At 49.1% G+C, this 72,089-nt stretch overlaps 1 protein-coding gene across 1 annotated transcript; it reads left to right on the top strand.

The window, feature by feature from the left end:
- Positions 1–29,787: 29,787 nt before the first annotated feature.
- On the top strand, positions 29,788–56,402 carry LOC119965443 (arylsulfatase I-like). The gene is made up of 2 exons (XM_038796227.1): positions 29,788–30,299; positions 54,694–56,402. The coding sequence occupies exons 1-2, from the start codon at positions 29,989–29,991 to the stop codon at positions 56,087–56,089; spliced, it is 1,707 nt and encodes a 568-aa protein (XP_038652155.1). The 5' UTR covers positions 29,788–29,988; the 3' UTR covers positions 56,090–56,402.
- Positions 56,403–72,089: the final 15,687 nt, after the last annotated feature.

Here is a 72,089-nt window from a genome sequence, read left to right as displayed (position 1 = left end):
TCAAACACTCCCAGGACAGGTATAGCACGGGGTTAGATACAGAGTAAAGCTCCCTCTACACTGTCCCCATTAAACACTCCCAGGACAGGTACAGCACGGGGTTACATACAGAGTAAAGCTCCCTCTGCACTGTCCCCATCAAACACTCCCAGGACAGGTACAGCACGGGGTTAGATACAGAGTAAAGCTCTACACTGTCCCCATGAACATTCCCAGGACAGGTAAAATGGTTGGAAGTAACATCAGTCCCTAAAATTCATGTCAAAATCGTGCAGGCATGTGTCGACAGATTTATAATGATTTTATGCACAGACAAACCAGACAGTTTGTACCAAAAGGAAAAATGCTGGAAAATCTCAGCAAGTCTGGCAGCATCTGTAGGGAGAGAAAAGAGCTAACGTTTTGAGTCGGATGACTCTTTGTCAAACAGTTTGCACCCTTGGTTGTTGCACAGGATACGTTGAACTTCTGACCATTATTCCATCGCTGAGATCACCATATTCCATCGACTTAACTTTGTCCGATTCGATCGCTGCTTCAGCTCATCTGCTACTTAAACTCTCATCCAGCTTTTTGTCCCTCCAAGCCTTGACTATTCCAACCCTCTCCTCGTCGGCCACCCTTGATACATCTCAGCTCATCCTGAACTCTGCTGTCCGCACCTTAACTCAGGCCAAGTCTTGTTTATCCATCACCTCCTGCGCTTGCTGAATCTATCTCCTTGACTAAAGTTTTGCCCATTTACGCTTATGTCCCACACTTTGGCTTGGTGTCATAGCTCTAACACTCCTGTGAAGCGCCTTGGGATATTTTGCTGCATTAACGGTGCTATATAAATGTAGCTTGATGTTGTTGATCACATGGGGATTAATCAAACACTTTGAAATTGAATCTTTTGACGCACTGGCTATGTTTTAATATATAATCAAAATTCTAATCACACACAGTGCTGAGAGTGGGTAGGGCAGAGCAGAGGATTGAGTGGACAAGATACCTTTGTAGCAGGCGTGGAAAATCATGAAATGCAGAATCATCGCAATTCTTGTGATGATTCTGCATTTCATGATTTTCCACGCCTGCTACAAATGTATCTGGTCCACTCCATCCTCTGCTCTGCCTTACCCACTCCCAGCGCTGTGTGTGATTAGAATTTTGATTATATATTAAAACATGCCCAGTGCGTCAAAAGATTCAATTTCAAAGTGTTTGATTCCCGTGTTTGAAAGTCTTACCTGGAGGAATTAGTTCTGGATTATATTATGAGAATGTCACTTTAAGAAAGGTTTGGCTGCTCATGTTACTGCAGTGATGTCAGAGTGTGGGTGGAGCTGAGCTCTGGCTCTGCTTTTTAGTTTCACTTTGAGAAATGCTTGGGTGTGTCTGTGTCTTTTTGGTTTCGTTTTTCAGAGTGTTGCAGCTGAAGTCAGACAAAGCAGGTGTACTGTTGATCTCTCTGCCATGAAGGACTATCTCTTGATCATTTGGTGAATTCAGAATTATAAATGTTCTCAGTAGTGAATGTAAACTCTGATGTGCTTCTGTTTGAAGGTTTGTTAAGTCTTCTGGGTGTTAAAAGGACAACATTGAGATTACTTAGTGTTGTATTCTTTGGGGGGTGTATTTGATTTACTGGTTGCTAAGATGTTCGCTGTTTGTTTCAGAAAGGTTAACTTGAGTTCATAGAATAAACATTGTTTTGCTTTAAAAAATACTTTTCCATTTTTGCTGTACCACACCTGTGGAGTGGACCGTGTGCTCCCCATAACCACAATCTGTTAAAAGCTGTGGGTCAGATGAACTCCATGATACACTTTGGGGTTCTCTAAACCCTGGCCCATAACAACTATGAAGGGGTGCTGACGAGCCTGATCATTTGTGGAGTAAGTATTGTGGGCTCATAGAATGTCCCAGAAAATAATATCACAAAGCTCAGTATTATACCCGCTATGGCCGGGAGTTTTAAACATGTGCGCACACATTGGAAAGAGTCAAAGCACATTGAGATTTTGAGCTGCACAAGGGATTATCGGAAAGGCTCAATATCAATTAATTCAAGAGAGTTAAGCTTACAAGCAAAATTGCTAAAAGTTTGAAAGACGTTCCTGAGCATGGTTGACGTACGGTAATTTGTTGTTTCTTTCTGCTTCATTAAAAAAAGGTCGTTCTCAGGATGTCTCTAGCGAGGCCCACATTTATTGCCTGCCCCTAAATGCCATGGGAAGGTGCTGATAGAAAATGAGTTACTGATTCGGACATTCCTGAAGACAACTGAGCAGCGACCATGTTGGCATGGGACTGGAGTCACACGAAGGCCCATATCACGTAAGGAGGCGGCTTACCTTCCCCACAGGAAATGGGTGGACCAGTTCAGAGCTGGCATCGTTAGTCATCAAGAGTGGGGGTCGAGGGGTCACATGAGGTGGAAAGGTCGAGGGAGTGGCAGCAAATATGGGTAGGAGGGTTTACGTGGTGGGAAAGTGTAGAAAGGATAACAAATTCAGAGCAGAGGGTCCACAGGAGGAGTTGATATAGAAATTGATGACGTGTGACTCAGGACAAAGGACGAGGGAGGAAAGAAGAGATCATATCCAAGTGAAAACCTTTATGTAAGGTTCGACCGTGTGGTAGACAACAAAGATTCTGAAGGAAAGGTCAGAGGGATGAAACAAGATAAGATGCTTGAAGGAAGATAATGTTCTCGAGGGGATGGTAGAGATGCCAAGGTATTATGTACTAATAGCCACCGGGTGGAACAGACTGTGGAAACTTTGGAAGAAGCAAGTTCTTTTCCCGAGCATTCTATCAAGGATCAGAAGTTGCTACGATCATCCTCAAAATGTTAGAATGAAGGAAGAGTCGCATTTCTAATACGTCTTGCCTGAGCTCCAGATGTTTGCACAGCCGCTAAAATACTTTTGGAGCTCAGTCACTGTAGGAAGCGCGTCAGCTAATTTTGCACAGCAAGCTCCCGCACACAGCAATGCGATAACGAGCAGATAATCTGATCTTTTAGCGAGGCTGGTTAAGGGGGAAATATTGTCCAGGGCACAAGGCAGAACTGCCCTGTCCTTTTTCAAAATAATGTCTTGGCACCTTTAATGCCAGCCTGCGAGAGGCAGACGTGCTCTCAGTTTAACACCTTGTCCAAATTTTTATATATTTTTTATATAATCTTTATTGTCAGCTCACATTAACGTTAACAACCAGAGACAGGTTTAGCTCACTGGGCTAAATCGCTGGCTTTTAAAGCAGACCAAGCAGGCCAGCAGCACGGTTTGATTCCCGTACCAGCCTCCCCGGACAGGCGCCGGAATGTGGCGACTAGGGGCTTTTCACAGTAACTTCATTGAAGCCTACTCGTGACAATAAAGCGATTTTCACTTTTCATTTCAGTGAAGTTACTGTGAAAAGCCCCTAGTCGCCACATTCCGGCGCCTGTTTGGGTACACGGAGGGAGAATTCAGAATGTCCAAATTACCAAACAAGCACGTCTTTCGGGACTTGTGGAAGGAAACCGAAGCACCCGGAGGAAACCCACGCAGACACGGGGAGAACAGTGACCCAAGCCAGGAATCGAACCTGAGACCCTGGCACTGTGAAGCAACAGTGCTACCCGCTGTGCTACCGTGCTGCCCTAGTGATGTAATGTACCTAAATGATGGCGCCCCCCCCCCCCGACAGTACACTATTCTGTCAATCAGTCCTGGCACTGGGATTTTCAGCTCAGATCATGTGCTCCAGCGTGGCTCTGGAGAGGAGCCTGAATCTAAAACACTTTCACATGGTGGGCCAGGGAGAGTGTTACCTACTGAACCATTGTGGCACCTTGGGACATTTATTTCTACATTAAAGGCTTCACAAAAGTGTAAGATGTGACAGCCTCGGGGCCCATTGCCAGATATGTGATCACCGTCAGTTCTGTGCATTGTTACTGCATAACATGGACAGGAATCTTTTAAAATTTTAATTGCGATCATTTATCAATGTTTTGGCTCTGCAGAGATTTGTGAATATTATTTGCATAGACATGAGGGCAAAGCATCTGCAAATAAATATTCATTGCCACTCACATCAAGATGATCCTGAACTATGGTAGCACAGGGGTTATGTTGCCTGACTAGTAATTCAGAATCTTCCGGAAAGGGGATGAATTCAAGTCCCACCATGGGAGTGGGGGGATTTCAATTTAATTGATTAAAGGAATCTGGTATAATTTCCGCAATGGTAAACATGAAACTACCGGATAAAAGCAAATTACTGCGGATGCTGGAATCTGAAACGAAAGGGAAAATGCTGGAAAATCTCAGCAGGTCTGGCAGCATCTGTAGGGAGAGAAAAGAGCCAGGGCGCGATTCTCCGCAAATGCGGAGATTCGTAAAGGCTGCCGTGGGACAGGCCGTGACCCAGGGCAGCCTTCACGGCCACTTCCGGGGCCGATTCTCCCCCTGGGCGGGGCTAGGAGCCCAGCACGTCAAGCGTCACGCCGGCTGACGCGGCCGATGACGTCAGCCGCGCATGCGCAGGTTGGACAACGCCAACCCGCGCATGCGCAGTTGCCGTCTTTCTCCTCAACCGCCCGGCAAGACGTGGCGGCTTGATCTTGCCGGGCGGCGTTGGGGAAAGAGTGCGTCTCTTTTGGATGCTGGCCCGACGAACGGTGGGCACCGATAGCGGGCCTGTCCCCTTCCGAGCACAGTCATGGTGCTCCCGTGCCAATCGGGCCTCTAGATGCCCCAAACGGGCATCTTGCGCCCGTTTCACGACGGCAGCGACCAGGTGTGTTTGCTGCCGTGGTGAAACGGGCGTGAAGGGCCGGGCGCTCGGCCCATTGGCCTCGGAGAATCGGCGCTCGCCGTAAAAAACGGCGAGCGCCGATTCGTGACGTGGGTCGGGCTTGGGGGGGTGGGGGGGAGAATAGCGGGAGGGCGTGAAAAATGTCAGGAGGCCCTCCCGCTATTCTCCCACCCGGCGTGGGGGGCGGAGAATCGTGCCCCCAATGTTTTGAGTCCGATGATTTTCGTTAGAGAGAAGAAGGTTAAGAGGTGACCTAATAGAGGCATACAAAATGATCAGAGGGTTAGATAGGGTGGACAGCGAGAGCCTTCTCCCGCGGATGGAGGTGGCTATCACGAGGGGACATAGCCTTAAATTGAGGTGTGATAGATATAGGACAGAGGTCAGAGGTGGGTTTTTTACGCAAAGAGTGGTGAGGCCGTGGAATGCCCTACCTGAAACAGTAGTGAACTCGCCAACATTGAGGGCATTTAAAAGTTTATTGGATAAGCATATGGATGATAAGGGCATAGTGTAGGTTAGATGGCCTTTAGTTTTTTCCATGTCGGTGCAACATTGAGGGCCGAAGGGCCTGCACTGCGCTGTATCGTTCTATGTTCTATGTTCTATGATTCTTTGTCAAAGCTAACAGACATAGAAAGTGGGAAATATTTATACTGTGGAGTGAGAATGAAAGATGAGTCATAGCCACAGAACCCCAGGGAAACCGGGTGCTAATGGCCACAGATACCAAGGGGAAAGAGTGTTAACGGCAGTCCCCAGAGAGGACAAAAAATGTGAAAGATCAAACAGCAGGGAAACTAACATTAGAGGGTGAACTGTAGGTGTGGGGGGAGGGGAAGGGGAATCAAAGAGGAGAAAGGTGCAGGAAAGGTGGATAAGATTGGGGGGGGGGGGGAGAAATTAAATGTATAATAAGAAAGAAAGAAATGGTAAAAGACAATTAAAATGAAATGAAAACAAATGGGTCGAGGTGGGGCTGATCATCTGAAGTTGTTGAATTCGATGTTCAGGCCGGAAGGCTGTAGCGTGCCTAACCGGAAGATGAGATGTTGTTCCTCCAGTTTGCGTTGCGCTTCACTGGAACATTGCAGCAGGCCAAGAACGTTGTAAAAAATACCTGTACATTAGTGGAGAAATGTGTCACTATGTGGTTTGAGGCCTATAGATGTGGTGGTTGATTATTAACTGCCCTCTGAAGTAAGTACCAGCACCAGCTACTCGAGGGCAATTGGGCAAGGGCAGTTATATATCGGCTTGACCAATGAACAAACCAAAACAAAATGAGGAAATATTTCAGAAAAGTGCTGTTTGCGGAGCAGCCAGAAAAAACTCTTTTTGTTTTTTTGCAAATGGACCCCAGTAGAAACTGAGGAAGGTTAACGCCTTTGTCCGGTGTGCCTGGCACCGTTACACTGGACATTAGAAATGAAAACAGAGAAGGCTAGAAATTTGGAATGAAACCAATTTTCCACACAAAGGGTGGTTGAAATGGCCGACCAAACCTTCTCCCTGTTGTCAATTTGTGGAAAAAGCTGAGGACCGGTGTGTGTGTGTGTGTGGGGAGGGGTGACGGTAGAGAACGGTGTGCGGTGGGAACTGGGACTAATCAAGATTCCTCTTTCAAAGAGCTGACACAAGGACGATGGGCTGAGTAGCCTCATTTTTGGTGCCCAATGATTCAATTCTCAGATCCTAATGAATGAAATGAAATGAAAATTGCTTATTGTCACGAGTAGGCTTCAAATGAAGTTACTGTGAAAAGCCCCTAGTCGCCACATTCCGGCGCCTGTCCGGGGAGGCTGTTACGGGAATAGCTTGCAGAATGATAATTGGAGGCATTCAAGGCTGAGATGTCTAGGCTTTTGTTGGGGAAGGGTATCTGTTTTTTTTCACTTGTTTACGGGACGTGGGCATCACTGGCTAAGTAGCATTTGTTGCCCACCCCTAATTGCCCTTGAGACGTAGCTGAGCCGCCTTCTTGAACCGCTGCAGTCCCTCGGGTGTAGGTACTCCCACTGTGCCGTTAGGGAGCGTGTTCCGGGATTTTGACCCAGTGGCACTGAAGGAACGGAGATATATTTCCCAGTCAGTATGGTGTGCGACTTGGAGAGGAATTTCCAGGTGGTGGTGTGACCAGGTATCTTCGGCCCTCGCCCTTCTAGACGGGCCAACTTTCTCAAAAACTTTCTAAGTTAATTTGTAGCGGGTTTTCCAGGGCGTTTTCTGCCGGTGAATTCCCCACCGCTGTTCAATGACATTTAGTCACTTTCCTGGGCCCTGGGCAGTTTCTCACCAGTTTAGACCACACTGAGAATATTCTTTTAGCTCTGGGGAGCTGCACTCAGAAATTGGGCCACCATTTTGAAAGGGTGCCCCAATCTCTAAGTGAGTGTGGGTCCCCCACACCCCCCACCCATGGGCAATGTCATCCCCCACACACATGGGCACTGCCCCACACCCCCCAAGTGAGGACATATCGCTATGGGGTCCCCCCCTCTTCAGGCCCCCCAAATCACCTTAAAGCACCCTTCCCTTCTAGGACCCCCTACCCATCACCGATCCAACCTCCCAGAGGCGCCTAGTTACCTGCCCTGCACTCCCCCACCATTCAAAACCCCCTCCACCCTCATTTCATGGGCATGGTCCCCCTCGTCCCCTGGCACCCAGGCAGTGCCACCCTGGCACTTGGGCACCCTTGCACTGCTACTCTAGCACCCAGGCAGTGCTCCTGCTAGCTTGGCAGTGCCATCTGGGCACCTTGGCAGTGCCAGGGTGCCATCTGGACAGTGCCAAGGTGCCCTTGTTCCAGGGGGAGAGCCTGGGAGCCACCCTGCACTTACCCCAACCACCCAGGGGTCTCCGATGGCCCGGGGAACGCTCCAGGTGCAGGTCCACCTGGCCCACGATTGTGTGGACCGACATTGAGTAGCCCCCGCCTGCAGCCTCGCTGGGGAGGTTGGACAATTGAGGGAGGCCGGTGTATCCTGCATAGGTAGGTCGTAAGCATTTCTGCATTTCATCTTATACTGAACATACTGTTACCACGGTGCCAGTGATGGAGGGAGTGCAGGTTTAAGATGGTGTGCGACAAGTGGGCTGCTTTGTCTTGGGTGGTGGGTTAAACACCTTGAGTGTTGCTGGAGCTACCTCATCAAGGCTAGTGGGGAATATTTGAAGGGATCTGGAGCAAAGGCAGGTAATAGAGTTGAAGCCCTGATCTCTTTGTTTGTTAAACCCCTTAATCTATAGTCAGAGTCAGAGTTATGCCCTGACTCCGTAATTTTAATTATTAGATACCAGGACTAACCCTTAGGCACTCCCCACATACTTGCCAATGCACACATTATCTAAGTCAACGCAACACGGGGGTGGGGAAGGAAATTGAAAGATTTCGCCTGGGCCACTAGTTGAAAATTCACATCACTTGCATGGTAAACACAGCACATTGATGGCTTTGGATGAGGTACTCAATTGTACTTCAAATGAGAAGCACCAACATCTGCAAAAGAAGGCAACAACTTGAACTACTACAGTGGCCAAACTAAGAAAGAAAGACTTGCATTTCTGTAGCGCCTTGCAAACTTGAAGACATCCCAAGGCATTTTACAGCCCATCGGGTGCCTTGGTGAGGCGCAGTTGATGTCATGACGTAGGAAACATGGCAGCCAATTTGCACTCAGCAACATCTCACAAGCAGCAATGTGATAATGAGCAGATAATGTATTTTAGTGATTGGGCGATGCTCGTCGCACCTTTAAATCGCGAACCTGAGCTTGAATTTTTATGGCTCTTTCAATGAGGTAAAGCGTCCCAAGTGATGTTCCCTCTGGTTGAGCGGCGCTGCGGAAGTCTCTGAGCGGACCGCAAACAAGTCGGTCTCTTTAAATTCGCACACATTAGCAGCAGCACAAAAAGACGCTTAAAGGGGCCACGCACTTCAACAAATCATCTGTGAACTCTGAGACAACATTAGAGAGAACGTTGATTCCAGACATCTGCGTAGGAGGGTCGCTTGAAATTTCCAACAAGTCGCGTAAGGTGAGAGTAGGACAGGTGACCAAACGTTTGGTCAAAGAGGTAGGCCTTAGGCAGCAATTAAAGGTGGAGAGACTGGGGAGGGAAGTTCAGAGTTTAGGCCCAAGCAACTAACGATATGGCCATCAGCAATGGGAAGAAAGGAAACCAGGGACTTGCAAGAGACCAGAATGGGAGGATGGAGAGAATAAAACAGGGGATTGTTGGAAATAGACAGCAAGTTGGCCAGCCTCAGAAAGAAGGACAACACGTTTTAACATTTTGGGAGCACATTTTCCATCATTGTAGTGAATGATCATAGCCCCAGGACATCATCGTCTTGTCACATGAGGAGCGGTTGAGGACTCTGGGTCTGTACCTGTTGGAGTTTAGAAGGATGAAGGGGGATCTTACTGAACCTTACAGGATACTGAGAGGCCTGGATAGAGTGGACGCGGCGAGGATGTTTCCGCTCAGGAGGAAAAACTAGAACCCGAGGGCACAGCCGCAGACTGAAGGGACGATCCTACAAAACTGAGATGAGGAGGAATTCTCTCAGCCAGAGAGTGGGCAATCTGTGAAACTCTTTGCCGCAGAAGGCTGTGGAGACCAAGTCACCGAGTGTCTTTAAGACAGAGATCGATAGGTTCTTGATTAATAAGGGAGTCAGGGGTTATGGGGAGAAGGCAGGAGAATGCGGATGAGAAACATATTAGCCATGATCGAATAGCAGATCAGACTTGATGGACTGAGTGGCCTAATTCTGGTCCTATGTCTTATGGTCTGACCTTTCTCCTCCAAGAAGGCTTGAACCTTCTGTTCACTCACTGCCTTTATTTTCCCATTGGTTAGTTGACCTGGAGGAAATCAGGGGACAGGAGGGTGAGGAAGTGTTGGAAGATCAGCCATGATCGTACTGAATGGCAGAACAGGCTCGAGGGACAGTTTAATCACTTCATTCTTGTTTTTATGTCTTGACAATCTTATGTAGGCTCAGTGAAAGCAACATGAAACACATTAAAGTAACACATCACAACAAATACACATCACAGTTTGAAATAAATAACACTCGAGTTAGGAGGATCAATGATACGTTCGAAAGGTGTTTTATTTTCTGAGTCCTTCACAGCAGAAGAGGGTACCCAGTTTGGTGAATTATAATGAATTATAATGAGAATGAACAGATGTATTGGGAGAGCAGGTAAACCTGCTGAAATCTTTTTTTAATTTCCTCTCCACGTAGTCGTGAACATTTCCGGGTTTGCTTGAAGATTCACAAATCCTGCACAAGCGCTAGAACCGCTCAAACCATGCTTCACTTTGCCTTTCTGTGATGGGTTGTGGGTGTTGCTGGCTAGGCCGGCATTTGATGCCCACCCTGAATTGCTCTTGAGAAAGTAACTGCGTCACAGTGATGGACCAAAGCTCAGAACTACGTGCGGGCAGATTGGATTTTTAAATAAGACACGTGTTTCTAAAAATGAACATACACGCCAAAGATGGCTGAGGATGTAAATTCTGAGCATGTAAAATTCAGTGACTATCTGAAAGTTTCCTGTGTGGCGACCCAGCGATGACAGCTGACATGTTTGAAAATGAAATGAAACGAAAATCGTTTGTTCAAATGAAGTTACTGTGAAAAGCGCCTAGTCGCCATATTCCGGCGCCTGTTCGGGGAGGCTGGTACAGGAATTGAACCCTGCTGCTGGCCGTCTTGGTCTGTGTGATGAACGGTATTAATAACTGCCGTAAACGGTACCTGACATTTAATACCTTGCCCCTTTAAGAGGCTTGGAACCCTGGGGGACTCCGCCTCTGGTTACGCCCCCAGGAAACGGTATATAGGATAAGGCTCCATGTGGTGAGCACACCTCTCTCGGATGCTGTTCAGTTCTCTGTAGATTAAAGCCTTTTGATTACCGACCTCGCTCTCGAGTCATAGTTGAGGGTGCCTCAGTCTGCTTTCAAAGCCAGCGATTTAGCACTTTGCTAAACCAGCCCCTGATTTCCAAGTCAGGATGGTGTTTAATTTAGAACGGAATCTGGAGGTGGCCGTGTTCCCAATACCAAATTTCCCTCGATGTCAGTGGTCCTGATTTTAATGCCGGGTAAGATTTGGGTGGGGGTGGGTGGGGAAGGCATGTGAATTGATCTCTGATAGCATCTTACACTGTGTGGGTTTACAGGTATTACCATGGAATAGGATCGAGATACAGCAGGAGTACAAAATTTGACCTGGGGCAAGGCAAATTTTGCAGAAACGAGAAGGGACTTGGCTGAGGTGGACTGGCCAGCATTGCTAAGGGATAAATCAATGGAAAACCAGTGGGAAACACTGAAGGGAGAGATCCTAAATGTACAAACTAGACATGTCCCCTCCAAAAATAAGAGTGGTACTAGTCGTCTGAGGAATTAAGGGGAAGATCAAACAGAAAAAGAAAGCATACAATAGGCACAAACAAGTAAAGACTGCAGAGAGTCCAGACCAGTATAGGAAGTGCAGGAATGAAGTCATAAAGGAAATAAGGAAATCAAAGAGCGGGCATGAAAAAAGATTATCAAATAAAGTTAAAGGAAACCCAAAGATGTTTTATCAATATATTAATGGTAAAAGGTTAGTTCATGAGAAAGTAGAACCTCGGAGAGATGAAGAAGGGAACTTGTGTGTAGATGCAGAGGATATGGGAAGGGTTTTAAATGAATACTTTGTCTCTGTATTTACAAAGGTAATGGATGATGCAGATATAGACGTCCAGGAGGAACACTGAGATATTGAATGGGATAATCATAGAGAGGAAATACTCAAAGGATTGAAATCCTTGAAAGTTGCTAAGTCGCCAGGGCCAGATGGATTGTTTCTGAGGCTAGTGAAGGAGGTAAGGGAGGAGATACTGATGCTCTGAGGATGATTCTCCAATCCTCACTAGATACAGGGGAGGTACCGGCAGACTGGAGAAATGCAAACGTGGTTCCATTGTTTAAAAAGGGATTGAAGGAAATGCTGAACAATTATAGGCCAGTTAGTCTTACGTCAGTAGTGGGCAAATTACTAGAATCAATCCTGAGAGATAGGATTAACTGTCACATAGAAAGGCATGGACTAGTCAGGGAAAGTCAGCATGGATTTGTTAAAGGAAGGTCTTGCACCACAAATTTGATTGAATTCTTTGAGGAAGTGACAAGAAGGGCTGATGAAGATAGTGCAGTGGATGTGGTGTACATGGATTTTGGCAAGGTGTTTGACAAAGTCCCACATGGCAGATTGGTCAAGAAAGTGAAAGCCCATGGGATACAGGACAAAGTGACAAACTGTATAAAAGTTGGCTTAGTAACAGGAAACAAAGGGTAATGGTCGATGGCTGCCTTTGCAAATGGAAAGTTGTTTCAAGTGGTGTTCCACAGGGCTCAGTGTTGGGACCTTACTGTTTGTGTTATATATTAATGATTTGGACGTGAACGTGGGGAGCACGATTGGTAAATTTGCAGATGACACAAAGATTGGCCGAGTGGTGGACAGTGTAGAGGATAGCTACAATCTCCAGAATGATACAGATGGATTGATGGAGTGGGCGATAAAGTGGCAGATGGAATTCACACAGACAAGTGTGAGGTCATGCATTTAGGGAAGTCAAACAGTTATAGGCAGTAAAAAATAAACTGGAATATACTAAGAGGGTAGATGAGGTGAGAGATCTTGGCGTACAGGTACACAGGTCCCTAATGACGGCAGTTCAAATAGACAAGGTTGTTAAGAAAGCATATGGAATGCTCACCTTCATTGGCAGAGGTATAGAATATAAAAGTAAGGATATAATGTTGGAATTGTGTAAAATGCTAATGAGGCCACAACTGGAGTATTGTCCGCAGTTCTGGTCACCACATTACAGGATGGACGATATTGCTGTGGAGAGAGTGGAGAGGAGGTTTACAAGAATGTGGCCAGGGTGAGAAAAGTGTAGCTCCGAGGAGAGATTGGATAGATTGGGGTTATTTTCCTTGGAACAAAGAAGGCTGAGGGGTGACTTAATTGAGGTGAACAAAATGATGAGGGGAAGAGACAGAGTGGACAGGGTAAAATTGTTTCCCATGGTAGAGAATTCTAGGCGACATAGATTCAAGTTAAGAGGCAGAAGGTGTAGAGGGGACATGAGGAAGAACGTTTTTTACTCAGAGGGTAGTGGGTGTTTGGAATTCACTGCCCAAGTTGGTGGTGGAGGCAGAGACCCTAAACTCTTTGAAAAAGTACCTGGATCTGCACCTTAAGTGCTGTAAGATACAAGGCTATGGACCGGGTGCAGGAAGGGCACCTGGGTATCCTTGGGCTGGTACGGACACGATGGGCTGAATGGCCTCCTTCTGTGCTGTAACGTTCCTATGATCCTGTGTATCAAAAAGATAGTGAAGATGTCCATGGTGTTTAAAGTTGTCAACTCTCCAGAATTGGCCGGGAATCTCCAGGATTTGAAGATCAATTTTCAGGACACTGCTGTGTTTAACCTTGGGAAAGCATCATTTAACGAAGATTGTTTTCTTGTAATTTTATTTGAACATTTCTCTTCAGCAGATGCAGAAATATGAAAATGGAAAAAAAAAAAGGCTGTTTGGCAGATAGTCAAACATTATCCAATTGGGTATTGGGTCATTCTGCTTCCAATTGGCGTAGGAAGGCCGTGCGTCACAGGGATGGATGAGTTGGCCAAATAATGGCTGGAGTGTGGGGACGAATCATGTGGTGAGACCTCCAGGAATACATTTAATCATCATAATTGGGCAACCCAAATGCTGATAGAGGCTCTCATTATGTTTAGGAACAAGAGACATGACCTTAAACTTAGAACTAAGCTTTATTCAGGGGTGATGTCAGGAAACACTTCTTGGCAGTAGATACCTGGAACCCTCTCCCCGGCAAAAAATCCGTTGAGGTACAGGAGTCAATTGAAAACTACAAGATGGAGAGTGATAGATTTTTGTTGGGTATGGGGTTTCAGGTGTTACCGATAAAGAGTGGATAAATGGAGTTAAGATACAGATCAGCCACAATCTAATGGAATAGCAGAAAAGGTTCGAGGGGCTGAATGGCCTCCTGCTGTTCCTAAATTCCTCAATTCAAGTGGCTCATTGGCCACTCCGCCCTCTGTCTATTTGATTGAGCGTGTCGCACTCTCGTCTTTTCAGTTCAGTGGTTGTCAACGATTCACGCCCCGGTCTAGAGTACTGGCCAGAAGTTGAAGGCCAACAACCCTGGTGCCACACTGGCCACGAATTATCCCTCAAACAATGTCACAAAACTATTACGGGGTGAGTGTGGTATTGCTGTCTGTGGGAGGTTGCTGTATGCAAATTGATTGCCATGTTTCCTGGCAATGCAACAGGAAAAAAAACATTCAGAAATTATTTCACTGTTCATAAAATGCCTTGGGCTAGCTCGCTGTTGTGAAAGGTGCTATATAAATGCAGGTTTTGTTTCTATCCTGTTGTACTGGACCATTGCCCATCCACCCTTCCTGTTATGTGGCTTCCTGGTGTTTTAATGTTCTTTGGTTCCTCCCAGTCAGCTGGACTAAATGGTCAGCTGAGGAGGAACCGGCACCAATACAACATTGTCAATGTTTTCTTCAGTCATTTGCAGATTCGCATTTCATCCCTTAGCACAAAGGCTCCTACAGCCAGAGGTTACGTCCATTCTGCAGGTACTGGGGATTGGCGTGAATGAAAAAAATGAAAAAATGAAATGAAAATCGCTTATTGTCACAAGTAGGCTTCAAATGAAGTTACTGTGAAAAGCCCCTAGTCGCCACATTCCGGCGCCTGTTCGGGGAGGCTGGTACGGGAATTGAACCCGGGCTGCTGGCCTGCCGTGGTCTTCTTCAAAAGCCAGCTATTTAGCCCTGTGCTAAACCAGCCCCGGCGTGTTCTATTGGTCCGAAAGATTCCACCCGCACCTTAAGCCGGCCACAAGTTGCTCCCTCCTTTTGCCATGCAGTGATCTTCAGAAGGTCCGCAAGAGCAAATCTGAAAGGTTTCCTTAAAGGTTTCCCCCCTGCCCCCCTCCAGTTCCATTTCTATAGCGTCTCTCACAACCTAAGGTCCGTGGGGCAAAGTTTAGAGGAGATGTGCGAGGCAGGTTTTTTACACAGAGGGTGGTGAGTGAATGGAACGCGTTGCCAGGGGAGATTGTGGAAGCAGATACATTAACGGCGTTCAAAAGGCATCTGGACAAACACATGGATAGGATGGGTACAGAGGGATACGGCACAAGGAAGTGCGGAGGGTTCTGGCAAAGGTTGATATCGTGACCGGTACAGGCTTGGAGGGCCGAAGGGCCTGTTCCTGTGCTGTATTGTTCTTTGTTCATAACATCACAAATAGCCCAACAGCCGATGAGTTGTATGTTTTTGCAGTAAAGCCTCTATTGTAATTGAGGAAACCTGGCAGCCAATCGCACACAGCAAGTTTCCATATAATACCCACTTCCCCCAAAGCAATGGCAAAATGAATGACAATTATACCGTCCCTTTAAGTTCTTCTATACATACCAACCACCCAAGCTTTATGCAGGTACAGGACATCTTCATTGAAACATGGAAGATCTTGAGGGGTATTGACAGGGTGGATGTGGAGAGGATGGTTCCTCTTGTCAGAGAATCTAGAACCAGGGGGTCACTGTTTAAAAATAAGGGGTTCCCATTTAAGACAAAGACAGCAAAGTCTTCTCTCTCAGTCTATCTTCCTCAAAAGTCAGTGGGAGCAGATTCTTGGAATCTATTTAGAGCTAACTCGACCCTTGATTAACAAGGGGGCGAAAGGCTGTCGGGCGTCGGCAGGAATGTGGGTTGAGGTTACAATCAGATCAGGCACAGTCTGAGGATATGGGGTAGGCCGTTTAGGACAGAGATGAGGAGAAAATCCTTCACTCAAAGAGTGGAATTCGTTATCACAGGAAGAGGTTTAGGGTAAAACATTGTGAGCTGGATTCTCCGCACCCTCGTGCCGAAATTGCAGCCGGCACGGAGGCGGAGAATACATTTTCCTGCAAGAAATCCGGACCGGCACCGGTTCACCGATTCTGCGGGCCCCGGAATGCGGCGTACTCGCGGAGACGCCGCTCTGCCTGGGGCCATTGCCAGAGGCCCGCTCCGACATCCACCAACCCCCAACCGGCCGAAATCCCGACAGCGTGAACTAACCTGGTCCTGCTGGTCGGGACACTCGCATGGAGGCTGCGGACTCAGTTTGCGGCCGCCCTGGTTAGGGGCGGGCCAATCGGAGACCGGGGGGGGGGGGGGGGGCTTTACTGGCGGCCGGGGAATGTTTGTGCGGGGGTTGAGGATCGGGCGCGCAGCCGATCAGGGGGTCTCTTTTGTGGGTCCAGCTCCGCGGTCCGAGCCCGCCATGGAGTATGGCGCGGCCGCTGGAAGCCGCCGCTCTGCGCATGGCCAGCCTCTGACCCGGAAGTGCGGGGGGGTCCGTATCTGCAGCAAAAGCTGCGAGATCTACTCCGGGCCCCTGCTAGCCCCCGCCAGGGCTGGGAATTCGTGTCCCTTTGATCCAGAATTTTTTGGCGTAAAACTCCACCGTTTTGGTGCCGGCGTGGGAACACAGTCCCAATAATGGAAAATCCAGCCCAGCATGTTGTCAAGAAGCAGTTAGATTTAGCAATTAGGAAGAAGGGGGTCAAAAGATATTGGGGAAAGTGGGATTAGGCTATTGAGTTTGATGATCAGCCATGATCACAATGAATGCCGGAGCTTGAAGGGCTGAGTTGCCTCCTCCTGCTCTTATTTCTTCTATGTTTCTATGAATTGTGGAGCAGGTTTGATGGACCGAGTTGTCTACTCCTGCGCTTTCTAATTCGTATTGTTAGTTTGTCTTTTGGACCACTATCCATTCCTGTGATTACAGTTGTCGCAAATTGACAAAGGAAATCAGGCCCGCAGCAGAGGAAGGTATGGGGTACGGTGGCAAGGGTGGTGGTGGTGGGTGGGGGGAGGGGGGTGGAGCCGGAAGCCAGATAGGCCTCTGGGGGGGGCAGGACTGGTGTTTGATGTGTGGTGGTGAGGGAGGGGGGGGGGGGGGGTGCTCCAATGATGACAATGACATTCCACTGGTGAGGGGGTGCGGAGATGCCAGTGTGATGTGCGGGGGTGAGGGGGGCGGTTGGGGGGTGGGGGGGGAACAAACTCCATTATCAGTCTTGCGAAGAAACTGGAGGAGCCGGGATTGCTCCCTTGGACGGACGGCGAAGGGGAGATTTAACAGCAGTGTTCAGCATTGCGATCGGATTTTGATGGATTGGTTCATCTGTGGGTCAATAGGTAACCAGAGGTCATAGAATTAAAATCACTGGCTGCAGAACTGGAGGGGAAATGTGCATAAATGAATTCCCACAGAGAGGTCATTCAGATTTGGAACAGAGTCGCTGAGAGGGTGGGGCAATCAGATTACGCAGGAAAGGTTAACGGGCATGGTCTTGAAGTGAACTAATTTACAGGGTTATGGGGATAAAGCAGGGGCATGGGTCAAAATTCAGACAGCTCTTTCAAAGAGCTAGCACAGACATGATGGGTGAACGGCCTCCTTCTGTGCTGTACTCTATCTTTCTGTGGCAAGGGTGGGTGTGCCAGTTTGGTGGGGGTGAGTGGGGTGGTTGGGAACCCCTCATCCTTACCGTCAATCGTCCTTGGGGGGGGGGGGGGGTGGGGGTCAGCCACATTTGAGGGACCACCTCCAATTCTGCATGCAAGAACATCAATCACACACTGGTTTGCAGACCTATCTGGCTCCCGGCTCGCCCTAAGGACTGGGCTGAGTCAGTATATCTTCATTTCCCGGCTTGCATCCACCTCCCTGTTACGTCAGACAAAGCTCCAATTCACCTAAATCACCCCTGCCCTCCAACTGACCACAGTACCCTCATTTCTATCATAGAATTTACAGTGCAGAAGAAGGCCATTCGGCCCATCAAGACTGCACCGGCTCTTGGAAAGAGCACACTACCCAAGGTCAACACCTCCCCCTATCCCAATAACCCAGTAACCCCACCCAACACCAAGGGCAATTTTGGACACTAAGGGCAATTTATCGCAGCCAATCCACCTAACTTGCACATCTTTGGACTGTGGGAGGAAACCGGAGCACCCGGAGGAAACCCACGCAGACACGGGGAGGATGTGCAGACTCCGCACAGACAGTGACCCAAGCCGGAATCGAACCTGGGACCCTGGAGCTGTGAAGCCATTGTGCTATCCACAATGCTACACTGCATTGCACCTCCTCTTTGTACCCCCTCCAGTTCTCGTCACGCTAGAAATGTTGTAAATCTCTTCCAGTTCTGATGAAAGGTCAGAGCCCTGAAATCGTTAACTCTGCCTCTCTTGGCCTGCTGAGTGTTTATTGCCTTTTCTGTGTTTATTCAGAGAAAGAATCTATTCTGCCCTTCTTTGGGTTCCAGTTCTGACACGTGCATTGGTTCGAGACCATTCCTGATGCAGTCTCTTGGCTGAAGAGCACCCTCCTGGGACGGAAGGAAGTTTGAACTCCTGCCATCCGCCTGATTTATCACCAGCGCACGAGATACTGGAACCAGCAAACCTCAAAAAACTAAACATACAGAACACTTTGGTATCACATCTGTAATAAGACTCCACCAGCCCGGGAATTTCAATCCTTCAATTTCACCGGTTGCCTGCCAAATCGACCCTTGGCCAAATTAACCTTTCACTTTCCAAATGAACGTTGGAGAGAGACAGAATGAATGTTGGAGAGAGACAGAATGAATGTTGGAGAGAGACAGAATGAATGTTGGAGAGAGACAGAATGAATGTTGGAGAGAGACAGAATGAATGTTGGAGAGAGACAGAATGAATGTTGGAGAGAGACAGAATGAATGTTGGAGAGAGACAGAATGAATGTTGGAGATAGACAGAATGAATGTTGGAGAGAGACAGAATGAATGTTGGAGAGAGACAGAATGAATGTTGGAGAGAGACAGAATGAATGTTGGAGAGAGACAGAATGAATGTTGGAGAGAGACAGAATGAATGTTGGAGAGAGACAGAATGAATGTTGGAGAGAGACAGAATGAATGAGAGGGAGAAACAAAAACTGAAAAGGAAGTAATGAAAGATGAAGGGTGGGGCTGGGCAAGGAGCCTGGCACGACGGGTGAAGCCCGGGAGAGCCCCAAATCACCGGAGACCACCGGCGGTCGGGCCGATCCCAAGTCACCCGACTCACCGCACCCAACGCGATCGGATCACACGGCCGCTGGGCATAAGACAGACAGTGAGATTCGGCTCATTTAAATATCCGGCACCTGGGAGTCAACGGCAGTGCCCGTGAGCTCTCAACCATGTGCCATTTCGCACCGATTTCTACAAACATGGACCAGGCATGGTAGCACCCGGGGGTCTCGTAGGCCATTAGAGACCCCCAGGTGGTCGGGGCAGGCCAAGGTAGTAGCACCCCGGCACTACCCCTCACATTCAGGCACTTTGGCGCTTCCAGTCATGGCACCCTGGCAGTGCCAGCTGGGCAGTGTCAAGGTGCCCCGGTGCCAGGTTGGCACTGCCGACAGGCGGTCCTGAGGGGGGGGCCTTGCCCATGAGAGGAGCAGTGAGGGGGGGGGGGGGGTTTGAGGTGCCATGAGAAGGTTGGGGGGTGAAGGCGGGTGTTCCTGAAGGGAGGGGATGAGGAGCGGAGATATCGGGGCTGCCGTTCAAAATGGCGCCCAGATGTGCGAGGAGCCGGTTCCTGCCAGTGCGGGAAAAGAACCTAAATATGGCCTTGATGTGGAGTAACTCTGCAAGGCCCAAAAAACCGGCAAAGTGCCGACAAATAACGGCGTGAAACCCGGCTCTGTAGTCGCCAAGAAATATCCCGCCAAATGCACCCAAAAGCGGACTTAGATTCATTTCCACTGAATCGCGTCCAATGGCCGGAATTCTCTGGCTGTTGGATTCTCTGTTCCCACGGGTTTCCCGGCAGCCTGGGGAAATCCCATCGAGAAGCGGCGGGAAAGGAGAATCCCTCCGCCAGAGAACGGCACACTGCCGAGAAACACGGGAGTGAGGGACCGGAGAATCCATCCCAAACACTTGCGTTTGTTTAGCACCTTTGGTGATCACCAGTGATCCCAAAGATCTTTACAATCAAGCATATTTTTTAAGTGTAGGCACTGCTGTGACAGCAAACTCTCACCAACAGCAACGTGATAACAACGGGACATTGGTTGAGGCATAATAAGCATTGGCCAGTGTAGAAGCTGTTTCCTAATACATCTAATAGGTAAAAGTGATAGTTCAAAAGATAGCTATTTTGCATTAAGCCCCTAGTCTATTAAATACCATTTTAAAACTCACTCATAACCTTAGGTCATTTCAAAACAAAACATAGCTTCAACAGAACACAGAAGCAGATAGTTTAAAACAACATTCTTACTCAGCTATCAAATACATTTGCAAGATAAAGTGCAGCTCAAGGCCATGACATCAGCATAGCAACAGTATAGAACCTAAAAGAACAGTCAAGTCAGCAACAAACCAGTTCAGGCCGCTTGCGATAACAGCGCTAAATCGCATTCCATAGCTGATACAAGAATACATTTTAGGTTAATGTTGCCTATAAATCAAACCCATTTGATGTTAATCCAAACCCATTAGGATTACATAGGGGTGTAATTAGATGGCTGAAGACTGATATGATACAGTATAACTGTGAGGTTTCGTTCGGCCATTTTTATCTGGATCACTCTCTCTCTTTCCGGAATCAGTCTATACTTTGACTTAACTATTCGCTGTCTTTCATATTTCACTTTCTGACTTTGACTTTTGAAGTTATTGCAAGCTTTTTGCCTATGCAAGAAAATCATTTCTGTGATCCTTTGAAAGTCTCAATTGTCTACAAATTGCCTCTCTGTGAGTTCTATGCTGGCTGGATTTATCAGAGAATTAGACTTTTAAATTACTCTCAATTGTAATCAATAGAAGACAAATAAAACAATTCCTATTTGCACCTGAGAAGTTTTAACTTAACTTTAACTTAACTTTGATTTGTTGCTCGTTTTGAGTAAGTGTGCTTAACACTCACTTGGCTCTGTTTCTCTTTCTATGCTCTGGAGTCGCCAGGTGCCGTAACAGACACCGTCACAAGTATCAAGGTCAAGTTCAAAGCAATAAAGCTGTACACCAATTAGTAAGTCCAAAACAATTAGAGTTTATTATAAAACAATTGTAATAACACTCATGCACACGCTAAAGACTAACTTACTTCTACCATTAAACGACTAATACGTATCTAAGAAGGAACAGGCAAGGTCAGGGAACAAGGTCCCGTTCTGGTCTGCAACTTCGGGTTACTATCGGTCGACAAGGGTATAAGTAATGCCTGGGTCAAGTAGCGATCGTCGTTTGGCACTCACTTATCGATGGCTGCTGCTCGACGGCTGGTGTAAAAGACAGGAGTCTGGAGGCTGGAGTCGGAGGCCGGAGACAGAAGACTGAACCATGTGCGGAACCTCTCTTTTAAAGGTCCCAGGGGGTCCGTGCCCCTTGGGGCGGGCTTCCTCACATGCTGGGGATCGATTGGGCCTTTTCCCAATCGATATGATTTGAACCCCCCTATCCTAGGGCCGTTCCTTGATGGCTGGGGCGGTTCTTAGGACTCATTGTCCTGGTTTCGCTGGCTCCATCGTGTCTGCTTCGCTATTGAAAGTATCGATTGATACTTGAGTGTATCTATTGTGCCCGGGACTGTCCCGGTATCACCTCATTAATATGTAAACTGTTTTCCCATTTACAGCACTGCCTGAACTCTGCAGCTGTCGGGAATCCGGTTTTTGCAAGTGCCTCAATGCCGACTGCTTCTGCAAGCTGTTTGCTCTTTACCATGTCCGTTTTTCCCTGTACTCTTTGCATACTTCCATTTTGTATTCACTGGTGTCCATCCTAGATGGCTACAGATTCCATGAAGATTAGGGGAGGTTTAGATGAGGCAGACAAAGAAAAGCTATCTGCCTTGACTGATGGAATAGTGGACACAGATTTTAATTCTTAGGCAAGAGATAGAGGGGAGGTGTGAGGAAGAATGTTTTTTTACGCAGTGAGTGGTAATTACCTGGAACGCCCTGCTCACGAGTGAGGTGCAAGCCGAGGTGATCAATTATTTCAATAGGCAAATGGATGAGAACCTTTGGGAAACAAACTTCAGGGCTGTGTGGGTGGAGCAGGGTAATGCGACGGACTGGATTGCCCTACGGAGAGCCAGCATAGACTCGATGGGCAGAATGGTCTCCTCGGTCATGGTGATTCCACGACTTATCTCATTGATATTTGTGGGAAATTGTCGTCCGAGAATTGGCTGCCATGTTTCCCTCCATTACAAAAATGACTAACCGTTAAAAAGAACTTGATTGGCTATAACGTAGGAATTAGGAACATGATAGGCCATTCGGCCCCTTGAGCTTACTGCACCATTCAATAAGCTCATGGCTGATCTGATTGCGGCCTCTATAGGAGGTTCTAAAGTGATGAAGGACACCATTAAAATGCTCTCTTCATTTGGTGTAGTTTCCTTTTTGAATTGTTGATGGGACGTGGGTGATCCTTTATTGCCCATCCCAAGTTGTCCTTAGGAGGTGGCGGTGAGCTGCTGCGGTGCAGGTAGCCTCTGGATTCTTATTCAGGTTTTCTACAGTGGCTTGGGTACAACTGTGTACAACACAGTGCAAAATGCTGCAGGCGGCGGCAATCTGAAATAAAACCAGAAAATGCTGGAAACACTCAGCAGGTCAGGCCGGATCGGTGGAGAGAGAAACAGAATTATATGTTTCAGGTCGTGACCTTTAATTTGGACGGAGGGACCGGAAAATCCCACCGGCGGCCCGCCTCCTCCTCCTCCGGAAAACACCCGGCGTACTCGGTAAATCCCGCCCATTATATCTGTAAAAATGGCTCGGGTCCACAGGTGAGTGTGCAAACCATGGTCTGTAAATTCGTGACTGTAAGTCACCTGATCCATGCAGCTTCCAGCTTTGTTGTGTGACGGTTTGTACCTTGGAGGTCAGATCCTCGCTCAACATCACCTAGTGTGGCTCAGGAACCCCATTCTGACACGGCAGCCCCGGCTGCATTAGCTACAGAGGAGAACAGTAGAAAATGCCGAGTTCGCTGGCTTCTGTTTTCCCTGATCCATCAGGCTGGTATGTTGAGGAAATATGAGCTGGAAGCCAGCCTGGTATCTTAAAATAGGTTTTTTTCCAAGACAGCAGGAAGAGGGCAGAAGTGGTTATCACCGCTGCCTCACAGCTCCAGGGACCCGGGTTCAATTCCAGCCTCGGGTGACTGTCTGTGCGGAGTCTGCACGTTCCCCCTGTGGGTTTCCTCCATGTGCTCCGGTTTCCCCCCACAGTCCAAAGATGTACAGGTGAGGTAGATTGGCCACGCTAAATTGTCCCTTAGTGACCAATAGATTAGATGGGTTTACTGGGATACAGGGATAGGGTGGGGCTTATGTCGAGATAGGTGCTCTTTCGGAGGGTCGGTGCAGACTCGATGGACCGAATGGCCTCCTTCTGCACCGTAGGGATTCAATAAAAGGTCACAGATTCTCCCAGTTCCTCCTTCCCTCAATGTTCTAGTTGGCCTCATTTATACTCTTTTAGATTGAACCAGTCAAACTGAGTCAAACAAACCGAAGAACAAATCAAAAGAGCAGCCATTTAAAGGGACACCAAACAAAAGTGAAACTTTTTTTTTATAAATGTTTTTTATTCAGTTTTCATGTTTTATATTGAACAAATTACAAATTGTTAGAGAGAGAAAAAAAAACACGCAAAAATTAACATATATATTTACAGGTGAGCATCTTCGTAGTAATAACTGTGGCCTCCCCCTCTTTGCCGGCATACATATTTTACATTCCCCAACATGTTTATTGGCATTATTTAGTTTGGTTTTGGGCCTTAGCTAGCCATCAAACCCCCGAAACGAGCCCGGAGCCCCCCCCCCCCTCCCCGCCGGCTACCTTCCCCCGACTATTCTTCCTCTTGTACGTTGGCCACAAACAGGTCCCGGAACAATTGCATGAATCGCTCCCACGTTCTGTGGAAGCCGTCGTCCGACCCTCGGATGGCGAGTTTGATTTTCTCCATTTGGAGAGAATCCGAGAGGTCGGACAGCCAGTCTGCAGCTCTGGGCGGTGCTGCTGACCGCCAGCCAAACAGGATTCTACGGCGGGCGATCAGGGAGGCAAAGGCAAGGGCGTCCGCCCTCCTCCCCAGGAATAGATCTGGCTGGTCTGAAACCCTGAAGACCGCCACTATCGGGCATGGCTCCACCCTCACCCCCACCACTTTGGACATAGCCTCGAAGAAGGCTGTCCAGTACTCCACAAGTCTGGGGCAAGACCAGAACATGTGGGCGTGGTTGGCCGGGCCTCTTTGGCACCGCTCACATCTGTCCTCCACCTCCGGGAAGAACCTACTCATACGGTTTCTCGTTAAGTGGGCTCTATGTACGACTTTTAGTTGCGTCAGGCTGAGCCTTGCGCACGTGGAGGTGGAGTTGACCCTATGCAGTGCTTCGCTCCAGAGTCCCCACCCTATCTCCATCCCCAGGTCGCCCTCCCATTTCCTTCTTGTTGCGTCCAGTACGGTGTCGTCCCTATCTGCCAGTCGGCCATACATGTCACTACAGTTCCCTTTCTCTAGGATACTTGCGTCCAGTAGGTCTTCCAGTAGTGTCTGTCGTGGCGGTTGTGGGTACGTCCTTGTCTCCTTTCGTAGGAAGTTTTTGAGCTGTTTTCTTTGGACCTTCTTTGGGATCCTAGCATTTTTACCCCCCCATACGAATGCCATGATAAGTTTGTCCAGCGCTATGAAGAAGGCCTTGGGGATGTAGATCGGAATGGATCTAAACAGGAAGAGGAACCTGGGCAATACGTTCATTTTGATCGTCTGGACTCTTCCTGCGAGGGAGAGTGGGAGTGTGTTCCATCTTTGCAGGTCCTTTTTTACTTCCTCCGTCAGGCTGGTGAGGTTCCATTTGTGGATCCCTTTCCAGTCATGGGCTATTTGGATCCCCAGGTAGCGGAATTTATGTCGGGCTTGTTTGAACGGCAGCCCCTTTAGTGCTGCCCCCCCCCCCCCCCCCCCCCCCCCCCCCCCCTGCTGGTGTACTGGGAAGATCTCGCTTTTGCTCATGTTGAGTTTGTAGCCCGAGAAGGCTCCAAACAAAAGTGAAACTTAAAACATCGAACCAAAATGTTATTAATGGGGTTGACAAAAGACCCCAGTTCCTGAGATGCCACTGGGCATGGAAGGCCTCGTCGGTGTTGGCAGACATCGGGTGCTCCCTCTCCAGGGATAGTCGGCCGTGAATACAGCCGCGGTAGAGGGCAGACAGGTGGGCCAGACAACCCCCTTGGTAGCCCAGTGCCTGGAGCTGTTGCCCCCATTAATAGGTGGGCCAATACCCATCGCCTGATTAACAATTCAATTACTTTAACAATGTAAGTACTGTTGATCTTTTACCATGTAGTTAATAAGATATTGACAAAGGTATATTCATTAGGAAAGTCAAGAAATCTGAGCATTCCAAGACCTCATAGGCTGGCTCGAGGCTCTCCGTGCTCAGTGGGCACCGCGGGGGTTGGATTGCTTCATTGACCCCAGTTTTCACATTTTGATTTAATGTTTTTAAGTTTCCGTTCCTCTTTGTTCTTTTTGGGTTCTTTGTAGTTTAGGAGCGGCCCCTTTTAATTTATCCGTCTGATTTCTGTTCTTCTATTTAGTTGATTAACCCCAAAATACATCATTGGCTGGAATCCACTCAGCAGGTTGAGGGAGGTGGAATAAAAACTGAGGGGTCTGCTTGCCCCCACCCGGCTATCTCGGAACATCCAATCAAGTAGCAGATGGCCAATTAATGGCTGCCCTGTGGGCAGACCACCTGTTAGAGGAGCAATCAGGTCGGCATCTAGTTGGCCTGGCAAGCTGGAACGCTATGCTGCAGAGGGGTAATGCTGCAAACAGGGAGTTGTTCACGGTTAGAACAGTACACACAGCCTCCTCGCAGAATCAGTCTTTAGTTTTTGTTCTAAGTGCATGGAATGATTTTAAATTTAAACAATAACTGCTGCCAGCTTCACCAGCAGAACCTGCTGTTACATTCAGACATAGTCCTGGTGCCAGGGGGCGCGATTCGCCAAAATGGAGACTAAGTGTTCATGCCGTCATGAACGCCGTTGCGGTTCACGTTGCTCCAGCCGCCTTTCCCGGTGCCAGATGGGCGCCGCGCCAACCCGCGCATGCGGGGGGGGGACTTTCAACGCTCCGGCCCCGACGCAACATGGCGCGGGGGTTCTGGGGCCGGAAGAGGAACAAAGTAGGCCCGCAGTGGGGGTGGGAGAGGCCGGCCCACCGATCGGTGAGCCCCGATCGCGGGCCAGACCCCATCGGAGCCCCCCCTCGGTGAAGGAGCGCTTTTCCCCGCCCCACAGGCCGCCCCCCCGACCCTTCGCACAGAGTTCCCGCCGGCAGCGAGCAGGTGTGGACACGCCGGCGGGACTCTGACATTTCCGCGCGGCCGCTCGGCCCACCCGGGCCGGAGAATTGGCGGCCCCGCTGATTTCAGTGGCCTGCGGCCGGCGCTGCGCACCTCGGAGAATCGCATGCCGGCTTTGGGGTGGCGTGGCGCGGTTGTGGCGATTCTCCGGCCCGGCGCGGGGCTGAGAGAATCGCGCCCAGGGTTTTTTGATCCACCACATTGTGCCACCACAATGCAACTGGCATAAAATACTCTGAAACCTTTTCACACCCACACCTGAAAGATTGCAGATGATTCGGTTACTAACGAGCTCAATAGCCTGTTAATCGGTGATCTGAAAATGGAGGGCAAGCCGCCAGTTTTGGCGCCGCTCTCCTCCTGTAATTTGGGGACTGGTGTGGTGCTGTCATATTGCTGACACTATGTCATCACAGCAATGTTTCTCATCAGCGCAGTGATGGGGGTGGGGTGGAGGAGTGCAGGCAGTCCACTCAATTTGGGTCCATCAATCTAACTCGAAGGTGGGGGGGGGGATTCAGATGTTTTTATTTATTTATTCCATGGACATTACTGGCTAAGCCAGCACTTATTGTCTATCCCAATTGCCCTTGAGAAAGTGATGGTGAGCTGCCTTCTTGAACCGCTGCAGTCCATGTGGTGTAGGTACACCCACAGTGCTGTTAGGGAGGGAGTCCAGGCTTTTAACCCAGCGACAGTGAAGGTACAGCAATATATTTCCAAGTCAGGGTGGTGAGTGACTTGGAGGGAAACCTCCAGGTGGTGGTTTTCCCAGGTATCTGCTGCCCTTGTCCTTCTAGATGGCAGAGGCCACGGGTCTGAGAGGTGCTGTTGAAGGAGCCTTGACGAGTTGCTGCAGTGCATCTTGTAGATGGTACTCACTGCTGTTCCTGTCTTGTTCAGTGGCGTACCCCAGGGATCAGTGCTCAGTCCCTTATTGATTGCGATATACAGAAAGGATGTTTATTAGAATTTGGAGAGGACGATCAGCACATTTGCAAATGACATGAAGAAAAGTGTGAGGTGTTGCATTTTGGAAGGAGTAACAAGACAAGGGAGTACCCAATGAAGGAAAGAACATGGGAAGCTCAGAGGAACATAGGTATCTTGGGGTGTTTGTCCACAGATCTCCTGAAGGTGGCAGGAGAGCTTATAATAATCTCTATTACTATCACAAGTAGGCTTACATTAACACTGCAATGAAGTCACTGTGAAAATCCCCCAGTCGCCACATTCCGGCACCTGTTCGGGTACACAGAGGGAGAAATTCAGAATGTCCAATTCACCTAACCTGCACGTCTTTCAGGACTTGTGGGAGGAAACCGGAGCACCCAGAGGAAACCCACACAGATACGGGGAGAACGTGCAGACTCCGCACAGACAGTGGCCCAAGCCGGGAATCGAACCTGGAACACTGGCGCTATGAAGCAACAGTGCTAATCACTGTGCTGCCATGCCGCCCGACTCATAGGGTAGCTAAGGAGGCATATGGGCATTTGCCTTTGTCAGTCATGGCAAACATTTTAAGAGTGGTGGGGTTATGTTGGAGCTGTACATCTGTGGACACTAAGGAAAATTTATCATGGCCAATCCACCTTAACTGTGCAACTTTGGACTGTGGGAGGAAACTGGAGCACTTGGAGGAAACCCACGCAGACACGGGGGGGGCGGGATTTCCCCATTCGATGGCAGAGTGTCCACGCCATCGGAAACGCCGTCGCGTTTCATGACAGCGTGAACGGGGGGCCAGCACGGCGCTGGAGCGGTTCACGCCGCTCCAAACTCCCATCCTGGCGCGAACTGTGTGCCGCTGGATCCGTGCATGCGCGGTGGCCTCCCTCAACACGCCGGCCCCAACGCAACATGGCGTGGCAGTTCAGGGGCCGGCGCGGAGGGAAATAGGCCCGGGCAGCGAGAGGCCAGCCCGCCGATCGGTGAGCCCTGATTGCGGGCCAGGCCCCATCGGAGGCTTCTCCCACCCCACCCCCCCTCCCCCAGGCCACCCCCCGACCCTGCGCTCAGAGTTCCCACCGGCTGCGACCAGGTGTGGACGGCACCGGCGGGTCTCTGCCTTTTTTGAGCGGCCGCTTGGCTCATCCGGGGCGGAGAATTGGCGGCCCGGCCGCGTATAGCGGCCCGCGACCAGCTCCGCGCCAAACGCACCGGCGCCAATTCTCCGCCCGGGTCGAGAACGTGCAAACTCCACAGAGACAGTTACCAGAGGCCAGAATGGAACCCAGATCACTGGCGCTGTGAGGCAGCAGTGCTAAGCACTGTGCTACCATGCCAAGCCCTTCTGCCCATCAAACCTGCACCAACAAAAAAAACTATTTTTATCTCCTGTGCTGTATGACTCCAGGACTCTGTCGGTGGTTCAGGAAGTTAATGCTGAAGGTGTTGAATGGGATTCTAATCAAGCAGGGCTGCTCTGATAGGTTTTAGTTTGAGATGTGCACGTTCTCCCCGTGTCTGTGTGGGTTTCCTCCGGGTGCTCCGGTTTCCTCCCACAGTCCAAAGATGTGCAGGTTAGGTGGATTGGCCCCAATAAAATGCCCTTAGTGTCCAGGGTTGTAATAATCTTTATTATTGTCACAAGTAATAGTAGATGTATAAATGATACGGCCAACACACAATGATAATAATCTTTATTAGTGTCACAAGTAGGCTTACATTAACACTGCAATTAAGTTACTGGGAAAAAACCCCAGTCGCCACACTCCGGCGCCTGTTCGGGTACACTGAGGGAGAAATCAGAATGTCCCATTCACCAAACAAGCACGTCTTTCAGGACTTGTGGGAGGAAACCGGAGCACCCGGTGGAAACCCACACAGACACGGGGAGAAGGTGCAGACTGCGCACAGACAAGCCGGGAATCGAACCCGCTGTGAAGCATCCATGCTAACCACTGTGCTACCGTGTGTTGGTTACGTGGGGTTACGGGGATTGGGCGGGGGGAGTGGGCTTGGGTAGGGCGCTCTTTCAGAGGGTCGGTGCAGACCCCATAGGTCGAATTGCCTACTTCTGCACTGTAGGAATTCTCTGGTCCCAAATGACAAATACTATTCTCTCCCTATTTGAATAAAAAAGGACTGGTTCGATCCCTGTGACTCAATCACTTTGAGCAGGGCAGAGATTGGTTTTCACTTGAAGCACATTCCACATCCATGTGAATTCGCGACAAGAAGGCGGTGAGTATTGACACAGCTGAAATCTCACACTGAAGCCCAGCTGAGTGAATGAAATGAATGAATGAATGGGCGACACTGACAGCTCCATCAGCCAATGGGGATTGGGCAGGAGGTGCCCGCCCGCATACAGCAAGCCAACCAGAGAGGAGGGGGGCGGGCCGGGATGCTCAATGCTGGAAGCAGGAGGGATGGGTCAGTGGAGAGTCAGAGGCAGAGCTGATGCGGGGCTTTTTGAAACTGGAATCACACGAGACTAAATATCTGACCCAGAGGCTTGGATCAAACCTCTGCTGCCGAGAAAAGTTACCATTTTTTGGGTTTCAAAGGAAAAAAAATCCTTGAAAAAAACTTTGGGAAAAGTTTGCAAAAACTTTTTTGGAACTTTTTCCTGGGGCAATGTTTGGAGGAGTGTGAGTGCGGGCGAAGCCATGGCTGTTTACACTCTCACCGGCTTCTCCCTGGTCAGTTTGCTGTCTTTTGGGTACTTGTCCTGGGACTGGATGAAAGCTGGGTCAGGCGGGGGCAAGGTGCCAGCCGTGGGCAGGGACGGTGCCAGGGGCAAACCCCCCCACATCATCTTCATCCTGGCCGATGACCTGGGCTTCCACGACGTCGGGTACCACAATTCGGACATCCACACCCCGACCATGGACCGGCTGGCCGCAGAGGGGGTTCAGCTGGAGAACTACTACATTCAGCCCATCTGTACCCCATCCAGGAGTCAGCTCATCACAGGAAGGTGAGTTGTGGGATGGGTGTGGAAGGCGTCCCAAATCCCCTCGATTCAACCTCTCTCACTGCTGCGGAATGGGGATTTTTATTTTAAAGCCTGTCTCAACCCCAGTGACGTCCCAAAGCGCTTTTTAGCTAATCTATTTAGATCATAATCTGGCTACTGCACAGAAGGAGGCCATTCGGCCCAGTGCGCCTGTGCTGGCCCTCTGCAAGAGCAACCCCCCACATCCCACTGCCCTGCCCTTTCTCCCTACAAACCTTTCCTTCCCAGATAGTGACCCAGTTCCCTTTTGTAAACCATGATGGAAGGCAAATTCGCAGGCAGCACGGTGGCACAGTGGTTAGCACAGTTGCCTCACTGCTCCAGAGCCCCAGGTTCGATTCCCGGCTTGAGTCACTGTCTGTGCGGAGTCTGCACGTTCTCCCTAGTCTGCGTGGGTTTTGTCCGGGTGCTCTGGTTTCCTCCCACAAGTCCAAAGATGTGCAGGTTAGGTGGATTGGCCATTCTAAATTGCCCCTAGTGTCCAAAGAAAGGTTAGCTGGGGTCACTGGGTTACGGAGAATGGGTGGAGGTGTGGGCTTAAATAGCGTGCTCTTTCCAAGAGCCGGTGCAGACTGGATGGGCCGAATGGCCTCCTTCTGCACTGTAAATTCTATCTATGGTCATAACCACACATGCTAAATACAGTGTATTTCATACCGTACAATGGTCTCCAGGAGGGTGGTACGCTGGTGCAGTGGTTAGCACTGCTGCCTCACGGCACCGAGGATCCGGGTTCACACCCAGCCCCGGGTCGCTGTCCGTCTGGAGTTTGCACATTCTCCCTGTGTCTGCGTGGGTCTCAACCCCACGACCCAACGATGTGCAGGGTAGGTGGATTGGCCACACTAAATTGCCTCTTAACTGGGGGAAAAAATGAATTGGATACTCTAAATTCATTTAAAGAAACAATGGTCACCAGTGTCATGTGAGAGTACCTTTAAGAAATGAGTGTTTATAAATGGGTGTGTATATAAATATGTGTAGTGAGAGTACCTTTAAGAAATGGGTGTTTACTACAGCAGTGATGCCAGAGAGTGCGTGGAGCTGGGCTGTCTGTCAGCTTTTTACTTTCGTTTTTGAGCAGTCTGCAGGGTGTGTTTTAGTTTCATTTTCAGTGCTGGAGCTGAAGCCAGACCAAGCAGGTGTACTGCTATTCTCTCTGCCATCAAAAGACTATCTCTTGATCATTTGGTGAATTCAGAATTATATATGTTCTCAGTAGTGAATGTAAACCTAATGTGCTTCATAGAATAAACATTGTTTTGCTTTAAAAAAATACTTTTCCATTTCTGCTGTACTACACCTGTAGAGTGGGCCGTGTGCTCCCCATACCACAATCTGTTAAAAGTTGTGTGTCAGGGGAACTCCATGATACACTTTGGGGTTCTCTAAACCCTGGCCCATAACACCGGTAACAGTCACCAGTTAGGGCAGTGAGGTCACCGGTTAGTGAAGTAAGGTCACCGGTTAGGGAAGTAAGGTCACCGGTTAGGGAAATAAGTTCACCGGTTAGAGTGTAATGGAGGATGTGCAATCACTAGTTTGTGCACAGCAGGCTCTCGCTATCAGCTATTGGACAATCGGCCACATCAATAAAAACAAAAACCTTTGGAAAATTTCAGCAAGCCAGAGAGTCGGGGAAAGCTGGCTTCAAGTTGTGCAGGTGGATAATCTTTCACCAGAAGTGGTTGAAAGGACAGGCAGAGTTCCGGTCTCTCGTGGGATTAAGGGCTATGGGGAGCAAGCGGGATAATGGAGTAGAAGCCCGGGATTGGCCACAATTGTATTGATTGGCGGAGTGGGTTCGATGGGCCTTGTGGCCTGCCCCTGCTCCTAATTCCTGTGTTCTTGTGAGGCCTGGTAGAGGGATTCAAAACCGCGAGGGGGTCAGAACAGAGTAGACGGGGAGAAACCGTTCCCATTGGTGAAGTGTCGAGAGCCAGAGGGAAGGCACAGATTTAAGGAGAATGGCAAAGATACCAGAAGGTGATGTGAAGAAAAATATTCTCACGCAGCCAGTGGTTCTGCAATTAGGATCAGACGGTTCCAGGTTTTCTGAAAGGGAATTGTTGAAGCTTCTGAAAATAATTAAATGAAATGAAATGAAAATGGCTTATTGTCACGAGTAGGCTTCAAATGAAGTTCATGTGAAAAGCCCCTAGTCGCCACATTCCGGTGCCTGTTCAGGGAGGCTGGTACGGAAAGTGGAAGAAAAAAGTCTGAAGTGGAAAAAAAATACAGGGATAAAGGGGAAAACAGCGGGGCAGTGAGATTAGCGGAGTTGCTCTCGCAGAGGGCCAGTACGGACATGAAAGACTGAACGGCCTCCTCCTTCTGTGCTGTAACCACTCTGTGATTCTGTGACGTGAACTCGGCTCTGTTAGTGATGATGGTGGATTAAATATTATCCTAGGACACCAGAGAGAACCAACACAATATCAGCCCCCCCAATCCCGTTGAAATAGGGAATCCCAGCCAGTATCTTTTCTTTTAACAGCTGCCTTTGAAGCAATTGGAGTTGAGTGTGATTTTGGCACCTCTGACAGTGTTGCATTCCTTCAGCAGTGCACTGACAGTGTCAATCCAGATTTTGTGCTTCAATCTCTTGAGGGAGGCTAAAAGACACATCGATGTGCTGACGCTGTTAAAAGGCGCAAATAATTTGATTCCAATTGATCTTAATTTGTACGTTTCTAAAATTATTGTATTAAATAGCAATTGTCCCAGAGCCATAAGCTCCATATTTGACTGCCACCCCAGGACCTGATGGCCAAGGAAGGTTCATTATGCAGCTAAACGGGTTGTGAATCAATTCTTCCAGTGCACGCCAATGAAAAGTGGAAGAGATTCCTGGTCAGCTATTTTGTTTTCTATGTTTTGTGGGCATCGCTGGGAAGGTCATCGCTGTCCATCCCTAATTGCCCTTGAACTGAGTGAGATGCTGGGACACACCATTGCAGGAGAGGGCAGCACAAGTGATTAGCACTGTGGCTTCACAGCGTCAGGGTCCCAGGTTCGATTCCGGCTTGGGTCACTGCCTGTGCGGAGTCTGCACGTTCTCCCCGTGTCTGCGTGGGTTTCTTCCGGGTGCTCCGGTTTCCTCCCACAGTCCAAAGACGTGCAGGTTAGGTGGATTGGCCATGATAAATTGCCTTCAATGACCAAAAAGGTAAGGAGGGGTTATTGGGTGACGGGGATAGGATGGAAGTGAGGGCTTAACTGGGTCGGTGCAGACTCGATGGGCCGAATGGCCTCCTTCTGCACTGTATGTTCTCTGTTCAGTTAAGAGTCAACCACATTCCTGGGGCTCTGGTGTCACTTACAGGCCAGACCAGGTAAGGAAGGCAGATTTTCTTCACTAAAGCATAAAGCAGATGGGTTTTTATGACAATAATACTTTCGCGGTCAATAGTTTCATTACTAATTGAATTTAAATTCCACTAGCTGCCGTGGTGGGATTTGAACCCATGTCCCCACAGGGGTGGCACGGTAGCATAGTGGTTAGCACAGTTGCTTCACAGCTCCAGGGTCCCAGGTTCGATTCCTGGGTTGGGTCACTGTCTGTGCGGAGTCTGCACATCCTCCCCGTGTGTGCGTGGGTTTCCTCCGGGTGCTCCGGTTTCCTCCCACAGTCCAAAGACGTGCAGGTTAGGTGCATTGGCCATGTTAAATTGCCCCTTAGTGACCAAAAAAGGTTGGGTTGGGTGGGGTTACTGGGTTACAGGGATAGGGTGGGGGTGTGGGCTTAGGTAGGGTGCTCTTTCCGAGAGCCGGTGCAGACTCAATCGGCCGAATAATCTCCTTCTGCACTGTAAATTCTATGATTAGCCCCAACTTCTGGATTACCAGTCCTGTGACGATATCCCCGCAAATGTTTAAGTTCGTTTGTCCATCACTCCACTAACGTATGTAAACGTGCACATTGCCACAGCCATCCGTGCTCTGTGAATGAACGATAACATAACTACCATCATCGTATCCAGCCTTCAGTAAGGGGTCTAAAGTTGTACACAGTACTCCAGGTCATTTCAGTACAACCCCTTTACTGTGACAATCCAGTCCCTTTGTAATAAAGGCCTGCATATTATTTGCTTTCCAAATTTCTTGCTGTGCATGTTGCCTTAATTTTCGGTCATCTGTGTACAGGTCTGGTTCCCATCTCTCAAGCATTTAAAACAAAAATGACAATTCTGCTTTTTTGTTTTTCTTACCACACGCCTGCATTTTTATATTCCATCTGGCATATTGCTCACTTACTTAACCTGTTCATATCCCTTTGCAACCTCTTTATCGCAGCTTATTTTCCCATTGAGCTTAATATCGTCAGTAAACCTGGACACGTTACACTCAATCCCCTCAGTTGAGCAATCTGGAACAGTACAACAAGCTAGACTGCAGCATGAAGAGGATGGTGGAACCATCAATTCAGCGAACACGTGTAGTTGGATCTGAACAGAGGCTTTAATACACTTACAACAGAGCCAGCCTATTCGTCGTTGAACTCCAGATGAACTCGCAGGCTGGCTCTAAGGCACTGATCTTTATACATTGGTCCCAGGGGGAGTAGTCCTGGGCGCAGCCAAGGGAGGAGCCCAGTACAAACTCTCGCGTACTCCCAGAGCGACTCCCCCTGGTGGTCGGATAGTGCAACTGCACTTACAATGGTGGATAGTGAACATATATACACAGAGTTATATTGGCAACTATATACAGCATTGATCTTACAACGGGTAGATAACGAACATATATACATGGAGTGATATTGGGAACTATATATAGTGTGAATCACATTCACCACAGAGGACACATTTCAAAAGCAAATACAGCATCTAATGTTGAGAGTTCTTTAGTCAAAAGTGCAGCAAACGCCTGGAATGGTTCGCTAATGACGGCACAAAGCCTTGGAATCATTCGAGGAAGCAGTCTGATTGGAAATGAGCAAACTGTCTGATTTTTCTACATTGCCTTCTTCAGCTGACCTGTCCTGCTTGCTCAGGATTAAAATCTTTGAGCTGTTTGCGTGCGGGTGCTGTTGAGGGCACTGAATCATTCACAATGTCCTACTCCTGCCAAGTATATCCATCTGGAGACAGAGATTCTCCTCTGAGCAGGCAAGCTTAAGAGGAGAGAGAAACAGAGTTAACGTTTCAAGTCCATTGAACCGTTCCGAGGAAGAGTCATCTTGCGTTCGAAAGGTTAACCGGGTTTCTCCACTGACCGATGTGCTGAGCTTTATCAAGACTTTCTGTTTACATTTCCGATCTCCAACATCCAACTGTATTTTGCTTTTATTTTAATGTTTGTTAAGAGATGACAGATATTATGAAGAATTTTGATAAAGCAGAGATGGAGAAACTATGGGTGTGATTCAGCGGCCCCGCCCTTAGCCTTGGGTGGGGTTACTGGGTTATGGGGATAGGGTGTAGATGTGGGCCTGGATAGGATGCTCTTTCCAAGAGCTGGTGCAGACTCGATGGGCCGAATGGCCTCCTTCTGTACTGTAAAGTCTATGTCTATTCACCTCAGAAGATTGTGGAACAAGCCCCATTCTAGACACTTAAACGCAACCTCCAGGTCACTCCAGGTGCACTATTGAGGGAGTACAACACTGTCAGAGGTGCTCTCTTTCAGATGAGCTGTTAAGCCAAGATTGCCCTGTCTGCCCTCTCGGATGGAAGGGGAAGATCCCACAGTGCTTTTGGAAGAAGATGAGGGGAGTTCTCCCCAATGTCGTGACCAGTATTTATCTGTTAACCAGTGTTGATATGAATGGTGAACAAGGGATTTGTAAGATCTGTGTGAAACAGACGACTTGGCCATTGTTACGTTGCTGTTTGTGGGAACTTGCTGAGCACCAGTTTGGCTGCTACATTTCCGAAATCACAACGGTGACTTCAAAACAATAATTATCTCCAAAGTACTTTGGGATCTCTACAGGCTGTGAATGGCACAATATAAATGTCAACTTTTTTCCTTCACAGCCCCTTTCACTTAAAATGAAATGAAAATTGCTTATTGTCACAAGTGGGCTTTAAATGAAGTTACTGTGAAAAGTCCCTAGTCGCCACATTCCGGCACCTGTTCGGGGAGGCCGGTACGGGAATTGAACCCGCGCTGCTGGCCTTGTTCTGCTTTATAAGCCAGCTGTTTAGCCCACTGTGCTAAATCAGCCCTTAACTAAACAGGAATGGTAACACCTCCACCATTAAACAACTTTTTCCATGCGGATCCCAGTCCATTTATGTTCACTCATCCATGTAGAAGTAGTTAGCGCAAGTCTGTGCCCCTGAATCTAACTCAATGGCCAACTTGTTATTTGTTCCACTTTAAAAAAAAAATGAGCTTGCATGAGGAGTGGGGAACTTATGGCAGTCAGAACTTTTTTAAAAGTTTGTTTGTGGGATGTGGGAGTTGCAGGCTGGGCCAGCATTTATTGCCCATCCCTAACTGCCCTTTTGCTCGGCAATTCCCGAGGGCATTTAAGATTCAACCACGTTGCTGTGGGTCTGGAGTCACATGTAGGCCAGACCGGGTAAGGCCGGCAGATTTCCTTCACAGTAACAGTTTCATGGTCTTCATTCGATTTTTTAATTCCAGATTTTTAAAATGAAATTGAAACATCACTGTTGCCCTGGTGGGATTTGAACCCGGGTCCCGCGAGCATTATTCTGGGTCGCTGCATTACTTGTTTAGGGACGATGCCACAACGCCATTGCAAGTGGGAGGTGGGTTGTGGGGGGGGGGTTGAGGTAGGTACAAGTTTCTGCCCCTTTTTATTCTGACAAATTGATGATGAACAAGCTGACAGACACTCCCCTCTGGAAATGTTACCACTCACTGCAGCACCTTTGTGTGCCAGTGCCTTCTGAGTGGCCATGTGTGATCTGCATCGCTTCCAGTGATTGTTGCTACAAAGCCCGTGAGGGTGGGTGTCTAAGGACAACGAGGCCTGCAGCATCCCCTGTTAGAATAGTCCCTTCACAGGTCAGGCTCGCCTATAAAGAGCGGAGACTGGCAAATCCACACACAAAAGGGGTAAGGGAGGAAGTTTCAAATGTTTTTTTTAAAAAGTCTCTGAAGTTGTAAATTGAAGAAACGGTCGGAGATGAGTAATAACCACAGATACCGAGTGATTCATGTTGCTGGATGATTGAGCTGGCAAAGAGACAGCTCATTTCACAATGAACGAAACCTGAATTATACCCAGTAATCAAAATGAAAAGTACTTCTTGAAGTACTGCGGATCAAAACACGGCAAAAATGCATTTCGCCTTAAATAAAACTTTTTATGTCTTTATCTCTCTACGATGAGCTGGATGGACATCACTTCGCCAGTCCTTGTTATATATAGCTTGTCACCTCCCACAGGCCTTTTCAATCTTTGCACTGTTGGCCTTCTTTAAACTTTTTAATAAAGTTGTAAAATGATCCAAGAGCTGTTGTATTGCAATCGAATCCTCAACTCCCACTCCCTCCACCCGTTTTGTATTTAATCAAGATTTAACCAACAACACAATACTCAGGTAGTGCTGCTTTGTCCAAGATGGCTTCCTCAGATGAGACATTAAACTTAAGAATAGGAATAGGCCATTCAGCCCTTCGATCCTGCACAATCACTGTTGCGGTGTGGGAAACCAGGTGTGGTGATCTCTACCACTGTATATATGTGTGTGTGCTTGCATTAGGGGATGTACGGCAGTACCTGTATTACAGGTTTTCCGGTAAGCTCCTGCCGGCTAGCTCCGCCCACAGGGAGCTGTATAAATATTCATAAGTGTCCCTGCGATGCCATTCTACAGCTGCAGACAAAGGAATAGCATCTCACTGTAATAAAGCCTCTCTTGTACCGTACAGAGTCTTTTGTGTGCAATTGTTAGCGCCACACCAGGCAGCCAATTTGTGCAAAGCAAGGCCCCGCATGCAGCACTGAAATGGCGACCACATCATCTGCTTGTAGTGATGTTTGTTGAGGGATAGATATTAGCCCCAAGGGAAGAACCCGCTTGCCCTTCCCCAGATCTGTGCCATGGGATCTTTCATGTCTACCTGAAAGAGACAGATGGAGCCTTTCAAACGACAGCACCTTGGCAGTGCAGCACACCCTCAGCACCGCACTGGGGCATCAGCCTCCATTTTGTGTTCAAGTCTCCAGACCTGATCCCATGATTTCTGACTCTCGGGAAAGGACATTAGCCACTGAGACTCGCCTGGCACTGAACAGCGAAACGGAAAGAGGCCAAACCGTGCCTTGAATCCTTTCCAACATTCAATTGGATAATGTTGGATCTGTACCTTGCTGCCATTTACCCACTTTTGCTAACTAACTTTGATACTCTCGTCCCACAAAAGTCTGTAAATCTCTAACGCGAGGGCTCCAATTGGCCCTCAATATACGTAGCTTTTTGTGGGAGAGATTACCACATCCCTCTGTGTGAAAAGTAACAGTCTGATTTCCTTCCTCAATGAGGTCTGCTCTAATTTTAAGATTGCGCCGTTATCTTGAACTCTCGCACCAGAGGAAACCTTCTCTCACTATCGACCTTACAAGTTAAATTGAGGCAATGCTGGCCTGGTCACATCAGAAACCCATGGGGCACTATTTTGAAGAAGGACAGGGGAGTTGTCTCCGGTGCCCTGGGTCAATATTTATCCCTCCAGTAACGGCACAATAAACCGTGAGCCCCCCCCCCCCCCATGTTGCTGTTTGTGGGATCTCTTGCTGTGTGCAAATTGTCTGCTGCATGATTGCCGACAGGAGCAGTGGCTGCTTTTCACAATGCGCCACAGTTTGGGATGTTTCTGAGACCAGCGATTGAAGTGCTCTACAGACGCAAGTTCCTCCTTTGTAAATCTTAACTGTTCTTTGGCAAGTTATTTCCAAACGACGGGGCCAAGTGCCTGAATTAACTCTGCTATCTTCTGTGCTTTACGAAGGAGCAGTGGTGGTTCTGATGATGGATGGTTCTGCGTTACGTATTTTACTTGAAGAAGTTTAACCAGGATATCCTGCTGGCCTTTGGCCGGGCTGTGAGGTTGGATCTCCTCCACTCAGTCGCGTTGATTCAGTCTGCAGCCCCTGCTTAAGGATAACGCACGTTGCTTAGGACCTATTAAGTGAACATGCTCTAATTAAAATGATGCTTAAAGTGGCCATGCGCTGCTTAAAGTAACCGGGCTGTTTAAAGCTGATTCAGTTAATTAAAAATCCCAATGGGAAAAAACAGCAGGAATAACAAAAGAAGGGGAAGCAGATTATTGATTTTTTTTTTTTGGTTTGCATTTAATTTTCTATCACTAAATGGATTCCTAATCTTTGAGCATATTAATTTCTGTAACTTTGGTGTTCCTTTCTGGATCATCCTCTCTAAACTGGAAACAAGTTTAAAAGGAAAATAACATGGGCTTCAGGAGACGAAAACTTTGCCCCATGGAAGAGTCACACTTCCATTTCCACGACCTTCCCTCAATAGATAGGAAATTAATATTTACAGCAAACAGGGGCAGGATTCTCCCCTACCCGGCGGGGTGGGGGGTCCTGGCGTAGCGGAGTGGCGCCAACCACTCTGGCATCGGGCCTCCCCAAAGGTGCGGAGAATTGGGGGCCAAGCCCTCACATTGAGGGACTAGGCCCGCGCCGGTGCGGTTGGCACCACGCCGACTGTTGCCAAAACCGGCAACAACGGCCTTTGACGCCCGCCGGCCGTCGTCGGGGCTGGCCGAAATGCCTTCGCCGGTTCGCGCATGTTCCGGTGCGTCAGCTGCCGCTGACGTCACCACCGGCGCATGCACGCTGCGGGATTCTCTTCCGCCTCCACCATGGTGGAGGCCGTGGCGGCGGCGGAAGAAAAAGAGTGCCCCACATCACTGGCCCGCCTGCCGATCGCTGGGCCCCGTGGGGGCACCCCCCAGGGACCCATCGCCCCGCACCCCCCCGCCGGGGGCCCGCTGGCGCCGCCGATCCTGCCGCCACCAGAGGTGGTTCAAACCACGGCGGTGGGAGAGGCCTCCCAGCGGCGCGACTTCGGCCCATCGCGGGCCGGAGAATCGCCGCAGGGGCCTCGCCGATCGACGGGGCGTGATTCCCGCCCCCGCCAATTCCCGGGTGGCGGAGAATTCCGGCCCAGAATTCTGTAAAAAAACAACTAGAGAAAACACTGAAAGAGGAAAAAAAATGAACAACTAAAGTTCTTGCCCAAAGTCTGTTACTGGCATAGAGAGACTTTTTTTATTACTATTTCTTTATGGGACGTGGGCGTCGCTGGCTGGGTCAGCATTTATTGCCCATCCCCCAATTGCCCTTGAAGGGGCAGTTAACAGTCAACCACATTGCTGTGGGTCTGGAGTCACATGTAGGCCAGGCCAGGTAAGGACGGCAGATTTCCTTCCCTAAAGGATATTAGTGAACCAGATGGGTTTTTACAAGAATGGGTCATGGTTATCATTAGATGTTTAATTCCTGGTTTTCATTGAATTCTAATGGTGAGATTTTAACCCGGGTCCCCAGAGATCCTGGGTGTCTGGGTTAATACTCCAGTGCCAATACCACCAGACCACTGCCTCGCCCTATGACCCTGCATCCATTAAACTTTTTGTCATTTAATCTCTCCTGCCCTCTCAAACCTTCTCTTTTTGTTCACCTTCCCATCCTCCCTACTTTCATTTGCTCAAAACCTATTATATTTCCAACTTTCCCCAATCCTACTGAAAGGTCACAGACCTGAAACATTAACTCTTCTTCATAATCTTTATTAGTGTGACAAGTAGGCTTACATTAACACTGCAATGAAGTTACTGTGAAAATCCCCTAGTTGCCACACTCCAGAGCCTGTTCGGGTACACAGAGGGAGAATTCAGAATGTCCAATTCACCTAATAAGTCTTTCAGCACTTGTGGGAGGAAACCGGAGCACCCGGAGGAAACCCACACAGACACGGGGAGAACGCGCAGACTCCGCACAGACAGTGACCCAAGCGGGAAGCGAACCCGGGATCCTGGCGCTGTGAAGCAACAGTGCTAACCACTGTGCTACCATGCCGTCCAACTCTCTTTCTGCCTCCACAGACGATGCCTACAGTTTCCAGGGAGTGAGGTTGGGAATAGAGTTTGCTCTGGGGTCCAGTGTCAATGGCGTTGGTCTTCCCAATATTAAATCAGAGGAAAGTTTTGCTCACCCAGTACGTGGTGTCGGATAGGCAGTCTGGTAACGTAGTGACAGTGCTGGAGTGGAGAGGGGTGGTGGAGAGCTGGGTGTTGTCAGTGTATGCAAACCTTCAGATGATGTCATCGAGGGGCCGCAAATAAATGAAACATTGAGGGGGTGGAGGGTAGTAAGGGTGCAGGAGTGACTCTGAGCTGAAGCTCCTCAAGCTTGTAAATTAACCTGGCAGTTCCTCTGCCCAACTAGCAGTGCTCACGGGCACCTTGAATAGGGCAAGGGTGGTACTGCCAAGGTGCCCAGGTGCCAGAGAGAGAGCCAGAGTGCCACCCTGCCCTGTCCCTGACCACCCAGAGGCCTCCAATGGCCTGGGATACCCCCCGAAGATACCATTCCCCCTGGTCCACGTTTATATTGGACCAGTTCTAATGGGCGCCCGGGCGAACTCCCACTGGGGAGCCGGTTCGATCACGGCAGGCCATTAGATAGGGAATCCTTACCGTTAATGCGACGGAGATTGGCTTTAATTGGTGATAAATGGTTTCTCACCACATCTGGGCGGGATCCGGATCACGGCAACGGGAACGGGCCGGTTGGATCGGAAGCCAATCGGTGCCCTGGGCGGATCCCAAGATCTCGCCCCGATCTGCGCTGGGCGTAAGGCGGCCGTTAAATCACACCCTATCTGTTCTGAGCAAAGGGACGAGCTGAACCCAGGTACAGCAGAGCTTCAATTAACTCTTTCAGCCGAGGATAGCTTGACCTCCCCCTACTTTGGACCCTGGATGACGCTCACAAGTCAAACAGTACTTGCAATTAAATGTTAAGCACAAAGACAAACAGTATTACATTTTTCCAAAGGTATTTTAAATTTCCCTTGCCTCAACAAACTTCCACGCTCTGTCCGAAGCCACATCCGGTTGTCAGGCGGGAGTAGGTTCCGAAGGTAGGGAAGAGGGGAAGTCCTCGAGAGAATTCAGCAGGAATGTTATAATTGGGACATGGCTGGTCCCAGGAGCCAATGGAAGTCGATGAGCGCGTGGGGTGAGGGGGGAACAGGAGTTGTAACCGAGGGACACGGTAGCATTGTGGCTAGCACAATTGCTTCACAGCTCCAGGGTCCCAGGTTCGATTCCAGCTTGGGTCACTGTCTGTGCGGAGTCTGCGTGCGTGGGTTTCCTCCGGGTGTTCCGGTTTCCTCCCACAGTCCAAAGATGTGCAGGTTAGGTGGATTGGCCATGATAAATTGCCCTTAGTGTCCAAAATTGCCCTTAGTGTTGGGTGGGGTTATGGGGATAGAGTGGAGGTGTTGACCTTGGGTAGGGTGCTCTTTCCAAGAGCCGGTGCAGATTCAATGGGCTGAATGGCCTTCTTCTGCACTGTAAATTCTATGATATGTCAAATTCTATGACACGGAAAGCAGCCGAATCTTGGATGAGCTCGAGCTTATGGAAGGTACAGATGGGAGACTTGTGATGCGACCATCAATTCATTCAGAGACATGAGTTGAAGTAAACTGTGGCTTTAATCGGCTTACAACTGAGCCTGCCTGCGACTATGCTGAACTGAGGGCCGTCTCGCAGGACCGCAGCATTTATAACTTCCTGCTGGGGGTGGAGCCCTGTACATGCTCCTCATCTCCCCCTGTGGGCAGAGCCGCGCAACGGCTCACAGATGGAGCCCACAGGGACACAGTAATGTACAGTGTGAATTTATAGTGGTTACACATTCACCACAACTTGTCAGGAGAGCTTTGAAATAGTTGGAACACAGCACAGCCTGAGGTCTGAACCTTTATGTTTTCCTGGCTAGTTTAGTTCTGCATCAGCATTACATTTACCGACTGACCTCATTCAAAACATCACACTCCATTTATTGACGGGTTTACATTTCTAAAGAGCTGTTGACACATCGTAAGGTGAGTCGCATTCATAAATTGAAACCTGATTGGATATTCACCCTCCATGGCTAACGGAATGAGAGCGTTGCGTTTTCAAAATACCTTCCTCACCTCGGGGAATATTTGACTTGTGAACTCATCAAAAGAATACAATCTCCCAACAGCATCAACTTGGCTGCCTTGTTGGCAGCATTCCTCTGTGAGCAATATAGCCCATAGCTCACAGATTCAAACATTGTGCGAACGAATGAAGCTTTCCAGCAAAAAACCGGGAGAGTTCACCCCCCCCCCCCCCCCCCCCCCCAGTCCCCCCGGGGGCTGTGGGGAGGAGGGCAGACACTGGGAAGGAGCATCAGTTCCCAAGCAGGCGAGGAACAAGTGGCCTCCGGGCTGTCAGACCCGGAAACACTTTGTGAATTAATGAGGTGATCGCTTTGGGCTGGATTCAACGCTTCGCGACGCTGGAGACGCGAGTTGTGATCGGGCGGACAATTGCGGGTAATCCAAACATCGAGGCTTGCGCCTGGCGCCGATTCCGATGGCATGATCCGATTCGGCGCTGGCTGCGATATCGATTGTTTATGCCCCGTGCCGGCAGAGTCATGCAAAACGCACACCTGCGCGGATTTGAAAATCATTAGCAACTTGGACAGCGTATTCTTCGCCCCGGCGTGCTGCGCCTACCCCTGTCAGGTGGAAGTCCCACGGGCATGAATTAATGCAAGTATAGACAAGCGGAGCCCGGGCGCTATGGCTGCGGAGGGCAGCGCGAGGCTAAAAACCCTGAAAAACCCTCAGAATTGTTGTGTTTGCTTGGGGTGGCTGTCTAGGCCGGGGTAGGTAGCGGCGAAGAATTTGGTGGCAAACCCATGGTTCGGGGTGTCCCCCTCGGCATCGGGGTGGCCTGCCTCAGACCATCATTGCTGTCTTTTTGATGCCCCCCTTTGGTGCTGCTCACAGGCTCCTGGCTGTTCACTCTGCTGAGTGCGGCCTGTATCCTTTAGATGCCCAGTGAGCTTCTGGTCATTTGAGAGGCCACCCCTCTGGACACCCTCCTACCGCAGCTGTTTCATCAAAGAGATGGGCATCAGCGGCCCGCTAGGTGTTGCCCCATTGCAGAGGAACCGGGGGAATCAGCAGATCTCACCCCAACCAGAGGACACCTCCACCATGGCCTTTGGAGCCCTCCCTCATTCTCTGTCCCTCTCAGGGCAAAGGCCTCACCAGTAACCCCCCACCCCTCCCAGATCACCAGCTGTCTCCTCCTGGTGAGGCTGACGGCGCTGGCTGCCTCTGCCACCACCTCCAAGGTGGCGTTCAGGATTTGGATTTGATTTATTGTCACGGGTACCGAGGTACAGTGAAAAGTATTGTTCTGCGTACAGTCCAGACAGATAATTTCAGACATGGAAAAAAAACACATACGGCAAACATAAATACACAATGTAAAGACAGAGACATAGGCACTGGGTGACGTATACAGGCGTGTAGTGCTACTCAGTAGAAAAGATGTGTGAAGAGATCAGATCAGTCTGCAAGGGGGTCATTTAGGGGACCGGTAACAGCGGGGAAGAAGCTGGGGCGGGATTCTTCCGTAATCGGCAGGGCGGGCAACTCCAGCGGGACGGAGTGGCGTGAACCACTCTGGCGTTGGACTGCCCCAAAGGGGCGGAATCCTCCTCCCCTTCAGGGGCTAGGCCCGCCCCGGGGTGGTTTGCGCTCCGCCGGCCAGCGGCGAAGGGCCTCCGCCAGCCGGCGTGAGTTGGCGCATGCGTGGGAGCGCCAGCGTGTGCTGGCGTCATCCCCGTGCGTGCACAAGGGGCTTCGTTTCTACACCGGCAATGATGGACTGCTACAATAAACCGGAACAGTCCCACGTCACAGGCCCGCCCATGGGTCGGTGGGCCCCAATCACGGGCCAGGCCACCGTGGGGGCACCTTGATTTACACCAACGGGACCCTTGTTAAACGGGCAGGACTTTGGCCCATCGTGGCCGGGAGAATTCGGGCAGCCCCGGGGCCCATTGAGTCGCGCCGGTCCCCACCATTCTCCCAGGCAGGCGGCGCGACTCACAGCGGGGCGTTTTTTGGAAGGGGGGCGGAGAAGTTGGGGGGGGGGGGGTGGGGGGGGGGGGGGTGGGGGGTGGGTGGGGGGGGCAGGGGTGGGGGGGGGGGCAGGCGGGTGGAAGGTCAGAATGTCCACTGGGCCTAGAATTGCTCTGAATTTGTGCTGGCAGATCCTGGCCAATTTGCATGTCCTGACTACCGGATAGAGCCCCCATGGGAACACTATTCAGTTCCAATAGCAACACGAAATCTCCCAAACAGAGAATCCTGTCCTTCATTTCAGTCTTGGATTCATCCCCCTTTTAAAAAAAATTAAATTACGGGATGTGGCTAGGTCATCTGTTACGGCTCCCTGGGCTAGTGCGTGGTCAATTCCAGCCCCCTGGGCTAGTGCGTGGTCAATTCCAGCCCCCTGGGCTAGTGCGTGGTCAATTCCAGCCCCACTTGACCCATATTCCATTACACCCCTGACATGTGCCTTGTAGATTGGTGGACAGACTTTGGGGTGTCAGGAGGTGAGTTACTCACCACAGAATTCCTAGTCTTTGACCTTCTCTTGTAGCCACAGTATTAATAAGGCGAGTCCAGTTCAGTTTCTGGTCAATGCTAACCCCCAGGATGTTGACAGTGGGGGATTCCACGATGGTAATGCCATTGAATGGCAAGGCAAGGGGCAATGGTTAGATCCTCTCTTGTTTGGCATCGTCACTGCCTGGCACTTGTGTGGCACTAATGTTACTTGCCACTTGTCACCCCTGCAGTTTCCACCCCTTATGAACATAATGACTGTGTCTGAGGAACAGACCCTATGTAAGGGTACAACGCGCAAGACATCGACCCATGTGCTGGGGTGACATTCGCATTCCAGATGTGGGAATACGGGGCGGAATTCTCCGACCCCCCCCCCCCCCGCAGGGTCGGGGAATCGCCCGGGGCCGGCGTAATTCCCGCCCCCGCCATGGCCGGAATTCTCCGCCACCCGGGAATTGGCGGGAGCAGGAATCATGCCCCGCCAGTTGGCGGGCCCCCCGCGCCGATCGCCGTGCCCCCCGTGGTGATTCTCCGGCCCGCGATGGGCCAAAGTCCCGCCGCTGACAGGCCAATCCCGCCGACGTGGTTTAAACCACCTCTGGTGCCGGTGGGATTGGCGGCGCGAGCGGGCCCCCGGGATCCTGGGAGGGGCGATCGGACCCCGGGGGTGCCCCCACGGTGGCCTGGCCGCAATCGGGGCCCACCGATCGGCGGGCGGGCCAGTGCCGTGGGGGCACACTTTTTCTTCCGCCGCCGCCAAGGCCTCCACTATGGCGGAGGCGGAAGAGACCCCCCCTACTGCGCATGTGCCGGTGGTGACGTCAGCGGCCGCTGACGCACCGGCGCATGCGCGGACCGGCGAAGGCCTTTCGGCCAGCTCCGACGCCGGGCAGCATAGCGCCAAAAGCCGTTGGCGCCGGTTTTGGAGCCAGCCGGCGGAGCGGAAGCCACTGGTTGGCACCACTACGCTACGCCGCGATTCCCGGCCCAGGTCCCAGATGTTGGGTGTTGTTGGGCAGCATCAACCTGTGGTGGAGAGCAATTCCAGGTGTTTGGGAACTGTTCCAGATGTTGGACAGCAGTTCCCTCCTTACTCAATTCGTCATCTTGCACAATGCAGATGGTGAAAGTGAGTTGCTTGAATCGCCCCATTTGGCACCAATCCTGCCCATCAGTGTCTGCAGCAGTGGCGTGGAACCTGCGGCCCAGTGGCCACATGCGGCCTACCTGGGTTCTGAGTGTGGACCAAGATTCATTTTGTTGCTCATTGCCCACACTCGAAGTTGCCACATTCCACTGATTCCCACCAGTAATTTATTTCACTGCGCAGTATTTTCCATATTAAATGTTTTCAATCTTATTCATGGGGTCACGGTCAGTGAGCAATCCCGATTTCAATCTTGCGGCCCACTCACTAGCCTAAGCTGCCTATCACCGGCCTACACATATACGCACCCGTCTCACTTTTCCTAATGCTGGGATTCTGAGGTTGGGAGCCACCCTTCTCCTGCCCCCTCGCTCCAGAGAGTTTAACAGCAACAGAGGCAATGGATTGAACCTTTTGCCCTGTTGTGCCGTGAGTGCCCACTTGTTCCACACCAGAGAGACTATCGACTCTCGATCCATGGAAGGAGCTTCACCCCTTGATGTCATAATGACCCTCTTCACCCCTATTACTGGATGAAGACTTGAGCCCCAAGCGTCACAACGTTTTCTGAAAAGCCGTGTGATTTCGACTGAACAGATCATTCACAACTCGGGGTTCTCATCCTCTTGCTCAAAAGTAATGGCCTAGAAATTGGTGCACTGATTCGAGAGTGGGCCCCAGGGCCCATCCTGTATTGGGCATCATTTAAACTGGCAGCTCACTGGCCATTTGACATTGGGTAAATTCGAAAGTTATCCATGGAAATATTTCAGTGAGCAAGCGGTCATTTGATAGATCAAGCTCCCCGGAGGGAGGCTCCCGAGACAGTTGGTTTAGATTCATTCCATTGTAAATTTGATTGGCACTGGATGTAACTTGTGGTTAAAATTCTGCAATCTATTGCGTTAATTTTTAAAAAGTGCCATGCCAGAAGCCTGCTCTCTTCCAAAACCTCGTTCCCCACCCCCACCCGGCAACCACTAACACACGCAGACACACACACATCCACTCCAGATTGAATTTACCATCAGGAGAATCTCAAATTGCCCCTGTCTGCGGGACACTCAAAATAATGAAGCTTTTTAAAAGATGGAATAACATTGATGGCCAGCTAAATAAAATATTTTTATTTAGTTTACTAAAACTGACCAATGTAACTATTAAATGTTCCTGCCGTTATTTTCAGTAACTCCTGGGTGTGGACTAGACACCGAGTAAAATGCTTACATTTGTGATGTGCGCATTTTTAAGCTGCGCCTCTGGAATTGTCCCAATTTAACACTCTTTAATTTCGTCAAGGAATATTTATTAAAGGGAAATTTCAAAAAAAAAAATGTTTTCACTCAAAAGTGTTGCCTGATTTCGCAAAATTTTGATGATCACAGCTACCTCGAAAGGGTAGTGGGGCCGGAGGAGATTAAAGAGAGGGGGGAGGGTCAAGGATAGGGAGGGATTCGAAAACCAGGCGTGAGAATTTTAAAATCACGAGACTGCTTGACCGGGGAGCCAGGGTGGGTCAGCGGGCACAGGGGAATCCGACTGAATTCTGGAGTTAAGACATGGACGGCAGAGCTTTGGATAACCTCAGTTTACAGGGGTGGAATGTGAAAGGCTGGACTATTACAAGAATAATAATAATAACCTTTTATTGTCACAAGGGTGTGGTTACTATGAAAAGCCTCTAGTCGCCACATTCCGGCGCCTGTTCGGGTAAGCTGGTATGGGAATTGAACCCGTGTTGCTGGCCTCGTTCCGCATCATAAACCAGCTGTCAAGCCCACTGAGCTGAACCAGCCCTTTTTAGTCCATAGTCAAACATTCAAAATAGTTTGCGCATGAAACGTGGGTGTTGCTGGCACCAAGAGAAACTAAATTTAGAGTACCCAATTCATTTTTTATTCCAATTAAGGGACAATTTAGCCTGGCCAGTCCACCTACCCTGCACATCTTTGGGTTGTGGGGCTGAGACCACGCAGGCATGGGGAGAATGTGCAAACTCCACACGGACAGCCACCTGGGATCGAACCTGGGCCCTCGGCACCGTGAGGCAGCAGTGCTAACCACTGCGCCACCGTGCATGGCTTTATTGCCCATCCCAGAGGGCAATTAAGAGTCAACCATGTTGCTGTGGGTCTGGATTCGCGTGTAGGCCAGACCAGGCAAGGACGGCAGATTTCCTTCCCTAAAGGACATCAGTGAAACAGATGGGCTTTTACGACAATCAACATCATGGTTGTCATTGGACATGTCATTCCGGATTTTTACTGAATTCAAATTTCATCATCTGCCGTGGTGAGATTTGTGCACCCAAACCATTACCCTGGGTCTCTGGATCACTAGTCCAGCGACAATACTACGCAATATCTTCTCCAAAAATGCAAAGTTGGGCACTGTTGTGTAGGGGGTGCCAGAGGTCTCAGTAACGGCTCTTAATACCTTTAGTTAACAACCAATCTGTCATTCTCAGAGTTAAAATGAACATTTGCCTAGTATCAGCTGCAGAAGAAGCTATTACCACCCTTTGCATTTAGAACTGTATCCCAATTTTATTCCTGAAAAGCCTGACTCTAGTTTTCATTCCATTTTAACGCACAAGTCTCTCGTCTAAAGTTTTCTTTTCCCATTCAGGTGCATGATCCAAACATCTAAGGAAAGAGGAATGACATTTTATGGAATAACATTCCTGCTTTTTTTTTTTTTCCAAATCGCTGCCTTTTTCCAATGTCTCCCGTGGATTAAAATGAGACGCAATAACATTTTTCATTCGCCTCAGGATTTGAAAGGCTCCCAACATTCTGTGGAAATAAACTGCTTGAGGGGAGAACAAGTAAGTTCTTGATCAGAGCAAAGCGTTTGGAGCGTCCACTATTCAATATTTCAAATTCAATTCTTCAGGAACTGTTTGTGTTTCAATCCGGGTTGGCGAGCAGCAAAGCAGAGGGGGTTTGTTACCCTTGTTTGCCCTCATAGTGCAAACTGTGCACCTTTTAAAGGCCATGGTTTGAGAAAGGATTCCTTTTCCCCTTTCATCGACAGAATGTTGGTATCACTGGCAAGATAAGCATTTTTTTTTCATAGAATTTATAGTGCAGAAGGAGGCCATTTGGCCCATCGAGTCTGCACCGGCTCCTGGAAAGAGCACCCTACCCAAGGTCAACCCCTCCACCCTATCCCCATAACCCAGTAACCCCACCCAACACTAAGGGCAATTTTGGACACTAAGGACAATTTCTCATGGCCAATCCACCTAACCTGCACATCTTTGGACTGTGGGAGGAAACCGGAGCACCCGGGGAATACCCACGCACACACGGGGAGGATGTGCAGACTCCGCACAGATAGTGACCCAAGCCGGAATCGAACCTGGGACCCTGGAGCTGTGAAGCGATTGCGCTATCCACAATGCTACCATGCTGCCCCTTTATTGCCCATTCCCTGTTCCTCTTGAGGGGGCGGTGGTGAACTCTTCCCTCTCTAAACAGACTGAGTGGTTTGCTACAGGCCACTTCAGAGGGCAGCTATGAGCCAACCACATTGCCTTGGCAGTGGAGTCTCTAGGACCAGCCCAGCTGAGGACACATTAATGAACCAGGTGGATTTTTATGACAATCATGACTGGCGTTAGCTTTGTTCGTTTCTTTAAATTCTAGGCTTATTGAATCAGCTGGATTTAAATTTCCCGGCTTCATTGTGGAATTATGAACTTGAGGCTCCAGGTTATGAGACTGGGCCTCTGATTGTGAGTCCCTTTAAGGGGGGTGGGGGGGGGGGGGTGGGGGGGGGGCGGGGAGGAAAGGAGAGAGAGATGGTGCTTGGTGGTAATGTCACGAAACTAGTACTCGAGAGAGCCAGGCTAATGCTCTGAGGACGTTGGTTCAATTCCTGACATCGCGTGTGGTGAAATTTAAATTCAGTTAATAAAACCTGGAATTGAAAGCCGTAATTGTGACCATAAAACTACCGTTGATTGTTGTGTAGGGAAGGAAATCTGCCGCCCTGACCTGGTCTGGCCTACGTGTGACTCCAGACCCACAGCAATGCGGTTGGCTCTTAAACTGCCCCTCTGAAATGGTCGAGCGAGCCATTCAGCTCGAGGGCAATTAGGGCTGGGCAGTGACGCCCACATTCCGTGAAAGAATAAGCAGGAATTTAAGCTGTGCTGCTGAACCCGCGTCCCTCACTGACTGCATCTGGAGTCGAGATGTGAAATAGGCGCGATGCGCTTTTTACAAATCGGAGTTAGTCTTGGAGCAACTGAAGCAAAACGCCGATGTGGGGCTGGTTTAGCACAGTGGGCTAAACAGCTGGCTTGCAATGCAGAACAAGGCCAGCAGCGCGGGTTCGATTCCCGTACCGGCCTCCCCGAACAGGCACCGGAATGTGGTGACTCGGGGGCTTTTCACAGTAACTTAATTGAAGCCTACTCGTGACAATAAGCGATTATTATTATTGTGAATCGGGGCGTGCTGGCCTGAAAAGATGCCAAAAAGGGATGATCCCAAAGCTGGGAGGGTACACTCACCAGGAAAGGGTGAACAGACGGGTCACGGGACCCTGTCTGTAAAGAAATGAAAACTGCGGATGGCCTGATTGAGAACATTTCTGATGGCTTTTGAGAGGGTGGATTTTTCCACTTGAGACCAAGATTAAGGGTCATAAATATAGAATTCAATCGGAGCTTACGGAGAAACCCCTTTTGTTCCGAAAATGAATCTCATGACCACAGGGTGTAGTCGAGGAGGCTAGTACAGACACATTTAAGGGGAAGTTGGATAAACATCTGAAAGTATTTTTAGTCCTTGCAAGATAGTTGAGAGTTATTACTATCTAATCAGTCAAGATCAACCGTAATCAAAATGGTGAGATGTTAAGTTTGATTAGAGTTTAAGATGGAAGGTAGCAAAAAACATGCGACCGTGATCATTAGGAACTGTTCCATATTGGGCAGGGTGGGCAAACACAAATAGCTCCTTCTTTCTTTTTCCACTTCTCTTCCTGGTGCCCAAGTCTTCTTTTCTTCTGTCATCCCTTCGGAATGTTTGACCAGAGCCTTCGTTCTCCGCCACCTGTGGTGATATGCATCACTGTAGATACACAAGGGGTTAATGTAAGTACACGGAGACTAGCTAGACCAGGGGTGGGCAAACTACGGCCCGCGGGCCGCATGCGGCCCGCCAAAGGTCTTTATGCGGCCCACCAAGATCAAGTCATTAAAAAAAGGTAGGGTGATCATTGCTCGGCACAACATCGAGGGCCGAAGGGCCTGTTCTGTGCTGTACTGTTCTATGTTCTATATGAGGCGCCCAGAATCATAACCGGGTGAAGCGCCATTTTTGAAAAGTAGAGAAAAAGAGGGCTAAAGGCAGGATGCCGCCGGGGGAAGCGCTGAGGTATATGCCGCACGCTAATTGGTTACAACCGGGACTATTAATTAATATACTATGCGGCCCTTTAAAATTGTGAATTTCAGAATGTGGCCCTTGCACGGAAAAGTTTGCCCACCCCTGAGCTAGACACTAGAGGGAGCACCAGAGACAAGACACACAGACACAACCAATAGGTCAGTAAGATAGGACACGACCAATGGGCATTCACGATACACACAGAGGTGACACTACCACAGGGGGGCATTACACCAACCCATATATAAAGGACACAGCACACATGATCTTCCGCTTTCCAGTGGAGAAGCTCCGTGAGTACAGACACAGGGTTGATTCAACATCACACCCACCACCTGGATTGTAGCAGACTGGTTCGTCAGTCTGAGTTGCTACAGAAGGATTAACACTACTGGCGAATCCGAGTAGGAGAATTGTAAATAGTTCAATAAACATGTTGGAAGTTATCTCCACGTCTGAACCTTCCTTTGCCAGAGTGAACATCAAGGAAGCAGCTTATGCTACGCCAAGAGCGGCACGGTAGCATGGTGGTTAGCGTCAATGCTTCACAGCTCCAGGGTCCCAGGTTCGGTTCCCGGCTGGGTCACTGTCTGTGCGGAGTCCTCCCCGTGTGTGCGTGGGTTTCCTCCGGGTGCTCCGGTTTCCTCCCACAGTCCAAAGATATGCGGGTTAGGTGGATTGGCCATACTAAATTGCCCGCAGTGTCCTAAAAAAAAAAGTAAGGTTAAGGGGGGGGGGGTTTTGGGTTACGGGTATAGGGTGGATACGTGGGTTTGAGAAGGGTGATCATTGCTCGGCACAACATCGAGGGCCGAAGGGCCTGTTCTGTGCTGTACTGTTCTATAAGACATTACCTAACAGCACTGAGCCCTTCCAAAGTCTCTGGCCGCATGATAAAAGCAAAATGCCCCGGATACTGGAACCCCTGATATTGCTGGTGATACTCGGCAAGTCTGGCAGCACCTGGAGAGAGAGAGAGAGAAACCGAGCTCGCTGTTTCGAGTCTCTACGACTCTTCAGAAACTGTCTACTTCAGCCTGATTATACACATTAAGCAAAGAGACTTCATTATCCTCAATCTCTTTCATAGCGCAAACTATACAGAGAAGCCTCTTGGAGCCCACGGTTAGTTTGAGAAAAATAATCTTTTTTTCCTATATCGGCAGGGTGTGGTCATCACGAGGCAGTGATTTAATTGCTACAATGAGGACGAAAGGAATAGAACTATATGCTGATAGGCTGAGAGGAAATGGGGGTGGGAGGAGGCTCTTGTGTAGACATAAACATCAGCATGGACCAAAGGGGCCAAGTGGCCTCTTTCTTGTGTGAACGTTTCAGGTGGTGATGGATGGACTGCCGATCAAGTGGGCTGATCTGGTTTGGGTGGTATTGAAATGTCCAAAAGGTCTCCACAATACCTCTGACCACAGCAACTATTCCCTGTGACAGAAATATTGGGCGACCAGACTGCACAGGTTTAGGATGGTTGACAAAAGAACCAGAGGCATCTTGAAGGGTATCTGTTTTTACGAGTGGTTAGTGTTTGCCTGACAGAATGGTGGAAGAAAACACCATAGTAGCTGGTAAACGGGAGTTCGATTAACTTCTTTACATCGGTTGTAGAGAACGAGCAGTGGAGTGGGGCAGTTTGAATAGCTCTTGGAAACAGCTGGCACAAATATGATGGGCCGAATGGACTCTTGCGTCACAGGGATGTGGTGCCATTCTATTATTGACAAGTGATGGGGCGGCACGGTAGCAGAGTGGTTAGCACTGTTGCTTCACAGCGCCAGGGTTCCAGATTCGTTCCCGGCTTGGGTCACTCTCTGTGCGGAGTCTGCACGTTCTCCCCGTGTCTGCGTGGGTTTCCTCCGGGTGCTCCGGTTTCCTCCCACAAGTCCCGAAAGCCGTGCTGTTAGGTGGATTGGACATTCTGAATTCTCCCTCTGTGTACCCGAACAGGCGCCGGAATGTGGCAACTAGGGGATTTTTCAGAGTAACTTCATTGCAGTGTTAATGTAAGCCTACTTGTGACACGAGTAAAGATTATTATTATAAAGATTTGTTGCTGGTTCTGTGTTGTAATAAGGCACTGTATGAAATCGTTCCTTTACTCCCGCTTCACTAATGGATTATTTTTGTCTCTTCTCCAGGTACCAGATACATACGGGTCTCCAGCACTCCATCATTCGTCCAAGGCAACCCAACTGCTTGCCGCTTGATCAGGTAACTCTGCCCCAGAAGTTGCAAGAAGCCGGTTACTCCACACACATGATCGGAAAATGGCACCTGGGGTTCTACAAGAAGGAGTGCCTGCCCACCAGGAGAGGCTTCGACACATTCTTTGGCACGCTGACTGGTAGCACGGACTACTATACCTACGACAACTGCGACGGCCCGGGGGTCTGCGGCTTTGACCTACACGATGGAGAGAACGTGGCTTGGGAGTACAGCGGGAAATATTCCACCTCCCTCTACGCCCAGAAGGTGACCAAGGTCCTGGCCTCGCACAGTCCCAAGGAGCCTCTGTTCATCTACGTGGCCTTCCAGGCTGTACACACCCCCCTGCAGTCTCCGAAGGAATACATCTATCAGTACAGGTCCTTCGAGAACGTGGCTCGGAGGAAGTACGCGGCCATGGTCACCTGCATGGATGAAGCCATCAAGAACATCACCTTAGCCCTCAAAAAATATGGCTATTACAACAACAGCATCCTAATCTTCTCCACTGATAACGGGGGACAGCCTTTCTGGGGGGGTAACAACTGGCCTCTCCGGGGCCGCAAGGGCACCTACTGGGAAGGTGGCATCAGAGGCATTGGCTTCGTCCACAGCCCTCTGATTAAAAAGAAAAGACGGGTGAGCAAATCACTTGTGCACATCACCGACTGGTACCCCACCCTGGTGTCACTGGCACGGGGTAACATCACGGAGAGCCCCCCGCTTGATGGGTACAATCTCTGGTCGACTATCAGCGAAGGCAAGAAGTCGCCGCGGACCGAGATCCTGCACAACATTGACCCCTTACACAGCCACGCCAAGTTCGGCACGTGGGAGGAGGGGTACAGTCTCTGGAACACTGCCATCCAAGCTGCCATCAGGGTGGGCGATTGGAAACTACTGACCGGGGACCCAGGGTACAGCGACTGGGTCCCGCTGCAGATGCTGCCCACGCTCCCCGGGAGCTGGTGGAACCTGGAGAGGCAGAGGGCAGGCCACCGGAGGTCGCTGTGGCTGTACAACATCACGGCGGACCCATACGAACGCGAGGAGGTCTCCAGCAAGCACCCCAAGGTGGTCAAGAGGCTGCTGGCCAGGCTGGCCTATTACGACAGCACCTCCATCCCGGTGCGGTACCCAGCCGAAGACCCCCGAGCTAACCCGGAGCTGAACGGGGGGGCCTGGGGACCCTGGGCAAGTGAGGACGATGAGGACCAAGGGGAGAGGGGGACAGTGAAACACAAGAGCAAGAAAAAGTCTTGCAAGGTCTGCAAGCTGAAATCGTTCTTTAAGAAACTGAACACGAGGATAATGTCCAACAGGATATAGTGAATGACGAGAAATAACAGAAAACAGGTCACTCATTGAGTCAACTGAAAGAGTTACGAACTGTGTAAGATAGACATTAAACTCACCGTTCTGGGGTTGTAAATAAAAGGTTGGGTTTCTCGTGACTCACTTCAGTTGGTGACCACCACGGCTCACTCTGCTCTTGACTGATCTGCTCTTGCCGAATCTGGACTCTCCGACGCTGCTCCCTCCCCACTGCTCTCTCTCTCTCTCAGGCCCAGTACGAGGGCCAAACGGGTTGGTTTATCCAAACATGTTGCATAGTTTAAGTTTGTGCTCCCTGGTGTTCCGAAGGTGGATGACCCAGTGGGGGGGGGGGGGGGGGGGGGGGGGGGGGCGGTGCTGAGACAGATGGATTTTTGTTGGGTAAGGGCATTAATAATTTTGGAAAAAAGGTCGGTAAATAGAGCTAGAATATAGATGGACCATGATCTAACTGAATGGTGGAATAGGCTCGAGGGGCTGAATGGCCTCATCCAGTTCCTCTTTTTGGTCGGGAATTCTTTTCCTCTTTCTCTGCCTCCCAGTCTCTCTTGGATCATCCAAGGGGAGCCAGGCTGTGCCCTGGGTTCAGTTGGAATTTTCACTCCAGGACCACCTCCAAGAGGCGAAAAGTCTCTTCTGTCCCGTGGGCGAGCTGATGAGCCAAGCTTATCGATATCTGAAATGGAAACAGAAAAATGCTGGAAATGCTCCAGCATCTGTGGGGAGAGAAAGCGAGTTCATGTCTTAGATTTCCTGACCCTCGATTGGGTGTGCAGAGTTGCAAGGTTTCCCAGTCCAGCGAACCCAACCTTTAAGGATTGATTTTTATTTGGGGAGGTGTGGGGGGTGGGGGTGAGGAGGTCGGGGGGGGGGGGGGGGGGGGGGGTGGCGGACGTGGCTGGGTCATGGTGGGCCCAAACTGGGAATGGGGCAAATGACCCTGAAAGACGTATGGAGGCTGTTAGTTGGAGGCCTGGGTAGAAGGTCTGCACCCATGCATCCGTGCATGTTTAAATAAAGAAAAGAACATACTAAAACCAAAAATAGCCATCACCCCATAACCCCTGCACACTATCTGTGCCAACCTATGCCATCTAATCATCCCTATGGTCCCTTATATTCCCAATTCACCTTGGTGCTAACTCATACCATCCATGCCCTCCACCCACCACCTGTTGCCTTTACCCCCTCCAACTCAGCTGTTGCCCTTACACCCTCCATCCCAACTGGCTTCGTGTCTTTAGCCATTCCTTGACAGCTTTGACACTTCCTTGACAGCTGGACAGTCCTTTGACAGCCAGATAGTTCCAATGAGTTTGTGTTTAAATCAAATTAAGTTCCAACTATTCCAAAGAGTGCTTTTCCTCTTCCAAAGGGTTTCCTCTCCAAAAGTTGTCTTGGGACCCTATCCAAAGGGATGCCCTAGTTATCCAAATGAATACATATGAACATACAAATTAGGAGCAAGAGTAGGCCACTCGCCCCTCGAGCCTGCTCTGCCATTCAATAAGATCATGGCTGACCTGATTTGGGCCTGAACTCCACATTTCATATAACCTGATAGCCTTTGACTCCCTTGTTAATCAAGAACCTTTTAACCTCTGCTTTAAAAACTTCATTTACCCTGCCTTCACCACTCCCTAGGGATGAGATTAACAACCTTCCAAGAGAATAAATTTCTCCTCATCTCCATCTTCGTCATAGGGGATTCTATAGTCGGGGCACAGATAGGCGCTCAGTGGACGTGAAAGAGACTCCAGGATGGTATGTTGCCTCCCTGGTGCCAGGGTCCAGGATGTCTCCGAATGGGTAGCGGGCATCCTGAAGGGGGAAGGCAAACAGGCAGAGATTGTTGTACATATTGGTACTAATGACATGGACAGGAAGGGGCATGAGGTCCTGCAGCAGGAGTTCAGGGAGCTAGGCAGAAAGTTAAAAGACAGGACCTCTAGGGTTGCAATCTCAGGATTACCCCCTGTGCCACGTGCCAGTGAGGCTATAGGAAGATAGAGCAGCTAAACACGTGGCTAAACAGCTGGTGTAGGAGGGAGGGTTTCCGTTATATGGACCACTGGGAGCTCTTCCGGGGCAGGTGTGACCTGTATAAGAAGGACGGGTTGCATCTAAACTGGAGAGGCATAAATATCCTGGCCGCGAAGTTTGCTTGTGTCACACGGGAGGGTTTAAACTAATACGGCGGGGGGTGGGTACCGAAGCAATAGGTCAGAAGGTGAGAAAATTGAGGGAGAACTAGGGAATAGCGCCAGTATGACTCTGAGGGAGAGCAGACAGCGAGATGTTGCTGAAAACAGTGGGAGTGGTGGCTGAAGTGCATATATTTTAATGCAAGAAGTATTACGGGTAAGGCAGATGAACTTGGAGCTTGGGTTAGTACTTGGAACTATGATGTTGTTGCCATTACAGAGACCTGATTGAGGGAAGGACAGGATTGGCAGCTAAATGTTCCAGGATTTAGATGTTCCAGACGGGATAGAGGGGGATGTAAAAGGAATGGAGGGATGGCGCTACTGGTTGGGGAGAATATCACAGCTGTACGACGGGAGGACACCTCAGAGGGCAGTGAGGCTATATGGGTAGAGATCAGGAATAAGAAGGGTGAAGTCACAATGTTGGGGGTTTACAACAGGCCACCCAACAACCAGCAGGAGATAGAGAAGCAGATAGGTAGACAGATTTTGGGAAGGAGTAAAAGCAACAGGGTTGTTGTGACTTTAACTTCCCCAATATTGACTGGGACTCACTTAGTGCTAGGGGCTTGGATAGGGCAGAGTTTGTAAGGAGCATCCAGGAGGGCTTTTTAAAACAATATGTAGATAGTCCAACTAGGGAAGGGGCTATACTGGACCTGGTATTGGGGAATGAGTCTGGCCAGGTGATAGAAGTTTTGGTCGGGGAGCATTTGAGGAACAATGACCACAATTCAGTAAGTTTTTTAAAGTGCTGGTGGACAAGGATAAGAGTGGTCCTCGGGTGAATGTGCTAAATTGGGGGAAGGCTAATTATAACAATATTAGGCAGGAACTGAAGAACCTAGATTGGGAGCGGATGTTTGAGGGTAAATCAACATCTGACATGTGGGAGGCTTTCAAATGTCAGTTGAAAGGAATTCAGGACCGGCATGTTCCTGCACGGAAGAAGGATAAATACAGCAAATTTCAGGAACCTTGGATAACGAGAGATATTGTAGGCCTCGTCAAAAAGAAAAGGAGGCATTTGTCAGGGCTAGAAGGCTGGGAACAGACAAAGCCTGTGTGGAATATAAGGAAAGTCAGAAGGAACTTAAGCAAGGAGTCAGGAGGGCTAGAAGGGGTCACAAAAAGTGGCAAATAGGGTTAAGGAAAATCCCAAGGCTTTTTACATGTACATAAAAAGCAAGAGGGTAGCCAGGGAAAGGGTGAGCCCACTGAAGGAGAGACAAGGGAATCTATGTGTGGAGCCAGAGGAAATGGACGAGGTACTAAATGAATACTTTGCATCAATATTCACCAAAGAGAAGGAATTGGTGGATGTTGAGTCTGGAGAAGGGTGTGTAGATAGCCTGGGTCACATTGAGATCCAAAAAGACGAGGTGTTGGGCGTCTTGAAAAATATTAAGGTGGATAAGTCCCCAGGGCCGGATGGGATCTACCCCAGAATACTGAAGGAGGCAAGAGAGGAAATTGCTGAGGCCTTGACAGAAATCTTTGGATACTCGCTGTCTTCAGGTGATGTCCCGGAGGACTGGAGAATAGCTGGAGGACTGGAGAATAGCCAATGTTGTTCCTTTTGTTTAAGAAGGGTGGCAAGAATAATCCAGGGAACTACAGGTCAGTGAGCCTTACGTCAATGGTAGGGAAATTACTGGAGAGAATTCTTCGAGACAGGATCTACTCCCATTTGGAAGCAAGTGGACGTATTAGCGAGAGGCAGCACAGTTTTGTGAAGGGGAGGTCGTGTCTCACAAACTTGACAGGGTTTTTCGAGGAGCTCACAAAGATGATTGATGCAGGTAGGGCAGTGGATGTTGTCTATATGGACTTCAGTAAAGCCTTTGACAAGGTCCCTCATGGCAGACTGGTACAAAAGGTGAAGTCACACGGGATCAGGGGTGAACTGCCAAGATGGATACAGAACTGGATAGGTCATAGAAGGCAGAGAGTAGCAATGGAAGGGTGCTTTTCTGATTGGAGGGCTGTTACTAGCGGTGTTCCGCAGGGATCAGTGCTGGAACCTTTGGTGTTCGTAGTATATATAAATGATTTGGAGGAAAATGTAACTGGTCTGATTAATAAGTTTGCAGACGACACAAAGGTTGGTGGAATTGCGGATAGCGATGAGGACTGTTGGAGGATACAGAAGGATTTAGATCGTTTGGAGACTTGGGCGGAGAGATGGCAGATGGAGTTTAGTCCAGACAAATGTGAGGTAATGCATTTTGGAAGGTCCAATGCAGGTAGGGAATATACAGTGAATGGTTGAACCTTCAAGAGTATTGACAGTCAGAGAGATGTAGGTGTACAGGTCCACAGGTCACTGAAAAGGGCAACACAGGTGGAGAAGGTAGTCAAGAAGGCATACGGCATGCTTGCCTTCATTGGCCGGGGCATTGAGTATAAAAATTGGCAAGTCATGTTGCAGCTGTATAGAACCTTAGTGAGGCCACACTTGGAGTATAGTGTTCAATTCTGGTCGCCACACTACCAAAAGGATGTGGAAGCTTTAGAGAGGGTGCAGAAGAGATTTACCAAGATGTTGCCTGGTATGGGGAGCATTAGCTATGAGGAGAGGTTGAATAAACTCGGTTTGTTCTCACTGGAACGAAGGAGGTTGAGGGGTGACGTGATAGAGGTCTACAAAATTCTGAGGGGCATAGACAGAGTGGATAGTCAGGAGCATTTTTACAGGGTAGAGGGGTCAATTACTAGGGGGCGTAGGTTTAAGGTGCGAGGGGCAAGGTTTAGAGGAGATGTACGAGGCAAGTTTTTTACACAGAGGGTAGTGGGTGCCTGGAACTCGCTGCCGGAGGAGGTGGTGGAAGCAGGGACGATAGTGACATTTAAGGGGCATCTTGACAAATACATGAATCGGATGGGAATAGAGGGATACGGACCCAGGAAGTGTGGAAGATTTTAGTTTTGACGGGCAGCACAGCACAGGCATGGAGGGCCGAAGGGCCTGTTCCTGTGCTGTACTTTTCTTTGTTCTTTAAATGGGATACCTTCTATTTTTAAACTTTGTCCCCGAGGTCTAGTCTCCCACAAGGTGAAACATCCTCTCATTCTGCACTCTGCCAAGACCCCTCAGGATCTTAAATGTTTCAATAGGAGCACCACTCATTCTGCTAAATCCCAATAGATACAGGCTCAGCCTGTCCAACTATTCCCCATTAGAAAACCCCTTCATTGCAGGTCGAGTGAACCTTCTCTGAACTGCTTCTATTCTAATGTATTTTTGGCCTTTATCAACTACGGAGACCAAAACTGTAGACAGTGCTCCAGATGTGGTATCACCAATGTCGTGTACAACTGTGACAAAACATCCCTACGTTTATATTCCATTGTCCTGAAGAGTACTGAAATCTCTTTCCATTTAAATACTGGACGGGATTCTCTGATCCTGAAGCTAAGTGCTGACGCTGTCATAAACGCACGGCACTGGAGCAACCCACACTGCTCCAGCTGTGATCCCCAGCATCAAACGGGCGCCGCGGGTCTGCGCACGTGCAGTGGGAATGGCTCCAATGTGCACACGCGCAGTGGGAATGGCTCCAATGTGCACACGCGCAGTGGGAATGGCTCCAATGTGCACACGCGCAGTGGGACTGGCGACAATGCGCGCATGCGCAGTGGCTCCCTTCTCCGCACCGGCCCCGACGCGACATGGCGTAGGGCTACAGGGGCTGGTGTGGAACAAAAGAGGCCCCCAGCCCGAGAGGCTGGCCCGCTGATTGGTGCCCCCCCCCCCCACCCCCGCCCGGCCAGGCCGCCCCAGGATGGATCCACACCGAGGGCCCGCCGGGTAAGAGCAGGTGTGAACGGCGCCAGCAGGACTCGGGGTTTTTTAGCGTGGTCCTGGGCGTAGAATCACCGGGGGGGGGGGGGGGGGGGGTGCCGCATAGAGGTCGGGGCCAATGGTGCTGATTCTCCGCTCTCCGGAGAACCGGTGTGGGGGCAGCATCGCGCGATTCGCGCCCGTCCCGGTGATTCTCCGGCCCAGTCTGGGGCTGAGAGAATCCCGCCCACTGTGCTGCATCTCCATTGTTCCTGCTAAAGTGGAGAAGCTCACAGTTCTCCACATTATACCCCACCTGCCTAACTTTTTTAGACCCCTGGGACGAAATCCTCTGTCCTTGTCTGCAGCTGGGATTTTCCGTTGTCACTGAGAGTGAATGGAGTTTTGGCTGGAACGGCACGTTTTCCGTTCTCGCCCACAATGGGTCCTGCCATGGATGAGATCGGAGAAACCCACCTCTTATGTCCTCTTCACAATATACTTTCTTACCTATTTTTGTGTTATTAGCAATTTAGCATCTATACGTTCAGTTCCTTCATCCAAGTCTTTCATATGAAATGCAAATAATTGAGGCCCCAGCAATGGTCCCTGGGGCACTTTGATCATTGCATCCTGACAACACAAAATAATTCATTTATTCTAGCTCTGTTTCCTGTTAGCTAGCCAATCTTTCATCCATGCTGCCACTGAGCTTTTATTTTGTGTAATAAGGTGATGTGGCGCCTTACCAAATGCCCTTTGAACATCCAAGTAGACCACATCTACAGGTTCCCCTTTATCCACATTGCTTGTTACTTCCTCAAATAACCCCCATAATTTAGTAAAAATGGCGGAATTTTCCGGAGAATCCCGGCCAAGATCAATGGACTTGTCCGCGTCTTGCCCGTGGCGTTCTTGCGGCGGGCGGGGCGAAAGAATCCAGCCCAATGATTTCCCTTTCACAAAACTTTGTTGACTCTGTCTGATCGTGATGAGGTTTTCTAAGTGCTCCCGATATTCTCCTTAATAGACTCCCAACAATTACCTTGTTTTCACCTCTTGATTCCCAATTATTTCTGGGATGTTGTATGTATCCTCTCGAGTGAAAACAGGTGCAGAATATCTGTTCAGTTTGTCTGCCATTTCCGTGTTGTCCATTATTAATTCTCCACTCTCACTCACTCTCTGGAGGAACTACGCTCACTATACTAATACTTCTCCTTTTTAAATACCTCCAGCAACCCGTACTGTCTGTTTTTAGCGACCTACCTTTCTCTGATAATTTCCCCCAACCTTATTAATATTTTAGTCATTCTTTGCAGTTCTTTATATTCTGTGCAATCTCCTAACCTGCCAATCATCCTTGCAAAATTATATCCTTTTTCTTTCATTTTGAGACTATTTTTAGTTTCTTTAGTTAACCCTGAGCGTCTTTCTTTCCGTTGAATCTGAGTGTTCTGAAATATCTCCTCAAATTTCTGCCGTTGTATCTCTACTGACCCTGAACTTAATTTCCCAGTTCACTTTAGTCACTTGGGTTTATAATCTGTCCGTTCCTGTCACAATATGGTTGCCATTTCCCTTATTCTTACTTTGCTCTTCTACCTTGTCTTCTCATCACATCTTCCCAAACTGGTTCCTTTGCCCCCACTATTTAGTTTAATGCCTTGTTATATTATTCGCCAGAACACTTGCCCCCACGTGGTCAGATGAAGTGCGTCCCAATGGTCCAGATCACACTTTCCCCCGCACTGGTGCCAGTATCCCACGAATCAGAACCCATTTCCCCCACACCCAGCTCCATGCCATGCATTTAACTCTCTCATCTGATTTACCCGACGCCAATGTGCTCATGGCTCAGGGACGATTACCTTTTGAGATTCCGCTCTTTATTTTAGCTCCTAGCTGCGCATACTCCCTCAGCGGAACATCTGACCTCGTTGAAACTATGTCATTGGTACTTGCATTGACCAAGATTACTGGGTCCTCCCCCCTCCTCCGAATGCAGGTTTATCTCCTGGCTCCGGGCAGGCAACTCCGCCGTCTGGACTCTCACTCTTGGCTGCAGAGAACTGTGTCTAGCCCCCTGACTATACTGTCGCCAACCACCATGACATTCCAATTAACTCCTCCCCCACGACTGAACCGCCATTTCTGTGCATGGCGCCATGGTCACATTGCTCGTCCACCCTGAGGCCATCACTATCGCAGCAGTCACTTGTACAATTACAAAGGCTGAGACTCCTCCACTCCTCCTCCCTTCCCGATCCCCATACCTGCCTCACTCGAGATCACACCTTCCCGAACAGTCACCAATTCGGAAAAACTTATCCTGAGGGGTGTGACTGCCTCCAGGTGCAAAGTGTCCAGGTGACCTTACCTCTCCTGGATTCATTGCAGTGTCTGCACCTCGGCCTCCTTAAGCAGCAGACACTGACTGGAGACCTGTTTTCTCGGAATCCTCCTTGGGCCGGGATTTTCCTTTCGGGGGACTAAGTCTCCACGCCGGCGGGAAAACGGGCGCCAACCGCTCCGGCAGCCGGCGTCAACAGCCCCCGAAAGTGAGGAATTGTCAGAACTTTCGGGGGAGGTGGGCGGCGGAGGGGTTGACGCTGCTCTAGCCGGCGGCGAAGAGCCGGCACGAGTTTGCGCATGCGCGGTACGTCAGGCATATTTCTGTGCATGCGCAGACCGGCCAGCGTATTTACGCACATGCGTGGGGGGCTCTCTTCTCTTAGCCGGCCCCCGGGCAATATGGCGGAGCCCTACGGGGGCCCGGCGCGGAGGAAAGAAGCCCCCTCACGGAACAAGCCCGCCCACAGATTGGTAGGACCCGATCGCGGGCCAGGCCACTGTGGCCCCCACCCCCGGGTCGGATCCCCCCCACGCCCCCTCGAGGACCGTCCCCGCACACTTACCTGCCAGGTCCCGCCATGCATGAGATGAGTAATTCACGCCGGCGGGACTGGCCAAAACTGGACAGCCGCTGGGCCCATCGGAGCCCGGAGAACCGCCGCCACCCGAAAAACACCGCCGGAGAATAGGGCAGCCGGCGTCGGGGCGACGGGGTGGGATTCGCGCCTCCCCCCGAGGATTCTCCGACCTGGCGGGATGTCGGAGAAACCCGGCCATGTGTCCAGGGCCTCCCACATTCTGCAGTTGCAACACCTGCCATTTTTATTATGTGTTAATTTATTCTTATAATAAACACTGCTCTTCCAACAACCTTTACTATTGCTAGAAAACAACTGGGCAGCACGGTAACACAGTGGTTAGAACTGTTGCCTTCCAGCGCCAGGTCACACGTTCAATTCCCAGCTTGGGTCACTGTCTGTGCGGAGTCGGCATGTTCTCCCCGAATCTGTGTTGGTTTCCTCCGGGTGCTCCGGTTTCCTCCCATAGTCCGAAGATGTGCAGAATAGGAGGATTGGCCATGCTAAATGCCCTTAAGTGTCCATAAAAGGATTGAACAGGAGAGTGGGAAAAGAAGTGGTAAACAGAATTCAATGTGGAAAAGTACGAGATTATGCAATTTAGTAGGGAGAATGGACTATTTTCTCAATGGGGAAACGCTTCGTAAACCGGAAGCACGAAAGGACTTATGAGTCCTAGTTCAAGATTCGCTTAAGGTTAACGTGCAGGTTCAGTCGGCAGTTAGGAAGGCAAATGCAATGTTAGCATTCATGTTGAAAGGGCGAGAATACAAGACTTCTGAGGCTGTATAAGGCTCTGGTCAAATGCCATTTGGAGTATCATGATCAATTTTGGGCCCAGTATTTAAGGAATGATGTGCTGGCCTTGGAAAGGGTCCAGAGGAGGTTCACTAGAATGATCCCTGGAATGAAGGACTTGTCGTATGAGGAACATTTGAGAACTCTGGGTCTGTACTCGATGAAGTTTCGAAGGAGGAGGGGGGATCTTATTGAAATTTGCAGGGCTCTATGAGGCCTGGATAGAGTGGACGTGAGGAGGATTTTTCCACTGGTAGGAGAGACTAGCACCCAAGAGCACAATCTCAGACTAAAGGGACGATCCTTTAAAACTGAGATGAGGACAAATACCTTCAGCCAGAGGGTGGTAAATCTGTGGAACTCTTTGCCGCCGAAGGCTGTGGAGGCCAAATCACTGAGCGTCTTTAAAACAGAGATAGATAGGTTCTTGATTAATAAGGAGATCAGGGGTTATGGAGAGAAGGCAGGAGAATGGGGATGAGAAACGTATCAGCCACGATTGAATGGCGGAACAGACTCAATGGGCCGAGTGGCCTAATTCTGTTCCTTGTGGTCTTGGGGTTCTTCCCTCTGTCAGATTTCCACTTTGTCATTCTTTCACCCTATCACTCACTTTATTTTTGTTCTTGTCCCACCCACTCCTTGCTCAAAACCTATTACATCTCAACTTTACCAAGTTGTAATAAAGGTCCACAGACCTGAAACATGTATTTCTCTTTCTAGCAGTTGATGCCTAACCTGTTTAGTTATTTCCAGCATTTTCTATTTTTATTCCTGGTTTTCAGCATCCATATTGTTCCATATTTTGTTTATCGATGTCTGAGGTGTTTGATGGGTCAGTGTAGAGGGAGCTTTACTCTGTATCTAACTCCGTGGTGTACCTGTCCTGGGAGTGTTTGATGGGGACAGTGTAGAGGGAGCTTTACTCTGTATCTAACTCCGTGCTGTACCTGTCCTGGGAGTGTTTGATGGGGAGAGTGTAGAGGGAGCTTTACTCTGTATCTAACCCCGTGCTGTACCTGTCCTGGGAGTGTTTGATGGGGACAGTTTAGAGGGAGCTTTACTCTGTATCTAACCCCGTGCTGTCCCTGTCCTGGGAGTGTTTGATGGGGACAGTGTAGAGGGAGCTTTACTCTGTATCTAACCCCGTGCTGTACCTGTCCTGGGAGTGTTTGATGGGACAGTGTAGAGGGAGCTTTACCCTGTATCTAACCCCGTGCTGTACCTGTCCTGGGAGTGTTTGATGGGGACAGTGTAGAGGGAGCTTTACTCTGTATCTAACCCCGTGCTGTACCTGTCCTGGGAGTGTTTGATCGGACAGTGTAGAGGGAGCTTTACTCTGTACCTAACCCCGTGCTGTACCTGTCCTGGGAGTGTTTGATGGGGACAGTGTAGAGGGAGCTTTACTCTGTATCTAACCCCATGCTGTACCTGTCCTGGGAGTGTTTGATCGGACAGTGTAGAGGGAGCTTTACTATCTATTGATGTTATGCACTGTGAATATTTGACATTGACACCACATGAACATTCTTGAACTTGATGAGCAGAAAAGAGTGTTGAAACCACCTGCAATATGCCTTGTAAATAAAATGCTGCTATCAATTTTTGACATCAAGGTAGCAATGTAATTTCATCCCATTGTCTGAGAGGCTTAACGTTGCCCAGAGATACATGTTTATTCGATCAATCAAGGGGAATGCTTTTAAACAAATAGTAGTTGAAACACATGAACGCGAGAGAAATAGTAGGATACACTGATAAAGGTTAGACATAGAGGGGTCAGAGGAGATACACACCAGTGTTGGGGCCGGTTTAGCTCACTTGGTTAGACAGCTGATTCATGATGCAGGGCAAGGCCAGCAACGGGGGTTCAATTCCCGTACCGGATGAGGTTATTCATGAAGGCCCCACCTTATTATTCTCAACCTTGCCCCTCGCCTGAGGTGTGGTGATCCTCTGGTTAAATCACCACCAGTCACCTGTCCCCCTTCAAAGCAGCCTATGGCCATCTGGGACTATGGTGACTTCACCTTTCCTTACACACCAGTGTGAACTCGAATGACCTGTTCCTGTTGTTATGGGAGCAGTGTTTTCAGAACCCCTAAATGTATCATGGAGTTCAACCAACCTCTCCCTTTAATGGATTGTTGCTTTTGAAGCACACGGCTTGTTCCCCAGATGTGGTATAACAATTATGGACACGTAGGGTTTTAAACACAAAACAATGTTTATTCCATGAACTCAACTTAACCTTTTAAATAAACATTGGATCACTTAACACTCCTTACTTCAAAGATAACCCCAAAAATAATACAACACTAAATAATCCCTCAAAATGTTCCTTCAAACCTCCAAAAGACTTCACCTTTAATAACAGAAACACATCAGGTTAAAGACATTACTATTGAGTTTAAATGATTCAGAGATAGTATTTCATGGCAGAGATCACAATAGATCCAGCTCACTGCAAACACGGACACACCCGAGCTCTTTTCCTCAAAAACCAGCTTTCTCCTTTCAAACAGCTCACAGCAAACCAGCCAGGCACTTTTCAGCTGCTCTTTCTCAAACTGAAACTAAAAGCAGAAGTGAGCTCAGCTCAACTCCCCCACCCTCTGACATCACTTCAGTAATATTAGCTGCTCCATTTCTTAAAGATACATTGCTTAAACATTTATTTCTTAAAGGTACTCTCACATGACACTGTGCTGTAAATTGGACGTAGTTCCATATCATTTAGAATCTGCAAAGGGTAGAACAAAGTTTTGTGGGATTTTGAATTTTTGGGCTTGGCGTGAGTGAGTTTGGTTTGATTTGACTCGGCTTGGCATGGTGTGGTTGTGTTCAGATCGGCTCAGTTTGGTTTGGCAGGTTCAAACCTCTGATTCATGTGATTGCAGTGTTTTCCCGTTTTATCCAGTGGACTCCCATGGTTGTCTCTCTTTGTGACTGGAAGTCCAAACCTGCTGAAGCTCAAACGCAGTTGAGTGAACATTTCATTTTTAAAGTGGTAAAAACATATGAACTGTTTGGGAGGCAATAGAAAGATGGATTCCTTAAGGAATGGGCTGAATATACACCAGCTAGAATTAACTAGTACTTCTGAGGCTGTATATGGATCTGGTCAGACCCCATTTGGCGTATTGTGAGCAGTTTGGGGCTCCGTATCTAAGGAAGGGTGTGCTGGGCCTTGGAAAGGGTTCAGAGGAGGTTCACAAGAATGATCCATGGAATGAAGAGCTTGTTTCATGAGGAATGGTTGAGGACTCTGGGTCTGTACTCGTTGGAGTTTAGAAGGATGAGGGAAGATCTTATTGAAGCTTACTGTATACTGCGAGGCCTGGATAGTGTTTGTGGAGAGGATGTTTCCACTTGTAGGAAAACTAGAACCAGAGGGCTCAATCTCAGACTAAAGGGACGATCCTTTAAAGCAGAGATTAGGAGGAATTCCTTCAGCCAGAGGATGGTGAATTTGTGGAACTCCTTGCCACAGAAGGCTGTGGAGGCCAAATCACTGAGTGTCATTAAGACAGAGATAGATAGGTTCTTGATTAATAAGGGATCAGGGGTTATGGGGAGAAGGCAGAAGAATGGGGATGAGAAAAATATCAGCATTGATTGAATGGCGGAGCAGACTCGATGACTGAGTGGCCTAATTCTGCTCCAGCGTCTTATGATCCTATCAAGAAGAAGAACAACTTGACTGCCTTTATATATCCACTTTAATGTATATTTCACACATGGACAATGAGACAAAGGAAATTGACATTGAGCCAAAGAACGAGACATCGGGACAGGTGACCAAAGACTTGGCCAGAGAGATAGATTTCAAGCAAAATCCCAAAGGAAGGGAGAGAGGAACAGTTTGGGGAGTGAATTCCTGATTTTATTTTCTGGGCAGTTGCCATTGTCAGTGGTGGTCTGCGCCTGAGTTGACGCCAATCCCACTACAACCTAGTTTACTCTCAACTGTCCTCTCGAGAAGCCTAGAAAAGTAGTGAGGAAATGTTACTGCACCACAGGAGAGATAACACTGGCCAGTAGACAGCCTTTATATTCAACCAACTTTAATTTGAACTCTAAATTAAGCACATTAGCAACAAAGAAATAGTTTTACAGTTAACAGCTACAACATCTTAATTTGCTTCCTGAAACCTAACTTTACTTTCCAATTAAACAAACCAATATATTTCAAATACTACGTGTGTATAAAGTTAACAGATAGGTTTTACTTGCTTATCTTGGTGCAGAGTCCTTGGAGAGAGAAATCTTTTTTTTAAGGACCAAGCTGAAAACCTGCTCAGCTTGGAGCCCTTGGAAGCAATTCCTTTGTCCAGACTAGCCCCTCCCATTATCTACACCAACTTAATACCTGACAATCCTGGGGGTTACTATTGATCAGAACCTAAACTGGACCAGCCATATAAATTCTGTGGCTACCAGGGCAGGTCAAAGGCTAGGAATCCTACGGCGAGTAACAGGCCTCCTGATTCCCCCAAAGCCTGTCCACCATTTACAAGGCACAAGTCAGGAGTGTAATGGAATATTCTCCATCTGCCTAGATGAGTGCAGCTCCAACAACACTCAAGAAGCTCGACACTGTCCGGAACAAAGCAGCCCTGCTTGATTGCTCCCCCTTTCCACAAACATTCACTCCCTCCACCACCGATGAACAGTGGCAGCCGTGTGTACCATCTACAAGATGCACTGCAGGAACTCGCCAGGGTTCCTTAGACAGCGCCTTCCAAACTCATGACCAGAACCATCTAGGAGGACAAGAGCAGCATATACCTGGGAACCCCACTACATGGAGGTTCCCCTCCAACTCACTCACCATCCTGACTTGGAAATATATTGCCATTCCTTCACTGTCACTGGGTTAAAATCCTGGAACTCCCTCCCTAACAGCACTGTGGGTGTACCTACGCCACATGGACTGCAGCAGTTCATGAAGGCAGCTCAACTCCACCTTCTGAAGGGCAACTAGGGATGGGCAATAAATGCTGGCCTAACCAGCGATGCCCACATTAAAAATACATTTTTATAAAAGAATTAGTAAAAGTGCAGTTGGAGGAGAATTTTGACCTTACACACCCCAAGAATGAAAGAAACAAAAAAACAGGACATTTGGTTTAACTTGGGTTGGAGTGAATGGGCTCATATAACTGATGCTGTTTATATCGACAATGTTTAATTTATTGGCTAATGTACAGTAAAGTCCGGCGTTGCACTACGCCCTTGTTCTCATGTTTGCTTAACCGCACTCAAGCCTTTGTGCACAACATAGCAATTGTTTACTCATCCACATTTTCATTTCCCTCCCTCCCCTTCCTCCGAGGAGATGGAAGCTCTGACGGAGCAGAGCGTTTGGCATGTTTGAACAGGGAGATGGTGTCCATTAGTTCTGGCCACGGACATTTAATTCTCTTTTTTTCAAAGTGGTGCCTGGAGTGTTGGCAGCTGAGATGCAGCCCGAATAGAGAGATCAACCTGGAAATGTTCAAACCTCTCACTCCAGGGCTATAATCATGGTCCTCTTCAATTTTGACATGTTCACTGATTTCTCTCGACCAGTTTCGAGGTAATTAATGTTTTTCTTAAATGGGGATTGTCTCTTTTTAAAAGTTTTCAACAAGTATTGCTGAGAGCGCCCCCTATCTGTCGCATACAGGTACACACAACTTGCAGTACAGTAACTGTGCAAACCATTGCTGCCCTCCCATTGCTGGATCCTGTCGAACTGGCTCCCATTGAAAAACATGTTCATCTTTCCGATTTCACCGGTTGCGGGCTTTCGCGAGAACGTAAAGGGCGAGACTTTACTGTAGTTGGGTTTAAAGGGTCAACAACCCTCTGTGCAATTTAATTATTGCTTTGAGACATCAAAGTAAATCCCAAATTTCAATTACTGTGTCGGTGAGTTTTATTGTGATGGTGTGGAACTTCTGGAAAGTGAATGAAGAGTTAGCCAATTATATTGAAGTGGAGATGTCGGTGTTGGACTGGGGCGAGCACAGTCAGAAGTCTGACAACACCAGGTTAAAGTCCAACAGGTTTGCTTCAAATCACTAGCTTTCGGAGCACTGCTCCTTCCTCGGGTGAATGAAGAGTGGGTTCCAGAAACATATATATAGACAAAGTCAATGATGCAAGACGATACTTTGAATGCGAGTCTTTGCAGGTAATTAAGTCTTTACAGGTCCAGATGGAGCAACTGGGGAGAGGGATAATCACAGGTTAAGGTGGTGTGAATTGTCTCAAGCCAGGACAGT

This window comes from Scyliorhinus canicula, chromosome 4 (genome assembly GCF_902713615.1).
Source record: "Scyliorhinus canicula chromosome 4, sScyCan1.1, whole genome shotgun sequence".
NCBI classification, from domain to species: domain Eukaryota; kingdom Metazoa; phylum Chordata; class Chondrichthyes; order Carcharhiniformes; family Scyliorhinidae; genus Scyliorhinus; species Scyliorhinus canicula.
Note: the sequence above shows the minus strand (reverse complement) of the source record. Positions and strands in the feature narration are given on the sequence as shown.

Bases quoted from the DNA above. Each gene is read 5' to 3' on its own strand.
- LOC119965443 (XM_038796227.1), top strand. From the start codon at position 29,989: ATGGCTGTTTACACTCTCACCGGCTTCTCCCTGGTCAGTTTGCTGTCT. The intron at 30,300-54,693 runs GTGAGTTGTGGG...TCTCTTCTCCAG, and splicing joins AGTCAGCTCATCACAGGAAG to GTACCAGATACATACGGGTC.